Genomic DNA, 72,089 nt, shown 5'->3' on the forward strand with positions numbered 1-72,089 from the left:
CCTCACACCACTCTAATGCCTCTAGGGGATCCAATACCCTTGCTCAGAGAAGGATGACCTCTCCTGAAAGGAGAGAACATCAGGCTAGGATGAGGGAAGCTAATCTGAGGATTGAGAGGCAAGAACCAGAAGGTGCCCTTGCCAAAGATAAGCTTGCCCTAGCTAGAGAGCAGAAGTTGGGTGGGTTATAACCCACTGGTGGCAGCAATATCCCTAAGGATAAAGACAGGTCCCATGAGAATATTAGGCACCTGAGTAAGATAGTGCCCCCCTACAAAGTCGGCGATGACATCCACAAGCGGATAACTGCTTTGGAAAGGGCCTGCAAAGTCCAGCAGGTCCCCCAGAGTCCGTGGGCAGCTGTCTTGTGGCTCTCCTTTGAAGAAAAAGGCAGAGATAAGCTACTCACAGTTAGTGATGCAGATGCTAATAACTACCCTGTCCTCAAGAGTGCTCTAATTCATGGGTTTGGCTTAACTACTGAACAGTACAGGTTGATGTTCAGAGATACCCAGTAGACACAGACTCAGGATTGTACTGATTGTGTTTATTGTGCCACTAAGGCTCTGGAAGGTTGGTTACTTGGAAGTAAAGTTAAGCACTATACAGGATTGTATAACTTGATCATGAGAGAACAAATCCTTATTAATTGTCAGAACCAGTTGTTGCACCAACACCTGATTGACTCAGATCTGACCTCTCCCCAAGAATTGGGAAAGAAGGAGGCAGACAAGCAATGTTCCCTCTAATTATTTTCCTCTGTGTGCGGCAGTGGACGGTCTATGTGCGCTGCAATCATGGCTATGTGTGCCAGGAACTAGACCACGCGTGTGTGCAGCGCCAAATGTTACTCCAAACATTGGCTTAAAAAAGTGAAAAGATGGTGCATTTTCACACAAACAGCTCTACTTTAAGGGTCTTAGGGCCGATTTGCATATTGGATAAAGTTGCCATGACATTGATTGGTTACACAGGCAAGTACACTTAAAGTTTAGAAAAGCACAAGACTCCAAATGGTGGTACCATCATAAGATTTTACTAAATATTTTTAACTGGAGCACTGTTCATTGGGTGGGGAAATGTTGAGAGCCTATACAATATCACATATACACAAAAAGTTACAAAATTACATAACATTTACAATTTGATGTGAAAGCTACTGAGTAATGTTGGGCTATCCCGCCAGGGATAGTTTGTAAAACTCAGACATCCACACAAACATGGACTGTGGGAGAGGGACGTTCCAACAAGTCAAGTGGCATCACTAGATGGGTGACAGGGTTGCTTCTCACGGTGATCCTTGCCATTTTTCTAGTGCTGATAAACTTTATCAAGGTCAACTTTCCCATTCAGAAGGTAGGCCTTTTTCCTCATCAGCATATCCAAATGCTTCTGCTCTAGTCTATTCCTCAATTTACTCTTGATAGTATTCATGAGGCTGAATCCTCGTTCACAATCTGCACTAGATGCTTGAAACGTTGCGCAGACATCAACTAGCTGAGACACCACACTATATTGAGCAGCATTGCATACAGTGAAATTCACCATGTCTTGAAATGTGGTAAATAAACCACCCTTTACATGTTCTGCCACCACATATTTATAGTCTTTGTATTGTCGAACAACATCTTTTGGTGTTTCACAATCACCCAGGACCAAGACATTTTTATACTTTTCAACAAGTCTTTGTATATTCTCAGTCCCAAAATCAAAATGTGATTGTGTTGACATCGCCTGGATTTCAAAACTTGCCCATTCTTTCAGTTCATCCTCAGGGAACCTTTTATGCATGTGCTCACAAAGAAGGGAAACAAAAGACAGAATTGGCCCACTGTCAAATTCTTGCCTTTCCTTGTACAACACCATAATTTCCCTTACATTGGTGCTCCAAAAGACAGTGTCCCCCAAATACTGTTCCTTAATTTGTCCAATCTTTGCTCTTGCATACTGTAGAGCTTCAACAGTAGTCAAAGAACTTTTTTGGAACAGTTTGCACAATGATGCAAATTCACTCAGAATGTCATTAAGTACTGCAAGGAAAATATGGTAGTTTGAGTCAGATAGCTTTTTGTAACATTATTTAGCAACTGGATCATTCTCTTCAACTTTCTCATGCTCAAAGTACTTAAGAACAGCCTCGTAATTCCGAATTAGTGCACCAACTGCAAAATGCCTCGAAAGCCACCGTACTTCATTCAAAGGTCGAAAAGAGACCACTTCACAGTCAGTGACTAATGCCATTTCATCCAGCTTGGACTTCTTTGCAGGTGATCTGGAGAACACAGTGTAGACAGTCCTCAATAATGTCTCCATCTCTTTAATCATTGGAACCCTCTTCCAGGCATCATCAACTCTCAAATCTTCTTGGTGAGCGACACATTGCTGCTCAACTAGATGGGGAATAGATTGTTTAAGGCGAGTAGCAACACCATTATTTTTACCCAGCATCACAGACGCACCATCGGATGTGAACATGACCATTTTCATGAGGTCCAGTTCATTGGCAGTGTAGAATTCCTTCACAGCAGTAGTGATAGCCTCAGCATTACAACTAGTCAGCTTCACTATGCCCCCAAACTGTGCTTTGTGCTCTGTTGAGGTTACTGGTCGGTACTTGAAGTACAGAATGAGCATTTTTGTAACAGAAATATCTGTGCTCTCATCAATTATCAATGTGTGATACAAAGCGTTACGAAGTTCTGCCATCCCTTCACTGTGTATCACGGTATTGATGTCCTCAAGGAACTCAAATGCATAGTTCTTGCTCCTCCAGCTGTCTGGTATCTTCACATACAAAGCTAGGTGGTCATGGATGTCTTGTACAGATAACATTGAAGTATTCATCTTGACTGCCAGCAACACATTGTTGATGAGAATCTTTATCTCCTCAGGCAGGGATCTGTGTCGTTCAACTACTTCCATCCTATTTGCTTTGTCAGTGGCAGTTTCTGTCAGTATTGCCTGCACTCCAAACCAAAACCTGGCAGCAGCTCCATTTCTTCCCTGTGGAAAAGTCCCCAACAATCTTGGCTTCTGCACATGCTTTGCAAATTAAGCCCACGTCTGGACTGTATTGAAATAGTTCCCCAAGTTGAACGCGAACCTTGCTTCGTGATTTCTGTGTCTCAGCCTCAACAATTTCTTTCATCCACTCTTCCTTGAAGACAAGGCAACATTTCTTCCTTTGTGGTGAAGCATCACACTCTGCAGAAGGTACAGCTTTGTGCTTGAACATATTTGCAATAACTGGGTTTAGCCTGCTATGCCACAAAGCCTGCAAAATAAAGGAACATTGTTAAAGTTGATGCCTATGCTCATGATTGCAATCTGTCACATAATACTGAGGCATCGTCGGCAAAACGTAGAGTGTAATTACCTGGATTTTCTGTCCACTGCAGTGCCCTTTCAAACTTATATGTAGCACTGTCCGTAGAGCCTGCAATAGAAGTAAAGATTGTTACAGCACATTGTGAATTTTTAATACAGAAATATACCATGTGCACAATAGGGGGACTCTACCAAACAATTACCAGTCAAATGTGTGGAGTACTGTCTGTGAAACCTACAACAGAAGAAAACATGGGTAAGGTATGTTGTTATATTACAATGTACAAGATGCACCACAGTTTAACTCTACCAAACAATTAACAGCTCTGCTTGTTCTCACGTATGCCCGTTCAAATGTGTGGGGTACTGTCTGTGAAACCTACAACAGAAGAAAACGTGGGTAAGGTATGTGGTTATACTACAATGCACAAGATGCACCACAGTTTACCAAACAATTACCTGTTGTGCTTGTACTCACGTATGCCCGCTCAAATGTGTGGGGTACTGTCTGTGAAATCTACAACAGAAGAAAACATGGGTAAGGTATGTTGTTATATTACAATGTACAAGATGCACCACAGTTTAACTCTACCAAACAATTACCTGTTTGTTCTGCCTGTACTCACGTCTGCCCGTACAACTGTATTTGTAGCATAGTCTCACAAACCTGTAAAAGAAAAGGGGTGCAGATTGTGAATCTATTTACCAAGCACCCCCCCAAATGCAACGTGGAACATAAACAGAATTACCTTGTCTTTGTGGGTACTCACGCCTGACCATTCAAATACAAATACCTTACAGACTACAAATCTGCAATTGAAGACAAGATGGTTAGCAAAGGCTCTAAGAGTTACAAACAATGAATGGGACTGGCCCAGATACACCACTAGGAAAAACGACCAAATAGTTACCTGGGATTCCAGTTTAGGCAAATAGGCACATGCCCCTGTGCTTCATTATTAGCATCTATTAGGCTAAACTTATCTGCACCTCCCCACACAATCCAGCCACTCTCCTGCATTTTGTTTACCTTTCGCCATGTCAATGTTTTAACCAAGACATGTGGAAAGGGGCGACCACTCGGTCCCCCCGAACGTATGGCGGAGTGCCTCGATCCCCCCGGGAAGCCATTTTTGGGCGGGAGGCGCGTCTCGGCTGGTATGCCCGAAGCGGCGTAGCCGGGGCGCGCCCTTTCCCGCCCTAGAGTGGGCTGGCCTAGACACCGACGTAGCCAGCCCCGCCCTAGGGGCCGGCAGGGGCGGGTTCTCGCCCGCCCTGAAGACGGATAAAAAGAGACGCAAGACCAGAAGACGTCCTCTTGTTCTTGTGCTCCGAAGCTGCACCTCCTCGCTACACGTGAGCTCGGGACAGAACGAAGAGCCATTTTTTGAGCGTTTTGATCTTGTTCTTTGTCTTTTAGATACTCCGTCGGAGAGATGCCCAGGAAAGGCGAAAAGAGAATGACGACTGAGCAGATGGTTCGGGCACTCTTTAAAGATATGTCCGACATAAAGAAACGGTTGGCGGAGCGAGACGGGGAGGAGGGTTCGGGCCCTTCGCCGGCTGGAGGGAGACCTAAGAGGCCGAGAAAGGTTCCAGCCGGTGGGGACGTCCCGGTTCCCTCTGCCCCTCTCGAGGCGCCGATCCCAGTACCGATGGGGGGGAATCCAATCCCCGTTGTCGTCACCCCGACATCCAAGGAAGATATGCCCCCCGAGCTGGCAGCACAGCTAGCAGCATGGTTGGGGGATAGTGGTGATGGCGCCACGGCTGCCGAGGCACAGGCGCTGATAAAAGGGCTTCGTGAGAAGAAGGAGGCAGCTAGAGTGGCGGGGATAGACAAGCCGCAAGCGGCAGAGGCTGCGTCCGGTTCAGGTAAGCGGCCATTGCCGATTGCAAGGGACGAGTCAGCACCCTCTCGTAGAGAGAGATTGGGGCAACATGTGCCTTTAGCTATAAAAGAAAAGATCTGGGCGGGAGAGTACGTGAACATTTTTTCCCTGCTTGTTGATCATTATGATGTGGAGCATGTGAAAAGTCAGAAGGACTTGATGCATCCGAGTGTTTGGCGCGCAAAGATGGCCGCCTTTAAGGTAAATGAGAACATTGGTAACTGGGGCAATGCATGGGGTATTTTCACATCGATTTTGGGGGAACGTAGGCCCGAGTTGCTCCCTGAGTTCCCCGTTTACCAATCACGAATTATGGGTTACTCAACTACGTATCAAGGTAACCATTGGTTTTGTTATGACAATCTGTTCAGGAAAGAAAAGGAACATAACAAAAGTTTGACTTGGGATTGTTACGATTCGTTAACTTGGGACAAAATGAAAGAATCGGGGATGTTAAGAATGCCATTGGTCGGGAGCAATGTTGTTGATTACTCCCGCCAGAATGTGGGGACGCCCTTTCGACCGAGTACGAGCACCGACGACCAGTCGAGGCCCGCAGGCAATACAGGGAGAAAGGGTTTCTGTTTTAATTTCAACAAGGGGAAATGTACCAGGCCTCCGGGATCGTGTAAGTTCAAACATGAGTGTAGTACATGTGGGTCGTCCCATCCTGAGTCATCGTGCAGAGCCAGAACGGGTGAGAATGGGGGTAAGGGGGGCGCCAAACAGGTCTAAGCTAGGCCGAGGGGCGCCTTTACCAACCCCGATTGATACCTTGGCAATGATTCCCTGGCTCAGTGACTACCCGGATCGTACTTCTGCCGGGGTGCTACGGAACGGTTTTACACATGGTTTCCGCATCCCGGTGGGGGACTTTCAGGGTGTAGGGACGTGCAAAAACCAACTTTCTGTTTTACAACATACATCGGTAGTGCAAGAGAAAATTCATAAAGAAGTTAGCCGGGGACGGGTCGCCGGCCCGTTTAGTGAACCCCCGGTACCAGATTTCGTTTGTTCTCCGTTAGGGGTGGTCCCTAAGAAGGACCCGGGTGAGTTCCGTTTGATCCATAATCTGTCTGCTCCACAAGGTCTTTCGGTGAACGACGCAATTGATCCAGAAGTTTGTTCGGTGCGATACGCATCTTTTGATGAGGCGGTAGCCATCTTGAATCGCCTGGGGCACGGGACGTTGATGGCGAAATCTGATATCGAGTCAGCGTTCCGGTTGCTCCCGGTACACCCAGACGATCAGCGTCTTTTAGGATTCGGGTTCCAGGGGTCATTTTACATGGATAGGTGTATGCCAATGGGATGCTCTATATCATGTGCTTACTTTGAACAATTCAGTACTTTCCTGCAATGGGTGTTCACTAAGAAAACGGGTTTCCAAAATGTAATGCACTACCTTGACGACTTTCTGTTCCTTGGCCCCGCCGATAGTCCCGAATGTGCCCAGGCCTTAGACGAATTCTGTGTGTTAATGGGTCATCTCGGCGTGCCATTGGCACCGGGTAAAACTATGGGTCCCACGACTTGCCTAGAGTTTCTGGGGATCGAGTTAGACTCAAGGGAGGGGTGCTTCCGTTTGCCAGCTAGCAAAGTGTCGAAATTCAGGGCAGCCCTCCAAGTATGTTTAAATGCATCCAAGGTTACACTGCATCAGTTGCAACAGTTAGTGGGAAAGTTGAACTTTGCCTTGAGGGTGATACCAATGGCTCGCCCCTTTTCCCGCTCAATTGCCCAAGCGATGGTTGGCCTGAAGGAAGGTCATCATCGCACAAGGTTATCGACTGAGGTCCGCCAGGACATGCGGATTTGGTTAGCATTCTTGGCGGACTTCAATGGCCGAGTCGTCTGGAACAAGCCAGCCATGTCCTCCGATGAGCTTGGGCTATGGACAGATTCAGCAGGAAGCGTAGGTTTTGGCGCCATCTTCGGCACAAAATGGTCGGCACAAAAGTGGCCCCTATGGTGGCACGAGAAGGGGCTGACGAGTAATATCGCTTTCCTCGAATTATTCCCCATTCTGGTGGCCCTGAGAACCTGGCCAGAAGGGTTCAGAGATCATTCTGTTGTGTTCTGGTCCGACAATATGACCGTGGTAGAATGCATCAATAGTCAGGCAGCCCGTTGTAAATTGATTTTGAGGCTGCTCAAAGAAATTGTCTTACTGTGTATGCAACTGAACGTGGTATTCAGAGCAAAACATGTCCCGGGGGTGATGAATCAGGCCGCTGATGCACTGTCTCGTTTTCACATGCAGGCTTTCTCGGGTTTCCTTCCTTCAGCGGACCCGGAGCCGGCACCCTTCCCCGAAGCTCTCTGGTCTCTCGGTGCCCCGAACTTCGTCACCTCGTGGGAGAGAGTCTAGCACCCAGGACAAGGAAGGCATATGAAGGGGCGTTTCAGGCCTATTTAGCCTTTTTGGGGGCAGAGAGGGGGGGTCTTTGGGGTCAGGAGGAGTTGGTAGTACTTTTTCTGATGTCCTTACGTAGGGCTGGGAAATCGGTGGCTACGGCCCAAAGGCATCGTGCCGCCATTTCCTTTGTTGCCAGGGCCCATGGCATCCTGGACCCAACAGCGTCGTTCACGGTACAGAAAGCGCTGCGTGGGTGGCAACGTCTAGAGGGTCGCAGAGTAGACGTAAGACGACCGATAGGTCTAGACAGGTTGTCCCAGTTACTGACCACACTCCCTAACACATGCTCGTCCCCGTTCGAGACCTGTTTGTTCCGGACTGCATTTACGCTGGCATTTCACGGGGCTATGAGAGTTAGTGAGCTAGTTGCAAGGAACAAACGGGATGTGACGGGGGGCTTGTGCAGGGAACATGTTCAGATCAGGGGTGATGCGATGGTTGTCTCCTTTCTCAGGTCCAAGACTGACCAAGATGGGAGAGGGGACTGCACGATCATTCGCAGGAACCCCGAGTCCTCTATGTGTCCGGTACAGTGCTTAGAAGATTACCTAGCACGAAGGGTGGCATCATGGGGGGGGACATTGTTGAGGCATGCAGACGCCACCCCACTGACGAGGTTTCAGTTTCAGCGGGTGCTTGCAATGGCCATTGCCGCAGCGGGCTTGGACCCGGGCGAATTTGGGACCCATTCCTTTCGAATAGGGGCGGCCACTGAAGCTACAGCCAGGGGTCTTAATGTAGAACAAGTGAAACGTGTGGGGCGCTGGTCCTCCAATTGTTATAAGAGGTACGTGCGATTGCACATGTTGTGAAGCTGTAATCATGTACTCACGCTTCTTGTCTTTTGTTTGTTTTCAGTTGCGCAAGCCTACGCGGCAGGGCCGACTGTGCAGTCGACCCAACTCCAGGCCAGCGGTCGCACATCACCGGCTGTGAGGAAGGAGGTGTGGGTCGTGGGCCACTCATACGTGAGACGGGCCGCAGACGTATTCAAAGCAGGTGATATGATTCATGTACCTGGGGAATACGGGTACAGAGTGTCCTTCTACGGAAGGGGCGGTCTCTGTATTGACCAGTTTCAAGCATTCTTTGAGGGTTTGTTAGGGCGGACGAGGTCACCGCCGTCTATAGTCATAGTACATTTAGGGGGCAATGATTTGGTCACCACCGGTAGACGACTTCTCCTAGAGGCAATGCTTTCCACGGTAAGTTGGTTAGCAAGGAGAGTTCCGGGGTGCATAATAGCGTGGTCTCATATGATCCCACGGAAAGTGTGGCGGGGGGCTATTTCGATCCCTGCTTTGAATCATTCTGTTAGAAAACTTAATAACAAAGTGAGTAGGTTGTTTCGTTCCAAGACATTGCATTCAATCTCGCATAGTTGTATTAACGATGACAGTATGTATTTGGGGGATGGTGTGCATTTGTCGAGGGTGGGAAATGAGTTACTCATAGGAGACTTCTTGGCTTGGTTAAAAACGTTGAAACATGACCTTTAGGTAGGAGTTTTGTGGGGGGTCCGGATAGCCGGTCAACTATCCGGACCTGTGGCGGTAAGGTCATGATCGGTGAGCACTAATTGGTAGATCCCTATGAGTGGGCGTCACCCAACACGGATGGGAGCGCTCGGGAGAGGTGGCCATTGGCCCCTCAGTGGGGAGGCGGTCCCGTCTAAGGGCGGGTCGCCGGAAGTAAAGGAAAGGCGGTCAAGGCCCCTTCCTTTGTAGGAGGGGTTACAGCCCCCTCCTGGGGAATTTCCCGGGGCCAGTGTCATCTGCGACGGCAGATGCGGTAAGTTGTGTGGGGTGGGGGGAGGTCCACGATACCTTCTAGATACCACACACAAGTGTTCGAACGACCTTTAAATGGCGTCGAGTCTTAAGTGCCCCCGTCAAGTCAAGGGAAATTGTTAGTAGTTGCACTTGAGGTAAGCCTCTGTGCTGTCGCCCCTCCCCAGTGGGAGGGGTAAGTCTGGTTAGGGATTTTGACACCGGTTATGACCTTGCCGTTGGCCCTTAAACGTTAGGATGTACAATTTCAGTGTTTCTAGAGAATGTTTTGTAGGATGCTAGTTCGGCTAGGAGAACCTCTGTATTAGAGAATATGTTAAGGTTAGCCAAACATCGCAATGTGATAATGAAATTGTACATAACATGAAACGTTTAATGTTTAATTTTTTGTTTTAATAAATACGGCCGGGGAGGGTCACTCCCTCCCCACATCCAAAAACTTCAAGAACTGTTTCCGGTTTCCCTCCTTTGGGGATTGTGTTGAGAGGGGGTGGCGGGTATCTCAGCCATATGGAAAGGGGCGACCACTCGGTCCCCCCGAACGTATGGCGGAGTGCCTCGATCCCCCCGGGAAGCCATTTTTGGGCGGGAGGCGCGTCTCGGCTGGTATGCCCGAAGCGGCGTAGCCGGGGCGCGCCCTTTCCCGCCCTAGAGTGGGCTGGCCTAGACACCGACGTAGCCAGCCCCGCCCTAGGGGCCGGCAGGGGCGGGTTCTCGCCCGCCCTGAAGACGGATAAAAAGAGACGCAAGACCAGAAGACGTCCTCTTGTTCTTGTGCTCCGAAGCTGCACCTCCTCGCTACACGTGAGCTCGGGACAGAACGAAGAGCCATTTTTTGACCCACCCACCAGCCCCTGAGGACAGCAATTTGTTGTGCAATAAAGTGGATTTATAAGTTTGTTTTTTCCGTTTCGTTTACAGGCTGTGAAAGTATCAGTTTATTGTTGATCATAATAAAGTATGGTGATTATTGTCTAGGTTGTTTCGATTAAAACGATAGATGTAGTGTTGCATTTCTAAGCATGTTCTTTCGGTCATAAGGACCAATGTTTTCATAGGTTTGAGTAAAATTGTCGTATTTATTTTTTGGTAGGCGGTAAGGTCATGATCGGTGAGCACTAATTGGTAGATCCCTATGAGTGGGCGTCACCCAACACGGATGGGAGCGCTCGGGAGAGGTGGCCATTGGCCCCTCAGTGGGGAGGCGGTCCCGTCTAAGGGCGGGTCGCCGGAAGTAAAGGAAAGGCGGTCAAGGCCCCTTCCTTTGTAGGAGGGGTTACAGCCCCCTCCTGGGGAATTTCCCGGGGCCAGTGTCATCTGCGACGGCAGATGCGGTAAGTTGTGTGGGGTGGGGGGAGGTCCACGATACCTTCTAGATACCACACACAAGTGTTCGAACGACCTTTAAATGGCGTCGAGTCTTAAGTGCCCCCGTCAAGTCAAGGGAAATTGTTAGTAGTTGCACTTGAGGTAAGCCTCTGTGCTGTCGCCCCTCCCCAGTGGGAGGGGTAAGTCTGGTTAGGGATCTTGACACCGGTTATGACCTTGCCGTTGGCCCTTAAACGTTAGGATGTACAATTTCAGTGTTTCTAGAGAATGTTTTGTAGGATGCTAGTTCGGCTAGGAGAACCTCTGTATTAGAGAATATGTTAAGGTTAGCCAAACATCGCAATGTGATAATGAAATTGTACATAACATGAAACGTTTAATGTTTAATTTTTTGTTTTAATAAATACGGCCGGGGAGGGTCACTCCCTCCCCACATCCAAAAACTTCAAGAACTGTTTCCGGTTTCCCTCCTTTGGGGATTGTGTTGAGAGGGGGTGGCGGGTATCTCAGCCATATGTGCAAGGGTAAAAGCCCAGGCAAAATAGAAAACACAGAGTCTGACAAAAACAGGGAGGTGGACACACCATAAGGAGAAAAGGACTCGAGAAAAATTATTGTGTGATAACATGGAAAATTTAATTACATTTATAAAAATTGATATGAACATATTCCATAATACACATAATTAAAAGAAGGGAGATAACAAAATTCATTTTTCTAAAAAAAACAAATCTACAAAAAGGATTCTACATTAATCACGTAATTATTGACACAATGATAATGCCCAAAATTAGTTGAGGAGGCTGATTTCTGGCGACGCGTTTCGACACATACTTTGTGTCTTCCTCAGGACAAATTCAGCAAGATTCTAAAGTTTAAAACAAACAAGAGTAACAACATCTCCTTATGTCAGTCAAGATAAATTTCTCATTGTTAAATACAGTGGTGTTACCATCTGTTGTACAGTTAGAACAATCACTCATAACGGTGGGTCTCATATTTTTACTACCCTTTTTTTAAAATAAAGGCCAACAGATGAAAAAAGGAAAGAAATAGGAAGGAAAAAGGAAAGCTTAGAAAAGACAAAAGAAGAAAAAAGGGGGGGGGGAGGGGAAAGGGGAAAATTTGGGGAGGGGGAAGAGTGGGTATAGAAAAACATCAGAAAGATAAAGAGAGAAAAAGCTTTTGATTTGTGCCGTTCTTTTTTTACCTTATTAACAACTTCTTTTTAAAAAGAAAAAAGTTTTTGAATCACAAATTGACATCAGTGCACAATAGTATAACCTATGAAGAGCACATGAGGGTATTTCAGATAGTTTGGTTTTTGTTAAAAAAAAAATGTTTTCATAGAATATGAAGGAAGCCTATATTTTAGAAAGTTTTAAACAGAATAAATTCTTATCCCTAAAAGCAGGTCAGTTTCAGTTCAAAGCTTTATTCGAATTGAATTTACAATTCATAAAAGTATACAGATAAAATCACAGTTAAAATTCCATCTTTTTCACTCAAGCTTTAAGCAACACTAAAAATAGTATTTTAAAAAAAAATATTAAAAGGGTTAAAAGAGAGATATAAAACAATACAATCGGGTCACAAACATATTGATTATTTATAATTAATTGGCTATTGCTATTCCATAGTTATGGTCCTTCTCACTCTTAAAATTGCATTCAAATAGGAGCTCACTGTGCTAATGGTAAGGCAATCATCTAAAGTCCTTAATCTATTATAGGCATCTCTGGCTTTTCTTAAGCCCCAACTAATAGGAGAGGTTTCAAAATTTGTCGCCTGGGGTGGCTGTATAAAGTACAAAAAAGAATGCAATGAAAATTTTATTGGTATGATTTGTCATCACAAGGACAGTGTCTTTTTTCTCTCGCCCAATCGTTACATATCGGGAATGTTACAAGTCTGCAAAAAAGTTTCCAGGCAGAAGTACGTCAGGAGCCTACGATGATACAGGGGTTGGTCTAATACAAGATACAGCTGAGTGCCCCTTTGGGAGGTCACCTCATCGTGGCTCATGACAGTTATTTTAGTCCTTTCACCCTTCCATCTTTGTAATTCCAAATGTTCTAAAAGAGTCTTTTTTAGCGTGGATCGCGAGAGCTGTTCCAGTGAGGCCGGATTGGAGAAATATTCAGGATGACCAATCTCACTGACAAAATTCTTGATGTACCTGAACCATTTAATGTTTTTTGCCCCATTGCAGGCTAAACAGTCCTCTATGATGGATCTATTCAGTTCTGTGGCTGGGTTAGTCCAGACATTATGCCAAAGTAAAACAGGGTCTAATTTTATAGTATCTGTGATATGAAGGAGGGCAACTTCAGCGTGTAGCACATATATGGCGGTACTCTTTGGTGTGGCTGTTAGGAATCGCAGAAACCTGTTCTCGATTCGCTGTATTGCATCTACTTGCTGCCAACCCCAAATACCCGCCCCATAAGTACCAGTGGCCACACATTTAGATTTGAATATTTGGAGGAGCTCCCTGACTGGCCTAGTCCCTATTTTTTTGCAAAATTCACAAGAGCACCAGTTGCTCTATTAAATGCTATGGCCCTTGCATTCACAGTGGGCTTCCACGTGCCCCGCCTATCAAAGTGCACGCCTAGATAGGAAAAAATATTGGCTAACTCCACCGCCTATCGTCTAAGATAATTGGACATGGTGTTCTTTGTTTGTTTGGGCCACATGACATGGTAAATGTCTTAGAGACATTTATACATAGACCCCTGAGCTTCATAAAATTTGAGAAGCACTGTACTGCTTTTTGGAGGCCCACCTTTGTCTGCGAGATGATAGCCGCATCGTCGGCATAGAGGAGAATGGGGATGGGTTTGCCTTTGATTACAGGGTAATCATAATACTGATGTGCTAAGCAAGAACCCACCCCATTAATATAGAGGTTAAATAGCAAAGGGGCTAGTATGCACCCCTGCCTTACCCCTCTACTGATCTTAAAAGACTCTGTGCATTCCCCCCTCCTGCTGTATCTTACGCGTGCACCTGCCCCAGCATAGAGTTCTCTGATATAGACAATTATTTGGCTATCCAATCCAATGTCCCTTAAAGTTTGCCAGAGATTGTCATGCAAGACGCAATCAAATGCAGAGCTGAGGTCCACAAATGTCCCGTATAGTTTTTTTTTTTTGCGTGTATGTATTTGGAAACAATATGGGAAAGATTTAACCCTTGCTCAATTGTCCCCCGCCCTCCCCTAAAACCATACTGGAAGGGCGATAACACTTCCTGACCTTCCAGCCAATCCTGAAAACGAGCGAGAATGACCCTACCTGCCATCTTCATAAAACTATCTAACAATGAGATGGGCCGATAGCAGGCAGGATCATCCCTGTCCCCCTTCTTATAGATCGGGACCAAGATTGCCTCCTGCCATGTCGAAATGAAACCTATTTTGATTAAAAGCAGGTCTATATTTCAGATTGAGCATATAGTTTTTACCTTTAGAGCTTTACAAAGAAAGGGAGGTTTCTGAAGTCAAAACGCTGTGGAGGTGTAGACTTCGTTTTAAGCACTATAGAGAAATAGGTAACATGTAATGGACCGAAATTAGTCAAATTTAAAAGCGGAGATATTCTTGCTCTCTCTTATTGTTCAAAGAAATAGCATTTAATATTAAGCTTGTACCTTTCATATGCAGAGTCTGAACATACCAGATCGTTTCCTCAATGCCTTGAGTAATGCGTGTTCCTTAACTTTTTTTTTACGAACATTTCTCGTTTGCAAGATGCTAAAAAGAAAATAATGCACCTTGTAAAGCGGGTTTCCTAATTAAGACGACATTGGTAACTTGCGCTGAGTAAGCCGTGTACATGATATTCAAGAAAACAGATGATTACCTGCACTTGTGTGCTGCACGTAAAATTGCAACAAGCGGTTGAAAAACGGCTACAGGTCCCGATGAAAGTAAATCAAGCGCAGTCCTCTTTTCTATTCCTGGTTTAACAAGGACACAGGGCAGGTATTATCGTAAAACTAAGGGTATGTACTGTTAGCGCGTCGGAATATGAACAAACAGAGCATAGAATTACCTTTTTAAAAAAACGCCTTTTCAGTAAAACCTTCGTTCCTTGTCGTAGGGTTTTGCTTATATTCAAGAGCGCGGTTAATATCCGGGAAAGCGTTCTCTGTCACCTAACGGACAGTGCAAAATTAAGGCGGCAAGCATTAGATTAATCCCACTTGAACGGTTCTAAACCTTGTACTCGAGGCGAATGTTGGCTCGACCATATAGTACGTACCTTTTAGGGACTGGATTGTGCCGCAATGTATCGGGAGTCTGGTTCTTATTTCCTAAAGGATTTGTATGTTTGGCGCAGGGGCGTTTTTATATGTGCGCCGCTCTCTATAGTGTTTGCAGGTGTGTGAGCTCTCTCTCTTAAAGGGCTCAACACTTATATATCGCAAAGAATGTTTTGTCCATAGAAAGGCGCCTGATGACAAAAATAATGAAAAAAGGGGCTTTCTGTTTTCCAGGATTATCGACATACCTGAATTTTATAAACAGATTTAAATAACTCATTTACCTAAATAAACTATTTTAACTGGCCTACTTGATGTCCCAAAAATAAGACCACAAAAATAACTGATAATAAATCAGTGCACATTCGTATATGAAGCTAGATCAGGTTATTGCATTTTCCCAAGGGAGCTCATTGTTTAGGCCCCGTGTGAAAGTGCCTAGAGAAAAAATCCCAAACTTTCTTTTTCCTGATTTTCTCTCCTCCATTATCATTTGAAATGTGGATTTTTTCTAAAATCCTCCATTTTGGCGTCCGATGGGGAATGTTTATATTCTGTAAAGTGTTTTACCAGTGGAGCTGTGTATTTCAAGGTCTTGATTGCTGACCTATGTTCAGTCTTTCTTGTATTAATCACACTTGAGGTTTCCCCTGCGTAGCCCAAGTTGCAGGGGTATACAATAAGGTACACCACATTCCGTGTGTTACAGGCCCAAAGTTCCTTTGCTTGTATGGTACAGCTGTTAAATGTCATGGTCTCACCGGTAATAATCTGGTCACAAGATTGGCAAGAACCACAACCTGATGTGCCTTTCACTCCATTTATTCCATCAATAGATTTCTGTATATATGATGGATTACTTGTAAGCTTATTGAAACGCGACCTCACTATAAAGTCCTTCAAATTTTTGTTCCGGCGATGTGCAAACATAGGTTTGGTCAGTTTGTTGTGGGTCTGATTCACATTTAGAAGGTGCCAGTTTGGGTTAATTATCTGCCTGACAGTAGCATCCAAAGTTGAGTGTTTGGTTATACAGACAAGTTTTGGGTCCTGTTTTTGTCTATGTATATTAAGGAGGGAGTCCTGATCGTAGAAACGTGCCCTTTTATACGCTTCTCTGATAAGGTGATGGGGGTAACCACGTTCTTCAAATTTTTGTTTCATTTTTATGGATTGAGAGCCATAATCCTTCAGGTTCGTACAATTCCTCCTCACCCTAAGGAACTGTGAGAACAGAATACTATCTTTCTGACACCGGGGATGATAGCTTTTGAAATGCAGCAAAGTATTTCTTGCTGAAGGTTTTGTATATAAATCAACCTCTAAATGGCCCTCACTCTGCTTAATGTAGATGTCAAGGAATTCCACTTGACGCAAGTTTATGTGGGCAGTGAACCGGAGATTATTATCGGTCAGGTTGAGCCACTCCAAAAATTCCTTCAGAGTCTGTTCCCCATCGGTCCATACAAAGAAAATGTCATCGATGTATCGATGCCAATTGGAAACAGACTCATAAAAGGGGGCAATTTCATTGTGTCAATAATTATGTGATCAGTGTAGAATCATTTTTGTAGATTTGTTTTTTTAGAAAAATGAATTTTTTTATCTCCCTTCTTTTAATTATGTGTATTATGGAATATGTTCATCTAAAGTTTTATAAATGTAATTACATTTTCTATGTTATCACACAATATTTTTTCTTGAGTCCTTTTCTCCTTATGGTGTGTCCACCTCCCTGTTTTTGTCAGACTCTGTGTTTTCTATTTTGCCTGGGCTTTTAACCTTGCACACACTTGCTTTACCCTGACCCAGGAAATATATCCCACTCAGGGGGTCCCTGTTACCTCACCATAAATTAACCGAGACGTGTCCCATTCACACACATTTGCATGGAATCACATTTACAATAGACCAGTGGAGTAGTGTATGCATGGTGTAGTAGCACACCACCATTACAGACAACACATTTCCAATTCAAATGAGCACAGCAACTGCCACCACCAAACCTAAGGGGTTTGCATTTCATTTGTCTTCATCTTCCGAAGACAAAATGCAGAAAATCAGAACAGCTGTTGTGCTGGGAGCGGTGCACCCGACACATCACCAAAGTAGTCCCCTTCAGCAGCCCACAACTTTTCCTCCTTCACACTAGTCAAACCTTCACTTGTTTCCTGTTTATACAAAAGCCTCAAACCCAACAAGAAGAAGCAATGGAAATGTCATACATAACCAATCTGAAAATGTGATGGCTATGCCGCAAGTCATGATCTCCTACTGTTGCACTGACTTCCTATGCTGTGAAAATGTGCCTTTCCTGGCGCAGTCACTTTGCTCAAATGGGTGTAATTTCTGATATATATATCCCATGCGATCAAGCTCCTTTGAGGAGTGAAACATGTCATGGAAAACACCTGTCTGATAATGGCAGATTAAAACCTTGCACTGCTTGCACCTTGATTCTGTGTGCTGGTCCGTGTCTTTTGAAGGGAGTTTAAAAGAGGCCTACACCTGAGGACTTTCTGCCGAGCACTAGGCGGTCAGGAGTTTCTGTGTGTGTGTGATATATATATATATATATATATATATATATATATATATATATATATATATATATATATACATATACATATACATATATGTATATATATATATATATATTCACTGAAAAAACCATAGGTTATAGACCATATATAGTTAGAAATTAGCATTTACAAAACCTTATTTTACTCACACAAAACCATTGAAATTCGCATATATAGTTAGTTGCAATAACTATATATCGCGCACCCGCAATCCACTGCTGATCATGTCACATATTACATCATTCATGACATGGTCAGTGACATCACTGATGACATCACTGATGACATCTCAAATGACATCACTGATGACATCACTGATGACATCTCAAATGACATCACTGATGACATCTCAAATGACATCACTGATGACATCACTGATGACATCTCATTTGACATTACTGATCACATCACTGATGACATCATTCATGTGATAATACGATGAACCTCTTCAGACTCTAATATAACCTTAGATACACTCAGTGTAAACAGACACTCACAGACTGTCACTCATCCATGGAGTTACTCACACACCTAGTCAGTCATGCAAAGAATCAATCACACCTCCATTTCCTCAACTATACAGTTATACACACCTTACTTATTCAAACATATACTATCACATATTTACTCTCTTAGACAATCCCTGATACAAGTTCACAATGATCCATACAGCCACTCACACAATCACTGGCTCTTATGCACAGTTATTTATATATGTCAACTCTCACATGTACTGTGTTTTACATATGTACTTACTTTGACATGTAGCACTGAGATATCCATTCACTCACCAATACACTCATGCACACAGTCAACCGCCCATACAGCTGTTTCCACATGCACTTTTGAACCCATACATCTAGTGAATCAACTGCTCGCACATCTATGCACAGAGTCATACGCCTCCCAGCCATATATCGTTTTTTCAGTGAATTTTCAAGGTTTTGTTAATGCTAATTCCTAACTATATATGGTCTATAACCTATGGTTTTTTTCAGTGAATTTCAATGGTTTTTTAATAGCAAATATCAAAAGCTGTAAAATGTATTCTTCTTTTAAAGGAAAAATATATTTTATATGTATTTAATATATTTTTTTTATGTATATACATTTTTTGAGGGAACGAATTTATCAACTATCATGCTGAAGAAGAGTGTGGGGGAAAAAAACAAAGAGGAGGACTAAGAGGAAAGAACAATCAGTTCAAAAATACAATTGCTTTAAAGCATGAAGTGCCTTTCCACACATTTACATTTAAATAACTCATATTAGAACATACAAAATATCTACAGAGGAGACGGTGTACATTGAATTTTAGACTCTTCATTGGTACCTACATGTTGGTACTTACATCACCAACACAACACAACAGCTCTATTCAGAGCTAACCTACCTCGAAGCACTCTAAAATATTATTTTACTATTTCCCTTGGTTTTCCCCTTGTTACGCTTTCCGGAACGCTACCCGGTGCGCGGACCGGGCGCTAACCGTGCGAAAATTTGAAAAAAAAAGGTTTGTTTTTTTTTACATATATGGGCCTCCTCAGCCACCCTCAGAAAACCTAGGGGGCCAGGATATGTCTCCCGTGCCCCCTTATACCCATTCCCAACATTGTTTATCCTCCATCTTGTGACTAAATTCGTCCGAAACACAAGATGGCGGACTCCCGTTACGCTACCGGTGAGCTACCCGGTTCGCGTACCGGGTAGCGCTTCCACCGCGAAAAATCGAAAAAAAATGTCTTTTATTTTTTTGCCCCGCGGGACCCTTTAATAGCCCCCACATCAATGCTAGGGGGTCAGGAGGGGGTCTACCTTGCCCCTTTCATTCATTTCCCCCTTCGTTAATTTCCACCTCTTGTCTCTCGATCCTACCGAGAGACAAGATGGCGGCCGCTCCGGACTGTTTAGAATGTTGAGAGTCACCGGAGAGCCAATCCGCTTCTCCTCGCGAAGTTCCGTTACGCGTCTGGTACGCGAACCGGGGCGCTAACCGGGACCCTGTCACAGATATATATATTTTTTTGAAAGTTAATTTCTCAAAATCCACTGGAGCATATATCTTGAGACCTACCAAAGGCACATCAGGCAAACAGTCTCTAAAATTTTTCCAAGTTTCATAGAAATCCATTCAGCCGTTCGAGCTAAAAGTGAGTCTAACCCATGGAAAACTCAATGTTAAAAACACGTTTTGGGACCCCCCTTTTTTCTCGGCCCTCGCTTGATGAAACCCCCCCAAACTTTCAGGGGACACTCAGAAAAAGAATGTGCCATTTTCCTGAAAATTTCAGCCTATTCCGTCCATCAACGCCAAAGTTATTCAACATAGAAATTTCAGAAATCCCTATTCCAAAAAATCTTAACTATATATACCTACTGGCGACCGCCAGTAGGTAATATATATATATATATATATATATATATATATATATATATATATATATATATATATATATATATATATATATATTCACAGAAAAAACCATAGGTTTTAGGCCATATATAGTTAGGAATTTGCATTTACAAAACCTTGAAAATTCACTGAAAAAACCATTTGTTATAGACCATATATAGTTAGGGATTAGCCTTTTCAAAACCTTAATTTACTCACACAAAACCATTGAAATTTCATATATAGTTAGTTGCACTAACTATATATCGCGCACCCGCAATCCACTGCTGATGATGTCACATATTACATCATTCATGACATGGTTAGTGACATCACTGATGACATCACTGATGACATCTCAAATGACATCACTGATGACATCAGTGATGACAACATCCAGTGACTGTATGTTTCTGTAAAGTTAAAATATGTCTTACATATTGAAGAATGAGTGGATGTATAAGTGTCTGGATGAAGGATTTAGTAGGTGCATGACTGACTGTATGAGTGAGTGATTAAATGTGTCTCACTGAGTGCATGGGTTAGTGACTAAACTGTTTTAATTTGTGCATCATTATATCTGTTGTTCTACAAACTGCTGCATATGTTGATCAGTAGCTATATGACTAACTGTATGGGTTATTCATTGGTTGTCCAAGTATTTGTATGGGAAACTGAGTGTGTGTGTATGGGTGGCTGAGAGGTGTGTGACTCTGTACATAGATGTGTGAGTAGTTGATTCACTATATGTATTGGTTCAAAAGTGCATGTGGAAACAGCTGTATGGGCGGTTGACTGTGCATGAGTGTATTAGTGAGTGAATGGATATCTCAGTGCTACATGTCAAAGTAAGTACATATGTAAAACACAGTACATGTGAGAGTTGACATATATAAATAACTGTGCATAAGAGCCAGTGAATGTGTGAATGGCTGTATGGATCATTGTGAACATGTATCAGGGATTGTATAAGAGAGTAAAGTAAATATGTGTTAGTATATGTTTGAATAAGTAAGGTGTGTATAACTGTATAGTTGAGAAAATGGAGGTGTGATTGATTTTTTGCATAACTGACTAGGTGTGTGAGTAACTCCATGGATGAGTGACAGTCTGTGACTGTCCGTTTACACTGATTGTATCTAAGGTTATATTAGAGTCTGAAGAGGTTCATGGTATTATCACATGAATGATATCATCAGTGATGTGATCAGTCATGTCAAATGAGATGTTATCAGTGATTTTATCAGTGATGTCATTTGAGATGTCATCAGTGATGTCATCAGTGATGTCACTAACCATGTCATGAATGATGTAATATGTGACATCATCAGCAGTGGATTGCGGGTGCGCGATATAGTTAGTGCAACTAACTATATATGAAATTTCAATGGTTTTGTGTGAGTAAAATAAGGTTTTGAAAAGGCTAATCCCTAACTATATATGGTCTATAACCAATGGTTTTTTCAGTGAATTTTCAAGGTTTTGTAAATGCAAATTCCTAACTATATATGGCCTAAAACCTATGGTTTTTTCTGTGAATTTCAATGGTTTTTTAATAGCAAATATCAAAAGCTGTCAAATGTCAAGTACGTGATAGGTAAAAACTTTTTCGTGTTTATGCACGCTGATGTGCTTTGAACGCTGCCCCCCTCCCCTCTTTTCTCTTATTAGTACTCTCTCTTTGCAGATAGTGAAGAGTAGTTAACGCAGGCCTTTACCCCCGTTGTAATCCGTCGTGCCTGCTTGTCTCTCCATTTGATTGATTGTTATCCAAGCATTTACTGTTTTACAATTGATTCTCTTTGGTTCATTCTCTATTTACAAACAAGCACAAAGTCGCAATACTCTGTTTAGTCTTTGCACATAGTGAAAAATCGTGTAAAAAAATAAAAGTAATCGAGCAAAATCAGTAGGCCACTAATTGGATCTCTTTTTGACCTCGCTAAAATAGAAATATTAGGAACAACCCTTCATGAGAAATACGAAAATAGTGAGATGAACTGAGCTCCACACCATATGGCTGAGATACCCGCCACCCCCTCTCAACACAATCCCCAAAGGAGGGAAACCGGAAACAGTTCTTGAAGTTTTTGGAAGTGGGAGGGAGTGACCCTCCCGGCCGTATTTATTAAAAACAAAAAATTAAAAACATTAAACATTATCATATTAATGTACAATTTCATTACCACATTGCGATGTTTGGCTAACCTTAACAGATTCTCTAATACAGAGGTTCTCCTAGCCGATCTAACATCCTACAAAAACATTTTCTTGAAATATTGAAATTGTACATCCTAACGTTTAAGGGCCAACGGCAAGGTCGTAACCGGTGTCAAGATCCCTAACCAGACATACCCCCCCCCACTTGGGAGGGGCGACAGCACTGAGGCGTACTCAAGTGCAACTACTACCAATTTCCCTTGACTTGACGGGGGCACCTATCAACTCGACGCCAGTTAAAGGTCGTTCGAAGACTCGTGTGAGGTATCTAGAAGGTATCGTAGACCTCCCCCCAACCCCACACAACTTACTGCATCTGCCGTCGCAGATGTCACTGGCCCCGGGAAATTCCCCAGGAGGGGGCTGTAACCCCTCCTACACAGGAAGGGGCCTTGACCGCCTTTCCTTTTCTTTCGGCGACCCATCCTTAGAAGGGACCGCCTCCCCGTTGAGGGGCCAAAGGCCACCTCCCCCGAGCGCTCCCATCCGTGTTGGGTGACGCCCACTCATAGGGATCTTCCAATTAGTGCTCACCGATCATGACCTTACCGCCCGACCAAAAATAAATACGACAAATGCTAACTAAACGAAATTACATTGGCCACTATGACCGAACAAGCCTGTCTATAAATGGACCTTACATCCGCATTTCTTTAATCACCAAACTTATAAAATTAGACCAATCTTTATTACACATTCAACATCAACATGATACTAAAAACAACCTGTAAACGAAATAGAATTAACGATCAATTTTATTAAAACAACTGGCTGTCCTCAGGGGCTGGTGGGTGGGTCAAAATTGGCTCTTCGTTCCGTCTCGAGCTCACGTGCAGCGAGGAGGTGCAGCTTCAGAGCACAGGAACAAGAGGATGTCTTCTGGTCTTGTGTCCCTTTTTATCCATCTTCAGGGCGGGCGTAAACCCGCCCCTGCCTGCCCCGAGGGCGTGGCCGGCCGCGTCAGTGTCTAGGCCAGCCCACTCTAGGGCGGGAACAAGCGCGCCCCGGCTACGCCGCTTCGGGCATACCAGCCGAGACGCGCCTCCCGCCCAAAATGGCTTCCCGGGGGGATCGAGGCACTCTGCCATACGTTCGGGGGGACCGAGTGGTCGCAACTTTCCATATGGCTGAGATACCCGCCACCCCCTCTCAACACAATCCCCAAAGGAGGGAAACCGGAAACAGTTCTTGAAGTTTTTGGAAGTGGGAGGGAGTGACCCTCCCGGCCGTATTTATTAAAAACAAAAAATTAAAAACATTAAACATTATCATATTAATGTACAATTTCATTACCACATTGCGATGTTTGGCTAACCTTAACAGATTCTCTAATACAGAGGTTCTCCTAGCCGATCTAACATCCTACCAAAAACATTTTCTTGAAATATTGAAATTGTACATCCTAACATTTAAGGGCCAACGGCAAGGTCGTAACCGGTGTCAAGATCCCTAACCAGACATACCCCCCCCACTTGGGAGGGGCGACAGCACTGAGGCGTACTCAAGTGCAACTACTACCAATTTCCCTTGACTTGACGGGGGCACCTATCAACTCGACGCCAGTTAAAGGTCGTTCGAAGACTCGTGTGAGGTATCTAGAAGGTATCGTAGACCTCCCCCCAACCCCACACAACTTACCGCATCTGCCGTCGCAGATGTCACTGGCCCCGGGAAATTCCCCAGGAGGGGGCTGTAACCCCTCCTACACAGGAAGGGGCCTTGACCGCCTTTCCTTTTCTTTCGGCGACCCATCCTTAGAAGGGACCGCCTCCCCGTTGAGGGGCCAAAGGCCACCTCCCCCGAGCGCTCCCATCCGTGTTGGGTGACGCCCACTCATAGGGATCTTCCAATTAGTGCTCACCGATCATGACCTTACCGCCACAGGCCGGATAGTTGACCGGCTATCCGGACCCCCCACAAAACTCCTACCTAAAGGTCATGTTTCAACGATTTTAACCCTGCTAAGAAGTCTCCTAAGAGTAACTCATTCCCCACCCAAGACAAATGCACACCATCCCCCAAATACATACTGTCATCATTAATACAGCTATGAGAAATAGAATGCAATGTCCTGGAACGGAACAACCTACTCACTTTATTGTTAAGCTTTCTAACAGAATGGTTCAAAGCAGGAATAGAGATAGCCCCCCGCCACACCTTTCGTGGAATCAAATGGGACCATGCAATTGTGCACCCCGGAACTCTCCTCGCCAACCAACTTACCGTGGAAAGCATTGCCTCCAGGAGTAGTCGTCTACCGGTGGTGACCAAATCATTGCCCCCAACATGTACTATAACTATAGACGGCGGTGACCTTGTCCGCCCTAACAAACCCTCGAAAAAAGTTTGAAACTGGTCAATACAGAGACCGCCCCTTCCGTAGAAGGACATCCTGTACCCGTATTCCCCAGCTACGTGAATCATGTCACCTGCTTTGAATACGTCTGCGGCACGCCTAACGTATGAGTGGCCCACGACCCACACCTCCTTTTTCACAGCCGGTGATGTCTGACCGCTGGCCCGGTGTAGGGTCGACTGCATAGTCCGCCCCGCCTCGTAGGCTTGCGTAACTGAAAACCAAACAAAAACAAGAAGCGTGAGTACATTATTACAGCTTCACAACATGTGCAACCGCACGTATCTTTTATAACAATTGGAGGACCAATGCCCCACTCGTTTTACTTGCTCAATATTAAGACCCCTGGCTGTAGCTTCCGTAGCAGCCCCTATCCGAAAGGAATGGGTCCCAAATTCGCCCGGGTTCAAGCCCGCAGCGGCAATTGACATCGCAAGCACCCGCTGAAACTGAAATTTTGTCAGTGGGGTGGCGTCAGCGTGTCTCAACAAAGTCCCCCCCCATGATGCCACCCTTCGTGCTAGGTAATCCTCTAAACACTTTACCGGACACATGGAGGACCCAGGAATCCTGTGTATGATGACGCAGTCACCCATCCCATCTTGATCAGTCTTGGACTTTACAAAGGAGACAGTCATTGTTTCTCCCCTGATCTGAACGTGTTCCTGGCACAACCCCCCTGCCACATCCAGTTTGTTCCTTGCAACTAGTTCGCTTACCCGCATTGCCCCGTGAAATGCTAGCGTAAAAGAGGCTCGGAACAGCACCGCCTCAAACTGAGATGAACATGTGGCCGGGAGTGCGGCCAACAACTGGGACAATCTATCCAAACCTATCGGGCGCCTCTCATCTATTCTGCGACCCTCAAGGCGTTGCCACCCACGCAGCGCTTTCTGCACAACGAAAGACGCTGTTGGGTCCTGGATAGCGTGTGCTCTGGCAACAAAGGAAATGGCAGCACGATGCCTCTGGGCCGTAGCCACCGATTTCCCGGCCCTACGTAAGGACATCAGAAAATTCACTACCCATTCCTCGTGACCCCAAAGCCGCTCTCTATCAGTCCCCAAAAAGGCTAAATAGGCACGAAACGCCCCTTCGTATGCCTTCCTCGTCCTTGGTGCTAGACTCTCTCCCACGAGGTGACGAAGTTCGGGGCACCGAGAGACCAGAGAGCTTCGGGAAAGGGTGCCGGCTCTGGGTCCGCTGAGGGGAGGAAACCCGAAAAAGCCTGCATTTGAAAACGAGACAGTGCGTCAGCCGCCTGATTCATCACCCCTGGGACATGCTTTGCTCTGAATAGCACGTTCAAATGCATACACAGTAAAACAATTTCCTTAAGCAGTCTTAAAATCAGTTTACAACGTGCTGCCTGACTATTGATACACTCGACCACGGTCATATTGTCAGACCAAAATATGACAGAGTGATCTTTGAACCCATCGGGCCATGTTCTCAAGGCCACCAAGATGGGAAACAGTTCCAGGAAAGCAATATTACTCGTCAGACCATTCTCATGCCACCATGTCGGCCATTTTTGTGCCGACCATTTTGTGCCGAAGATGGCGCCAAAACCTATGCTTCCTGCTGAATCTGTCCATAGCCCCAGCTCTTCAGAGGACACGGCTGGTTTATTCCAGACGATTCTACCATTGAAGTCCGCCAGAAATGCTAACCAAATACGCATGTCCTGGCGGACCTCGGCCGATAGTCTCGTGCGATGATGGCACTCTTTAAGGCCGACCATCGCTTGGGCAATTGAACGGGAAAAGGGGCGGGCCATTGGTATTACCCTCAGGGCAAAATTCAATTGTCCCACCAACTGCTGTAATTGTTGCAGCGTAACTTTCGATGCATTTATACACACTTGCAGCGCAGCCCTGAACTTCAACACTTTCTCAGCTGGCAAACGGAAACAACCCTCACTGGAGTCCAACTCGATCCCCAGAAACTCGAGGCAAGTCGTAGGACCCACTGTTTTACCCGGCGCCAATGGCACACCAAACTGTTTCATTAACACACAAAATTCGGCCAAGGCCCGGCCACATTCAAGATCCCCGGCTGCCCCAAGAAACAGAAAATCATCAAGGTAGTGCATTACATATTGGAAACCCGTGTTCTTTGTGAATACCCATTGTAGAAAACTACTGAATTTCTCGAAATAAGCACAGGATATAGAGCACCCCATTGGCATGCACCTATCCATGTAATAACGACCCTGAAACATGAAACCTAGGAGACGCTGGTCGTCTGGGTGTACCGGGAGCAATCGGAACGCTGACTCGATATCTGACTTCGCCATCAGCGCCCCGGGCCCCAGGCGATTCAAAATGGCTACGGCCTCATCGAAGGATGCGTACCGCACCGAACACACTTCTGGATCGATTGCATCATTTACGGAAAGACCTCGTGGAGCTGATAAATTATGAATCAGTCGGAACTCACCGGGGTCTTTCTTGGGGACTACCCCTAAGGGAGAACAAACAAAATTCTGAACCGGAGGTATACTGAACGGGCCGGCGACCCGACCTCGTGCAACCTCTTTACGGATCTTATCCTGTACTACGGGCGTATGCTGCAGGACGGAAAGTTGATTTTTGCACTTCCCTACACCCTGAAAGTCCCCTACCGGGATGCGGAAACCATACGAAAAACCGTTCCGCAGCACCCCAGCAGAAGTACGATCCGGGTATTCACTGAGCCAGGGAATCATCGCCAGGGTATCAATCGGGGTAGGTAAAGGCGCCCCTCGGACTATATTAGACCTGTTTGGCACCCCCTCTCCCCCCATTATCACCCGTTCTGGCTCTGCACGAGGACTCAGGATGGGACGACCCGCAACCACTACATTCATGTTTGAATTTACACGATCCCTGGGGTCTCGTACATTTACCTCTGTTGAAATTAAAGCAGAAACCCCTTTTCCCAGTATTGCCGGCAGGTTTCGAGTAATCGTCGGCACCCGTACCTGATCGAAAGGGCGTCCCCGCATATTGCCGGGAGGATTCGCCAACATTACTTCCCACCAACGGCATTTTTAACATTCCTGACTCCTTCATTTTATCCCAAGTCAAGGAATCATAACAATCCCAGGTTAAACTTTTATTATGCTCCTTTTCCTTTCTGAAAAGATTATCGTAACAGAACCAATGGTTACCCTGGTGCGATGTCGAGTACCCCATGATTCGTGATTGATAGATTGGAAACTCGGAAAGCAACTCAGGCCTACGTTCCCCCAAGATTGATGTAAAGATTCCCCAAGCATTGCCCCAATTGCCGATATTCTCATTCACTTTAAAGGCGGCCATTTTTGCGCGCCAAACACTCGGATGCATAAGATCCTTCTGACTCTTTACATGCTCTACCTCATAATGATCAACAAGCAATGAGAAAATGTTCACATATTCCCCCGCCCAAATCTTTTCCTTAATTGCCAAAGGAACATGTTGACCCAATTTTTCTCTCCGAGAGGGTGTTGACTCATCCCTCGCAATCGGCAATGGCCGCTTACCTGCACCCGACGCTGCCTCTGTGGTCGCAATCGTCCCCGGTGTCTTGTCCACTACTGCAGCCGGCACGGACACCTTGGCTGCTTCCCGTTTCTCACGCAATTGCTTTATCAGCGCCTGCGCCTCGACAGCCGTGGCGCCCTCGTTACCTTTACCCAACCACGCTGCCAATTGTGCTGCCAGCTCGGGCGGCATATCATCCTCGGATACGGGGGTGACCACAACGGGAATCGGATTCCCCTCCTCCGGCACGGGAGTTGGTGCCTCGAGCGGGGCACTGGGACCCGGGATGTCTTCTCCCGCTGCTCCCCTCCTGGGCCTCTTGTTTTTCCCTCCCGGGGCTGCTCCCGCCAACGGACGTTTTGGTCCCCGTTCCTCGTTCTTATCCACCCGCTTCTTTAGTTCGGACATCTCCTTCATGAGAACACGCAGCATCTGGTCAGTAGTCATGCGTTTTCCGACCTTCTTCGGCATTCTCCAACAAAGTAACTGTAAAACAAACAAGAACGATTAAAACGCTCAAAATTGGCTCTTCGTTCCGTCTCGAGCTCACGTGCAGCGAGGAGGTGCAGCTTCAGAGCACAGGAACAAGAGGATGTCTTCTGGTCTTGTGTCCCTTTTTATCCATCTTCAGGGCGGGCGTAAACCCGCCCCTGCCTGCCCCGAGGGCGTGGCCGGCCGCGTCAGTGTCTAGGCCAGCCCACTCTAGGGCGGGAACAAGCGCGCCCCGGCTACGCCGCTTCGGGCATACCAGCCGAGACGCGCCTCCCGCCCAAAATGGCTTCCCGGGGGGATCGAGGCACTCTGCCATACGTTCGGGGGGACCGAGTGGTCGCCCCTTTCCATGAGGGCTGCAAGACAGCTCGGCTCCTTCACCCACCCCGCCCAAAATAACGACAAACCCTATGCAAATATTAAAAATATATACAACACACCAGCAAAGAAACGGGGTAAAACATTTTATTAAATAACTATTTACATAACTATTTTATACTTTTTATTGCCCGATCCGGCTAGCTCAATCGATCGAGCATGAAACTCATGCACTCTGATAGCAAGCGTTGCTGCTGATGCTATGCAGACCAAAACTGGTTTTCAGTTTGTACATTTTTCTAGATTTTTCCATCCAAGGTTGGTTGAGTTTGTAGAACGATGGCTTCAGATTTTCAACATACGGTGTGGTGGCGCGGACTGGGAGGGGGCGCTTCGCTGCTGCCCGCTCCCCAAGTAAGATTTTCATACGTGAAAGTACGTTAATGGTTTTGGTCCCTGAGTTGCTTCGATGTCACTGCCATTCTCAAATGGCATAAGTTCTGGATGTTGGGTGCCATAGTTCAGAGTTCTGAGCAGCGCTTGTAACACTGTCTGAAGCTTATTTCCACCTACTGCAGCTTCACTATTCTCAAAGTAAGTGAGTGTCGTTTGTGGACCTGACTGCATTTGAAAACAATGTGATATGGTACCTCCCTAAACCGCTTGACGGAGGCCCCCGAGGGGCGGTGTGATGGCACGGACTCGGAGAAGACGCTTGGCTCCGACCCCCTCCCCAAGTCTTATAGCACCGGTTCAGCCTGAGATCGCCCCCGACATAGGCGGCCGGCTCCCGGGGTCCGGCGGAACTTTTTGCCTTTTGATGAATCTTCTATTCTGGACCTTGTCCCACAATCCGTTTGACCTGAAGACACGCTGTAGTGGGGCGCCCCTTTACCGTTTTAGTTGCCATTCCGCCCGCTTTTGCTACACTGTGCCTCTTCCGCAATTCAGCTGTTTACCGCCCGCTCTTGCGACTACAGCGTGTGGCTCACCATGTAGTTGAGTTGCTCCCGCTCTTGCGATGCAACGATAAGCGACTGCCACAGGACTCTCAAAATGGCGGCCGGCTCTTCAGATTTGGGCGTGGTCCACTAAAATGGCCCTGGGACACCTTGGAACTCGGACGCTTCCCTGATAGGGCTTGGGTCCCATTCTCGAAAGCGTCCCCTCAGCCGTGAAGATTCTACAAAAGTCTTGGGGGCCCCCGACTCCCACAGGCTTCTGGTGGGGAGCGGCTGCCATGTTTGCTCGTGGAATGGCCACGACGGATGTACGAGATGGTAGTGCTCTCATGCTGACGCCAGCTTTAGTCTGAAACATCCAGAAACACTGTAGACTACCAATTCGATCAGTTCCGGTAGCGCCCCAACATGACCCGGTAGAGAAGAACTTGCCCTCCCCTCTTTGACTGATGGTTCTTGTTACCTGTCCCCTCTGTTGTCATTTTACAGAACTTTTTGGACTGCTGAAAGGGGTTGTGTTCCGAACGCTGGTTGGTGGAGACATTTTGACTATATTCTTGACCTACGTTGTCGCGTAATGCGTTATATGACACGCCGCGTTAGCGCACCCGGAAGTGATCCGGGGCGCGGCGCGCAGCGCGTAACGTAAGCATAACAGGTCATGTGACTTGTTAATAAAACTTTTTATTGGTTCATTTTACTTTTGTTATTTTAATAATGAAAAGCTTGGTCATAAGACCTAAAAAATACGCTTTTTATTGATTTCGAACTTTTTTTTTTAAACATATATGTTATAATATTCCAGGCTAATGTACTTTCCCGGAAAATTTACAACTGTCCTGCAAGTAAAATATATTCCTTTTTCGAGAAAAAGGGCGTTTCTTCGTTCCATGACGAAGCCGTTGAGTAAAAGTGACTCGGCCTGCTGTCTTAGTCGCCGATACGCCTGATTATCAGATTCTTATCGATCACTTTATGTTGCAGGAGTGGAAAACACAACTGCCCTTGACCATTTATCTTTACTGCGTTCCTACATATTATTCCTTTTATCCGTCATGTAATTGGACTGCTTTATTTCACTTGCCTTTTACTGATTCGAAAACAGTGACTAAAAGTAAAAACTTTACCAATGTAAATACTACTACCATGTTTTGTTTTAAAAACCTTTATTGTGAAAATGTCAGTATACAAATACGGGCCTATAACCTCGTGGGCCGGCCACGGAGCAAACTGAAATCGTATATGATGAGGAGACATTTACATTATAGAGGAACGTAACGAGCGGGCCATTAGGTTGCAAGAACTAAGGTGTCATTTTGGGCGAGGCCGGGCAGGTCCAAGATATAGTCAAAATATCTCCACCAACCATCGGCCAGACCAGAACCCATTTCGGCCCTTTATGCTACAAGATGGTGTCTTCCATTCAGAAAATATTGTTGGCAGCATTTTGAAAGGAAAGATAAACAGCCGTTCTCCTAGTGAGTCTCACATTGTTACATTTAGGAAGAATGTTGAAGAGTAGTATGTGGAAAATCTGAAGCCATTTTTCTACAAACTCTGAATCAGCCTTGGATGGAAAAAAAAATCCTGAAGAATGTACAAACTGAAAACCAATTTTTGTCTGTATAGCATCAACAGCAACGCTTGAGTCAGCTTTGTGTCAAGCCGCCATTTTGATTCAATCAATAACGTCCCCCTGCACACATTCAGGGACCTGGTCGTGTCTTCAGGTGAAACGGATTGTGGGACAAGAAGCAAAAAGGAAAAGGAAAAAAGTTCCGCCGGACCTCGGGAGCCGGCCGCCTATGTCATGTGCGATCTTTGGCCACACCAGGGCAATAGTGAAGCTGCAGCAGGTGCAAATAAGCTTCTGACAGTCTTACAAGCACTGCTCAGAACTCTCAACTATGGCACTCAACATCCAGGACTTGCCATTCGGATCTTGGCGCCTTGTGCTGGTTCCGACCTATTCACACATCGGTCCACTACTGACATCACTTCATAAGCCAACGGGGCACCCCACGCCGACTTTCGGCGCAGCATTGTAGGATGGCCACACCAGTGCGGCAATTTGCTGGACACCACCTCGGTGCCATCCGGATCTCGGCGCGTTCGAGTCACTGTACCGCAAGAGTGACCGCAACTCAGCTGGACACGCCGTCTTTCGGCGCAGCATTGTAGGATGGCCACACCAGTGCGGCAATTTGCTGGACACCACCTCGGTGCCATCCGGATCTCGGCACGTTCGAGTCACTGTACCGCAAGAGTGACCGCAACTCAGCTGGACACGCCGTCTTTCGGCGCAACATTGTAGGATGGCCACACCAGTGCAGCAACTTGCTGGACACCACCTCGGTGCCATCCGGATCTCGGCGCGTTGTGCTGCCTTCGGCGTTCTGTAACAGCAAGAGTGACCACAACTCAGCTGGACACGCCGTCTTTCGGCGCAGCATTGTAGGATGGCCACACCAGTGCGGCAATTTGCTGGACACCACCTCGGTGCCATCCGGATCTCGGCGCGTTCGAGTCACTGTACCGCAAGAGTGGGAGAAACTCAGCTGGACACGCCGTCTTTCGGCGCAGCATTGTAGGATGGCCAAACCAGTGCGGCAACTTGCTGGTCACCACCTCGGTGCCATCCGGATCTCGGCGCGTTGTGCTGCCTTTGGCCTACTGTAGCAGCAAGTGCGGGCGCAACTCGGCTGGACGGTGTGTGAAACGCTAAGGGGCGCCGCACTGGAGATGAGGTGACTCCACCTGGGGAGGCGGAAGAGGGCCGTTCGCGCCGCCTCCCCCCGGGCACCCCACGCCTTCTTTCGGCGCAGCATTGTAGGATGGCCACACCAGTGCAACTTGCTGGACACCAACTCGGTGCCATCCGGATCTCGGCGCATTGTGCTGCCTTCGGCCTATTCGCACATTGGTCCTCTACTGACGCCACCTCATGGGCCAATGGATTTTGTACGCTTTTTATAGCCAAAAGCCGCATAACAGGTCATGTGCCTTGTTTATAAAACTTTTCATTGGTTCATTTTACTTTTGGTTTCCTAATGATGGAAGGCTTGATCATATGACCTAAAAATAACACTTTTCATTGGATTAAAAGATTTTTTTTTCCCAAACGATGAAAGACCCACCTTTTTTTCTCACTCAGCAATCAAAAAAGGTTCCGTTAGATGACAACAGAGGGGACAGGCAACAAGAATCATCACTCAAAAAAGGAGAGGGCAAGTTCTTCCCTACCGGGTCACGTTGGGGCTCCACCGGAACTCATCAAATTGATAGTCTACAGTGTTTCTGGATGTTTCAGACTGAAGCTGGCGTCAGCATGAGAGCACCACCATCTCGTAGCTCCGTGGTGGCCATTCCGCAAGCAATCATGGCAGCCGCTCCCCACTGGAAGCCTGCGGGAGTCGGGGGCCCCCAAGACTTTTGTAGAATCTTCAAGGCTGAGGGGACGCTTTCGAGAATGGAGCCCAAGCCCTAGCAGACAAGCGTCCGAGTTCCAAGATGTTCCAGGGCCATTTTAGTGGACCAGGCCCAAATCCGAAGAGCCGGCCGCCATTTTAAGAGTCCTGTGGCAGTCGCCTATCGCTGCACCGCAAGAGTAGGCGCAACTCAACTACATGGTGAGCGAGACACTGTAGCCGCAAGAGCGGGGGATAAACAGCTGAATGGCGGATGAGGCACAGTGTAGCAAAAGCAGGCGGAATGGCAACTGAAACGGTAAAGGGGCGCCCCACTACAGCAGACGAGCCTCCAACTGGGGAGGCCCGTTCGCACAAAAGACAGCTACTGACCATTGTTGCTTCTGTTTTAAAACATTTTTTAAAATGTGTTTACTGTTTTTGTTGCGTTCTATATATTTATAAGTTATTAAAGTTTTATAATCCTACTACTTTGTTGGAGTGCTATATATTTTTAATGTGACACATAATTGTAAAAACTTTGATGTACAAAGAGGAATCCCTGGAATCTTCCGCTTCAGGCTCGGTCCCACACACCCTCACAGTGAGAATCCCCTCCCCAATCACAATACAGGATGGTTATCAGATGGTAGGAACGCGTGTGGTGTGACGGATCTCATCGGGTGGGGGCCTTGATCTACTGTAACTCCTTTGAAGAGGGGTGATTCTTTACAGTTGAGGCCATAAACTACATCCGCAGGGCTACGTGATAGCCTGGGACCGGCCTGGACAATCAGACACAAAGGAAGAGGAATGTCAGAGGGTGCGGTAGTGAATAGGGTGAAAGGGTGGTGTTGGGCTGGCACAGGGTGTGATTCTCAGGGAAGAGCAGCGCAGATGGGGGGAGGTTTATGGCCCATGCATAAGACAGAGAGCGGGGGTGACCAGTGCGTGGGGGAGATGCTTTAGAGGGTGGGGAGCCATGCTGAGGATCGGCGGTGTGCAGAAAGTTGGTCTGGTCAAGGCATCTAAAATGGCTGCCGTGCACGACAAAAGTGTAGCATTGGAAAAAAAGCAAGATGGCGCAGACAATGTTTATCAATACGAATTAATTTATAACAATTATTTTTAACAATATATTTACTCGCAGTGTCAAAATGGCGGTCAACACTTCCTGATTTCCTTCGAATCGAACGTTAACAGACGTCACGCAGCAAAAAAAAAAAAACGTTCACGCGCAGCCGCTGGAAAACAAGTATCAACATATATGAGCCTCCTCAGCCACCCTCAGAAAACATAGGGGGTCAAGATACGTCTCCCGTACCCCCTTATACCCATTTCTCACATTGTTTTTCCTCCATCTTGTAATTTAATTAAATCGAAACAAAAAATGGCGAATTCCCGTTTCGCATCCCGGTTCGAGAACCGGAAAGCGCTTCTACCGCAAAAAAATCAATATTTTTTTATTTGCCCCACGGGACCCTTTAATAACCCCAACATCATTCCTAGGGGGTCAAGAAGGGTCTACCTTGCCCCCTTTCATTAAATTCCGCCTTCGTTTTTCTCCTCCTCTTGTCTCTCGATCCTACCGAGAGACAAGATGGCGGCCGCTCCGGACTGTTTAGAATGTTGACAGACACCGGAGAGCCCATCAGCTTCGCTAGGCAAAGTTCCGTTACGCGAAAAGTTCACGAACTGGAGCGCTATCCGGGACGCTGTCACAGATATATCTGTTTTTTTAAACGTTAATTTCTCAAAATCCACTGTAGCACATATATTGAGACCCAGCAAAGGCACATCGGGCTAACAGTCCCTACAATTTTGCCAAGTTTCGTGTAAATCCAATCAGCCGTTCGAGCTAAAAGTGAGGCCAAACGCCCTATGGAAAAATGAATGGGAAAAACGCGTTTTGGGACCCCCTTTTTTCTCGGCCCCCCTTGACGAAACCCCCCCAAATTTTCAGGGGCTGATCCGAAACAAAATGTGCCATTTTCCTGAAAATTTCAGCCGATTCCGTCCACAAACGCCAAAGTTATTAGACATAGAATTTTCAAAAGTTCCATAGAGAAAAAATCCTAACTATATATACCTACTGACGACCGCCAGTAGGTATTATAAATATATATATATATATATATATATATATATTCACGCTCCAAAATCCTTCCCACTCCTCCTGGAAAGAATGACAGCACTCGAGGTTGAGGAATACAAACGCGCTAGATTTTATTCAGCGGAGGGGTGCACACAGACGCGTTTCGGCGGTCTGCCTTCGTCAGTGTGTGATGCACTGTGTTTGTATCCGACATTGTTTTTATCATACATAATCACTCCCACTACTGGTCAGGTGTGGACACAAACAAGGGGACTAGAGCCTAACATGAAACAAGGCGGCCATCTTGTAGTGTATAGTAAATGTAACACAACAGTAGGTTTTAACTAAATAAAGCCCCCAGATGGGCAATTGCATTGTATCCAGTTAGGCTAATCACAATAAAATGGCAAAAATTAGCATGAAATAATAAAGCCGTGGATCGGCTTATGTCCCCATATATATTACATGTGCCAAATCACCTGTACAAAAGGAAAATTAAATCAATTCTCAAACCACAGCTGCAAGCTGAGCATAGCTACAGGGGGGGTTTTGAATAAGTGGGTGTCAAGTGCAATGCATCGCGTGCAATATCGGCGAGGGCATGCATAGTTGTTCACAATATGAACCACATTTTGAACGGAAACTATTACATGAATTCAAAATTGAAACAAAAGTGGTTAGAGTGCATATTATGTACAGTGGAAATTGTGTATGTAGAGAGGCATTGAAAATAAGCTTCTGCATTCTGTCCGATCAAATATAATATTCATATAATCAAAGTCACAAGATATTAGTGATGATTATCAAGTACCTGATTATGGGTTATACCAAGAGAAGCATATGCCATCAGTCAAATAACCATGAGTTGTCTCTCACATACTGCTATGTACAAAAAACTACTATGTACAGGAAACGAATTGGATGCAATTTTCAGAGCTATTATATACATTAATATATACATGTTCTAAGTATGATAATGTGAAGTTCTAGTTTCAGTGTGATCAGTTGCACTATCATCTTGGAATGGTGTATATCAGATCTTAACTGCTCATTTCCCTAGATGGAAGGCCATCTCCTCCCCACTATTGAGACCTTTGGGATATTTAGTACACAGATCAATGATGTAACGGGACTCTAGTCTCCTTAGTCTGCGTAGTCGGTCACCTCCACGAATATTGTGGGGTACAATATCGAGGCCGAAGTACTGGAGCTTGCTCCGATCTCGATTGTGTACTTCCGCGAAATGGCGAGCCACCGGATAGGTCTGATCTGTTTTGTCGATGGCTCGCATATGTTCCAATATTCTAAGCTTTATCTCCTTGATCGTGCTCCCAATGTAGCGTAAGCCACAGGGGCACTGCAGGCAATATACGGCATACTGGGTGCTGCAGGTGATGAATTTATTTATATAGATTTTCCTGCCAGTCTCTGGTATTATATACGAGAGTACACGTTTACTACCTGCGCACGCTTTGCAGCGGCCGCAGGGGTAAAAGCCTCGTTGCTCCCTCAAAGTATTCGTTCTCAGGGACACTTTTTTGAGATGGCTGTGCACCAGTATGTCGCCTAGTGATTTAGCTTTGCTAAAGGTTAGGAGTGGCTGAGATGGAAGATCTTCTTTGAGCACGCTGTCTGTTAGAAGAATATGCCAATTCTTACGTAGCATGGCTCTGAAATTGTCTGCACCTGTTGAATAGGGAGTTATGACTCTGAACTTGCCTTGATCCTCACCTGACTTGCCCCTACGGTTAACCTGATCGATGTTACTGGTCAGGAGGGACTGTCTCTCTATTTTCCTTACTCTTTTTAGAGTGTTATGGAGCATGCTCTCGCCATATCCCCTAGCTTTAAATCGGGATATGCATTCCGAAGCAGCCGCTTCGAAATCCGAGGGTTTAGAGCAGTTCCTGCGGAGTCTTAGCAATTCCCCGTAGGGGATGCTCCTGATTAATTGGGGTGGATGGCTACTGCTGGCATGCAGTGTAGAGTTGCCAGCAGTTTGCTTTCTGAAGAGGTTAGTGTGGAGTTGACCATCTTCTGCGTATATTTTAAGGTCCAGGTAGTCCGCTGCCACCGGACGCACTGTCCCAGAAAATTGCAGATTAAGTTGATTGTTGTTAAGTACATTGATGTATTCCTGAGCTGTCTCAGGGGTACCTCTCCACACAATGAAGAGATCATCGATATATCGATGCCAGCAGATGACCTTGCCCTCTTCTTCCCCAACTCTGCAGCTCCTGGGTACCTGCTCCTCCCACCAGCCCACGAACAAGTTCGCGTAGCTGGGAGCAAAGCAGGTACCCATCGCCGTGCCAGACTTCTGGATGTATAACTGCTCTTCAAACAGGAATATATTGTGTTTTAGACAAAATTCTACGAATTCCAGAATCATTAGATTGTGTCCGCCTCTAGTCCATGGCTATGATCGATAATAGTATAGAGGCTGGTAATGTCTAATACCATTAAAAGATAGTCCTGTTCCCACACCAAATTGTTCAGTTTCATCAAAAAATCCTTTGTGTCTCGTATATACGAGTCCAAGTTGGACACAAGAGGGAATAAGGTGTGGTCCACAAAGCGAGACATATTCTCCGTTAGACTCCCGATGGAAGAAATAATCGGGCGTCCAGGTGGGTGGTCACGATTTTTGTGAAGTTTTGGGAGGTGGTAGAAGGTTGGTGTCATTGGGCAAGTGGTACGTAGGAACAGATGTTCATCTTTGTTCAGCATATGTTGGTTGTACCATTTGGAGATGAGTTTGTCATATTCTATGATACTTTGTTGGTAGGTATCATTAGTGCATTTAGTATAGAATTTCTCATCTGAGAGTTGCCTCAATGCTTCCTTTGTATAGTATTCACGGGTCATCAGAACCACGTTCCCGCCCTTGTCAGAGGGCTTCACAATTATTTTCGTGTCCATCGTTAATCCTTTCAAGGCAGTTCTCTGTTGTTCCGTGATATTTTGGTGGGGGTTCTTTTGGTTACTTTTCCGTAGTTTTAATAACTGGAGCGCTATCCGGGACGCTGTCACAGATATATCTGTTTTTTTAAACGTTAATTTCTCAAAATCCACTGTAGCACATATATTGAGACCCAGCAAAGGCACATCGGGCTAACAGTCCCTACAATTTTGCCAAGTTTCGTGTAAATCCAATCAGCCGTTCGAGCTAAAAGTGAGGCCAAACGCCCTATGGAAAAATGAATGGGAAAAACGCGTTTTGGGACCCCCTTTTTTCTCGGCCCCCCTTGACGAAACCCCCCCAAATTTTCAGGGGCTGATCCGAAACAAAATGTGCCATTTTCCTGAAAATTTCAGCCGATTCCGTCCACAAACGCCAAAGTTATTAGACATAGAATTTTCAAAAGTTCCATAGAGAAAAAATCCTAACTATATATACCTACTGACGACCGCCAGTAGGTATTATAAATATATATATATATATATATATATATATATATATTCACGCTCCAAAATCCTTCCCACTCCTCCTGGAAAGAATGACAGCACTCGAGGTTGAGGAATACAAACGCGCTAGATTTTATTCAGCGGAGGGGTGCACACAGACGCGTTTCGGCGGTCTGCCTTCGTCAGTGTGTGATGCACTGTGTTTGTATCCGACATTGTTTTTATCATACATAATCACTCCCACTACTGGTCAGGTGTGGACACAAACAAGGGGACTAGAGCCTAACATGAAACAAGGCGGCCATCTTGTAGTGTATAGTAAATGTAACACAACAGTAGGTTTTAACTAAATAAAGCCCCCAGATGGGCAATTGCATTGTATCCAGTTAGGCTAATCACAATAAAATGGCAAAAATTAGCATGAAATAATAAAGCCGTGGATCGGCTTATGTCCCCATATATATTACATGTGCCAAATCACCTGTACAAAAGGAAAATTAAATCAATTCTCAAACCACAGCTGCAAGCTGAGCATAGCTACAGGGGGGGTTTTGAATAAGTGGGTGTCAAGTGCAATGCATCGCGTGCAATATCGGCGAGGGCATGCATAGTTGTTCACAATATGAACCACATTTTGAACGGAAACTATTACATGAATTCAAAATTGAAACAAAAGTGGTTAGAGTGCATATTATGTACAGTGGAAATTGTGTATGTAGAGAGGCATTGAAAATAAGCTTCTGCATTCTGTCCGATCAAATATAATATTCATATAATCAAAGTCACAAGATATTAGTGATGATTATCAAGTACCTGATTATGGGTTATACCAAGAGAAGCATATGCCATCAGTCAAATAACCATGAGTTGTCTCTCACATACTGCTATGTACAAAAAACTACTATGTACAGGAAACGAATTGGATGCAATTTTCAGAGCTATTATATACATTAATATATACATGTTCTAAGTATGATAATGTGAAGTTCTAGTTTCAGTGTGATCAGTTGCACTATCATCTTGGAATGGTGTATATCAGATCTTAACTGCTCATTTCCCTAGATGGAAGGCCATCTCCTCCCCACTATTGAGACCTTTGGGATATTTAGTACACAGATCAATGATGTAACGGGACTCTAGTCTCCTTAGTCTGCGTAGTCGGTCACCTCCACGAATATTGTGGGGTACAATATCGAGGCCGAAGTACTGGAGCTTGCTCCGATCTCGATTGTGTACTTCCGCGAAATGGCGAGCCACCGGATAGGTCTGATCTGTTTTGTCGATGGCTCGCATATGTTCCAATATTCTAAGCTTTATCTCCTTGATCGTGCTCCCAATGTAGCGTAAGCCACAGGGGCACTGCAGGCAATATACGGCATACTGGGTGCTGCAGGTGATGAATTTATTTATATAGATTTTCCTGCCAGTCTCTGGTATTATATACGAGAGTACACGTTTACTACCTGCGCACGCTTTGCAGCGGCCGCAGGGGTAAAAGCCTCGTTGCTCCCTCAAAGTATTCGTTCTCAGGGACACTTTTTCGAGATGGCTGTGCACCAGTATGTCGCCTAGTGATTTAGCTTTGCTAAAGGTTAGGAGTGGCTGAGATGGAAGATCTTCTTTGAGCACGCTGTCTGTTAGAAGAATATGCCAATTCTTACGTAGCATGGCTCTGAAATTGTCTGCACCTGTTGAATAGGGAGTTATGACTCTGAACTTGCCTTGATCCTCACCTGACTTGCCCCTACGGTTAACCTGATCGATGTTACTGGTCAGGAGGGACTGTCTCTCTATTTTCCTTACTCTTTTTAGAGTGTTATGGAGCATGCTCTCGCCATATCCCCTAGCTTTAAATCGGGATATGCATTCCGAAGCAGCCGCTTCGAAATCCGAGGGTTTAGAGCAGTTCCTGCGGAGTCTTAGCAATTTCCCGTAGGGGATGCTCCTGATTAATTGGGGTGGATGGCTACTGCTGGCATGCAGTGTAGAGTTGCCAGCAGTTTGCTTTCTGAAGAGGTTAGTGTGGAGTTGACCATCTTCTGCGTATATTTTAAGGTCCAGGTAGTCCGCTGCCACCGGACGCACTGTCCCAGAAAATTGCAGATTAAGTTGATTGTTGTTAAGTACATTGATGTATTCCTGAGCTGTCTCAGGGGTACCTCTCCACACAATGAAGAGATCATCGATATATCGATGCCAGCAGATGACCTTGCCCTCTTCTTCCCCAACTCTGCAGCTCCTGGGTACCTGCTCCTCCCACCAGCCCACGAACAAGTTCGCGTAGCTGGGAGCAAAGCAGGTACCCATCGCCGTGCCAGACTTCTGGATGTATAACTGCTCTTCAAACAGGAATATATTGTGTTTTAGACAAAATTCTACGAATTCCAGAATCATTAGATTGTGTCCGCCTCTAGTCCATGGCTATGATCGATAATAGTATAGAGGCTGGTAATGTCTAATACCATTAAAAGATAGTCCTGTTCCCACACCAAATTGTTCAGTTTCATCAAAAAATCCTTTGTGTCTCGTATATACGAGTCCAAGTTGGACACAAGAGGGAATAAGGTGTGGTCCACAAAGCGAGACATATTCTCCGTTAGACTCCCGATGGAAGAAATAATCGGGCGTCCAGGTGGGTGGTCACGATTTTTGTGAAGTTTTGGGAGGTGGTAGAAGGTTGGTGTCATTGGGCAAGTGGTACGTAGGAACAGATGTTCATCTTTGTTCAGCATATGTTGGTTGTACCATTTGGAGATGAGTTTGTCATATTCTATGATACTTTGTTGGTAGGTATCATTAGTGCATTTAGTATAGAATTTCTCATCTGAGAGTTGCCTCAATGCTTCCTTTGTATAGTATTCACGGGTCATCAGAACCACGTTCCCGCCCTTGTCAGAGGGCTTCACAATTATTTTCGTGTCCATCGTTAATCCTTTCAAGGCAGTTCTCTGTTGTTCCGTGATATTTTGGTGGGGGTTCTTTTGGTTACTTTTCCGTAGTTTTAATAACTGGAGCGCTATCCGGGACGCTGTCACAGATATATCTGTTTTTTTAAACGTTAATTTCTCAAAATCCACTGTAGCACATATATTGAGACCCAGCAAAGGCACATCGGGCTAACAGTCCCTACAATTTTGCCAAGTTTCGTGTAAATCCAATCAGCCGTTCGAGCTAAAAGTGAGGCCAAACGCCCTATGGAAAAATGAATGGGAAAAACGCGTTTTGGGACCCCCTTTTTTCTCGGCCCCCCTTGACGAAACCCCCCCAAATTTTCAGGGGCTGATCCGAAACAAAATGTGCCATTTTCCAGAAAATTTCAGCCGATTCCGTCCACAAACGCCAAAGTTATTAGACATAGAATTTTCAAAAGTTCCATAGAGAAAAAATCCTAACTATATATACCTACTGACGACCGCCAGTAGGTATTATAAATATATATATATATATATATATATATATATATATATATATATATATATATATATATATATATATATATATATATATATATATATATATATATATATATATATATATATATATATATATATATATATATATATATATAGATATATATAGATATAGATATAGATAGATATAGATATATATATATAACATTTCTATGGCAAAATGAAACCCCTCATTTTGTTCCTTTGCAAATTAAATGTTTTAAGTGTTAACACTTTATTCCAATCAAGATGACTTCAGGTGTGCCATACTTTTGTCATAAGTAAGACTGTTAGCGCTCTAGTTGTTCTTTAGAACACTCTGGGACATTCTGTCACTGGGCTATAGTTGGGCTACATCTTGCTGATATTTGGGCTACATTTGTTTTTTTTTGTCTCTGGTGGCCATCTCTGGGCTACATTGGGCTACATTGGGCTACATTTGGGCTCTAACATATATATAGCCCAATGTAGCCCAATATATATTTTTCAAAGTTAATTTTCGTGAAAACCACTGGAGCATATATCTTGAGACATAGCAAAGGCACATCAGGCTACCAGTCTCTACAATTTTGCCAACTTTTGTGGAAATCCATTCAGCCGTTCGAGCTAAAAGTGAGTCCAACCGCCCTATGGAAAACTCAATGTTAAAAACACGTTTTGAGACCCCCCTTTTTTCTTGGCCCCCGCTTGACGAAACCCCCCCAAACTTTCAGGGGACGCTCAGAAACAAATTTCAGCCAAATCCGTCCATCAACGCCAAAGTTATTCAACATAGAATTTTCAGAAATCCCTTTCTCAAAAAACTAACTATATATACCTACTGGCGACCGCCAGTAGGTTATATAAAAAGGGGACGCTCAGAAACAAAATGTGCCATTTTCCTGAAAATTTCAGCCAATTCCGTCCATCAACGCCAATGTTATTCAACATAGAATTTTCAGAAATCCCTATTCAAAAAAATCCTAACTATATATACCTACTGGCGACCGCCAGTAGGTAATATATAACATTTCTATGGCAAAATGAAACCCCTCATTTTGTTCCTTTGCAAATTAAATGTTTTACGTTTTAACACTTTATTCCAATCAAGATGACTTCAGGTGTGCCATACTTTTGTCATAAGTAAGACTATTAGCGCTCTAGTTGTTCTTTAGAACACTCTGGGACATTCTGTCACTGGGCTATAGTTGGGCTACATCTGGCTGATATTTGGGCTACATTTGGTTTTTTTTGTCTCTGGTGGCCATCTTTGGGCTACATTGGGCTACATTGGGCTACATGTGGGCTCTAACATATATATAGCCCAATGTAGCCCAATATATATTTTTCAAATTTAATTTTCGTAAAAACCACTGGAGCATATATCTTGAGACATAGCAAAGGCACATCAGGCTACCAGTCCCTACAATTTTGCCAACTTTTGTGGAAATCCATTCAGCCGTTCGAGCTAAAAGTGAGTCCAACCGCCCTATGGAAAACTCAATGTTAAAAACACGTTTTGGGACCCCCCTTTTTTCTCGGCCCCCGCTTGACGAAACCCCCCCCAAACTTTCAGGGGACGCTCAGAAACAAATTTCAGCCAAATCCGTCCATCAACGCCAAAGTTATTCAACATAGAATTTTCAGAAATCCCTTTCTCAAAAAACTAACTATATATACCTACTGGCGACCGCCAGTAGGTTATATAAATATATATATATATATATATATATATATGTTCAACTTCAATTCAACATATGTGCAAACTCCATGTAGTGGCCTGATATACTACCATTTTCAAATCAAATATTCAGATTTAGTCCTTAGCCCATCATATCATCCTAGTCCATATAAAGTGAAATTGTGCAAAATATAATATCATCCAGATACAATCTTAGTTAGTATTTAAAAAATAAGCTTCCAAGGAATAAGGACCTTTACGCTAGATTTATACTAACTTGTAAACAAACATATGAAGTTCCTATTTCTTTTTCTGATCAGCTAGCAGCCGCTACTCGGTTCTCAAAACTTTAAATCAAAAGACGTTGACTATCACCCGTTTAGGTTTAGGACCATTCTGTATCCCAGCCAGGACCTACCAATGGTCTCATCGATATTATAGTTATACCTCAGGTCCATATATCATCTCAATTAATATCAGTTAACTGGATCGGTTCAATTCAACTCAAATTAAAGTAGACATGTATACATATCCTCAGTAATGTTTAATCCTGTCGGAGCCTTGGTGTTTAGTAGGAGAATGTATTTTGTTTCAAGTTTTCTCAACTTTGATTCTCTGTCACCACCCCGTCTATTGGTGTTAATTATGTCTATCACAAAGTACATGAGTGATCTGTTGTTACTTTGATGTACTTCACGATAGTGGCGGGCAACTGGGTAGGTGTTATCCCCATTAGATATTGCTCTTAGGTGTTGCAAGATTTGTTGGTGTACCGGGAGTTTAGTACTACCAACGTATTTCAATGAACAAGGACATTGCAAGATGTACACCGCATATTCGGTTTTACAAGTTAATACCTGCTATATTGGATGTTCCACATCGCTGAATCCATCTTTGTATGTTTTGGTATTAACACCATGGGTGCACGCCTTGCATGTCTTGCATTTGTAAAAGCCCTTGTTTGATTGCCACCAATTACTCTTTTTGACAGGTTCAGGGTTGGTGTCCACTATTTGATCTTTAAGGGATGGAGCCCTGCTGTATGTTAGGGATACCCTTTTGGGTAATTCCTGGCCTATAATAGGGTCTTTAATTACCAGAGGCCAATATTTATTGACAACCTTATAGATGTCCTTAGATTGTCTGCTGAATCCCGTTATGATTTTAAACTCAATCAAATCTTTTTTGGCTTTATCCTCTACATTTCTGTCTAGGGGATTACACTCTAGCAGTTCATCCCTAGAGAACATATTTGATTTGGCGATGGCTTTGTCAATCATATTAGTTGGGTATCCCCTGTCGAGAAATCTTTTTTTACTCTAATTTTGGGCTCTTTTCAGTTCAACAGGATCACTGAATCCTCTTTTCATTCTCAGCATTTCCCCATAGGGGATGCTGGCTATGAGGTGCCTGGGGTGTGCACTGGCAGCATGTAAACTACTATTCCCTGCCATTTTTTCCCGATATATCCCGGTATGTAGGCTATCATTTTTTACATACACCTCAGTGTCCAAAAAGGTTACAGTGTTTTGACTGAGGCTGGCAGTGAATCTAAGATTTAATTCATTGTCGTTGATGTTTACAATGAACTCTTGCGCTGACTCCTCACTACCCCTCCAAACAATAAACAAATCGTCGATGAAACGAAACCATACAATAATGTTGTTCTCCATTTCATCCAGGTATGTGGTTCTGAGGACCAGCTCTTCCCAAGCCCCCATGTGCAGACATGCGAAACTTGGGGAGAAGCTGGCCCCCATTGCCACACCCTGTACCTGACGATAAATCAGATTATTGAACATAAAGATATTGTTTGTTAAACAGAAATTCAACATATCCAACAACATGGAATTATGCGCATCACAACCCTCAGTTCTCCTAGATAAAAAATGTTTCACCGCTTCCAGACCCTGTGTATGTGTAATGCTGGTATACAGCGATGTCACATCCAAAGCCATAAGCCAATCTCCTTGTTTCCAGTCAATTGCTTTCATCTTTATCAAAAAATCACTGGTGTCGCGTATATATGATCTTAGATTCTGTACATAGCCCTGCAAAAAGTAGTCTATATAGATTGAAGTTCGCTCCAACAAACTCCCTCTGGCCGAGATGGTCGGTCTACCAGGGGGTTTTAGAGGGTCTTTATGTATTTTGGGGATGAAATACATGATAGGTAGAACCGGGTTGTTCACTTTTAGGTATTTAAATTCATCCCCACTGATCAATTTGGCCGCTTTCCAACCAGTTAATTTATGATGATATTCCACTTTGATTGAATTTACTGTTTGAGCTTGGATGCGCTCATAACATTCTCTATAATTGATTTGAGAATAAGCTTCTCTGTCATAATCTATTTTTGTCATTAGCACTATATTGCCCCCCGTATAACTTCCTCTGACAATTATGTTTTTGTCCTTAGCTAGGCGGGCAATCAGTGCTTTATATCCTTGTGTTAGCCTGTTATATTTCCATTTAGGCATATTACTTTTGAGTTCCTTCAAGTCACTCACCACATTCTCATGGAATATATCAATGGAGTCTCTCGGGAGAACTGGGGTGAAGGTAGATGGTGGTTTAAAGGGTGTAGTTGCCATTATCCTGTTTCCAATATCATCCACATCACCCAATCTATTTATGTCCTGTGTACTGTCATCATACCCAACTCCCTCTGTTTCCCATAGTTCCATTATGGTTCGAGTTCATTGGCTCAATGTATCTCCCTGTTCAACACTAGTAGCTGTTGTAATTCTTTCTTTCTGTTTGGTTTTGGACGCGAAGAATTTGCGTAGTTTTAATTTTCTCACTGCCTTGTATATGTCGCACCTAGTCGCTGGGTAATTGAAATTGCATTGTGAAGCAAAATATAAACCTAGATGTAAAATTTCCTCCTCATCTGATGTCAATATTAAAGGAGTTAGGTTTACAATTGTTTTACTTTTACCTCCAATTAATTCAACTGGTTCCCCGTTTTTTGACCCTGGCCCCTGCCTTTCTTTCTTCTTTGATAACCTCCTCTTTATTGGCCCGGGCCCTTTGGCGCCTCCTGAAGTTTGCTCGCTGTTTATATGTTTTTGTTGCGTACTTGCCCTCAGTGTTTGCAGTCTTTGTTGGCATAAAAAAAACATTTCCTGTCCTGGTGATGGCTTTACTCTGCCAGCTGGTTATGCTTGGTTGAAGCGCTCTGTATTTATATATATATATATATATATATATATTCACTGAAAAAACCATAGTTATAGACCATATATAGTTAGGGATTAGCATTTACAAAACCTTATTTTACTCACACAAAACAATTGAAATTAGCATATATAGTTAGTTGCACTAACTATATATCGCGCACCCGCAATCCACTGCTGATGATGTCACATATTACATCATTCATGACATGGTCAGTGACATCACTGATGACATCACTGATGACAACTCAAATGACATCACTGACAACATCACTGATGACATCAATCATGTGATAATACAATCAACCTCTTCAGACTCTAATATAACCTTAGATACACTCAGTGTAAACAGACACTCACAGATTGTCACTCATCCATGGAGTTACTCATACACCTAGTCAGTCATGCAAAGAATCAATCACACCTCCATTTCCTCTACTATAAAGTTATACACACCTTACTTATTCAAACATATTCTAACTCATATTTACTCTCTTTTACAATCACTGATACAAGTTTTAAATGATCCATGCAGCCACTCACACATTCACTGGCTCTTATACACAGTAATTTATATATGTCAACTCTCACTTGTTCTGTGTTTTACAAATGTACTTACTTTGACATGTAGCACTGACATATCCATTCACTCACCAATACACTCATGTACACAGACAACCACCCATACAGCTGTTTCCACATGCAGTTTTGAACCCATACATCTAGTGAATCAACTGTTCACACATCTATGCACAGAGTCATACACCTCCCAGCCACCCACACACACTAACGCACTCTCCCATACAAATACTTGGGCAACCAATCAATAACCCATATAGTTACTCATATAGGTACTGATCAACACATGCAGCACTTTACAGAACAACAGATATAATGATGCATAAATTAAGACAGTTTAATCACTAACCCATGCACTCAGTGAGACACATTTAATCACTCTCTCATACAGTCAGTCATGCACCTACTAAATCCTTCATCCAGACATTTATACATCCACTCATTCTTCAATATGTAAGACATATTTTAACTTTACAGAAACATACAGTCACTGGATATTGTCATCAGTGATGTCATTTGAGTTGTCATCAGTGATGTCATCAACGATGTCACTGACCATGTCATGAATGATGTAATATGTGACATCATCAGCAGTGGATTGCGGGTGCGCGATATATAGTTAGTGCAACAAACTATATATGCGAATTTCAATGGTTTTGTGTGAGTAAAATAAGGTTTTGTAAATGCTAATCCCTAACTATATATGGTCGATAACCTATGTTTTTTTCAGTGAATTTTCAAGGTTTTGTAAATGCTAATTCCTAACTATATATGCTCTATAACCTATGGTTTTTTCAGTGAATTTCAATGGTTTTTTTAATTTTTTTAATAGCAAATATCAAAAGCTGTGAAATGTAATATTCTTTTAAAGGAAAAATATATTTTATATGTTTTTAATATAATTTTTATATGCATCTGCCAAACCCTGACCTCCTAATAGTGCACTGTGGTGGAAATGATTTGGGCACTATGACTGGGGTTGGTCTGGAAATGCTTTTAAAGGACACCTTTCATCAATTGATGACACTTTTTCCCCAAACTGCCTTGGTATATTTCAATATATGCCAAAGACAGAAATGGAACTGGTCCAACCAATTTTGTCCACAATTTGAGAAATCACGGAAACATGTGAATAAATCTGTTTCTGCTTACATGAGAGACTTTAGAATGTGTTCAATATTCAACAATAACTTGCGTTACAAAATGCAAGACATCTACAGAGGAGATTGTTTGCACTTGTCAGATGAGGGGAATAGAATATTCCTCCTGAATTTAAGACTGTGCATTGGAACCTAAATCAGCCACAGAACCCAATAGCTCCTTTCAGAGCTACCCTACCTCTGATCATTCTAAACGTTTATCTTTTTCTAAGCTTTTTCACTATTTTTCACCAAAGTACGCTCCCCGGTACGCTTACCGGTGCGCGTACCGGGCGCTCTCCACGCGATTTTTTATTTTTTTTTGCCTATATGAGCGTCCTTAGCCCCCCTCAGAAAACCTAGAGGGTCAGGAAGTGTCTACCGTGCCCCCTTCTACCCATTCCGAACATTGTTTGCCCTCTATCTTGTGTCTCAATTCTACCGAAACACAAAATGGAGGACTCCCGTAACGCTGCCGGTACGCGTACCGGGGCGCGCACCGGTAAGCGCTCGATAAAAAAAGGTGGGAAAGTAATTTACAGAAAAACCACTGGAGACACTTACTTCAAATATAGAATAGGCCCTACTACATAGCAGTCCCTACCATTTACCCAAATTTGATGGAATTCCATTGAGACATTTATGCTGTAGGCCTGACTAAATATCCTGAGGTAAATTACATGACAAAAACACATATGAAGTGTTAGAATTGACAACCAATTAAAATGTTACTTTCATTATCTACTATTATTTCATGACATTTGATTGGTTATGTACCTGACTATATATAAATAAAGAAAGAGAAACACAGCCATTTTGACTACTACTTCCTGAAGTACATTTCAAGAGCATTTTCACTGACAACTTAAACTTCTTTTTGAAAGGTAAGATGGTATTTTAAAAACTGAAGTATATTGTGCACTTTAAATTAATTTGGAAACATTTTCTGATAGTTATATACTATCCCTCTGTAATAGTTATAGAATAAGATAGACTTCTCTGTTATAGTTATGGATGGAGTTAGGCTTGTCTTGTATAATTATGAATTTACTTAGGCTTTATCACATACACTTTTTTAAATTTCTACTTCCAGTCTGATACCATACACTGCCCAAATTTAACTATTAAAAAAACCAAAGTACCTGAATGAACTTAAACCCAACAGTGCCCTATCTCTACTGATATATTTTTTTTAAATGCAAATTACAGCACAAAAATGGAAGGAAAGCAAAAAAATTCCAACGAAATTGTTCTGGAGAGCAACAATAATAAAGTTATTGAACCCAATGACTCAGAATTCATGGATGAATCACGGGACTATGAACTACTTCAATGTGTACAATCAGTAGATTTCCTGATTCAAAATGAGGACATTTCTGACTATCAAATAGTAGAAGTTCTGTTAAATTTGTAAAAGGAATCTGAAAAATAAATCTATATTTAATAATTCAAAAATTGTTTGAGACATTATTCATTTTTATATGTATTTCTTAAACTAGTACCAAATTGATTATAATGTAAAGTCGGACTTAAAATATACTGTGCAACTTTTTGTGTTACATAATAGGTTTGCTCATAGTTACTTCCTTTCTCCGACTATATTATCTCCAATGTGTATTTAACATCTCTTTATCATCTCCTGCCTCCATATTGTTTCTGCTTTCCTGACAGACTACGCTATGAATTCCATATACCACAATAACTTCTGTAACAACATGCAAGTTATCTACAAAGAAGACGGTGTATATTAAATTATAGACTCTGCATTGGTACCTACATGTTGGTACTTAAATAATAAAAAAAGAACAATTAATAAACATACAATATTTGAAAAGTCTATCATTCTTTTTTCCCCATAGTACGCTCCCCGGTCCGCTTCCCGGTGCGCGTACCGGGCGCTCCCCCCGCTAAAAATACGGATTTTTTTTTTTTTTTTTGCCCCGCGTGGCCCTTTTAAAGCCCCCACATCAAGCCTAGGGGGTCAGGGAGGATCTACTCTGCCCCCTTATGGTCATTTCCCCCTTTGTTTTGGCCACCTCTTGTGTCTCGATCCTACCGAGACACAAGATGGTGGCCGCTTTGGACTGTTTAGAATGTTTACAGACACCGGGGAGCCAATCATCTTTCCGCGCGCAAGTCGCGTACCGCACTCGGAGCGCTCCCCGGTGCGCGTACCGGGGCGCGCTTACAGATATATATTTTTTTTTAACCTAACTTACTCAAAATCGACTATTACACATATCTTGAGACCTAGCAAAGGCACATCGGGCTACCAGTCCCTACAATTTTGCCAAGTTCCATAGAAATCCATTCAGCCGTTCGAGCTAAAAGTGAGTCCAACCGCCCTATGGAAAACTCAATGTTAAAAACACGTTTTGGGACCCCCCTTTTTTCTCAGCCCCCACTTCAGGAAACCCCCCCAAACTTTCAGGGGACGCTCAGAAACTAAATGTGCCATTTTCCTGAAAATTTCAACCAATTCCGTCCATCAACGCCAAAGTTATTCAACATAGAATTTTCAGAAATCCCTATTCAAAAAAATCCTAACTATATATATACCTACTGGCGACCACCAGTAGGTAATATATATATATATATATATATATATATATATATATATATATATATATATATATATATATATATATATATATATATATATATATATATATATTACCTACTGGCGGTCGCCAGTAGGTATATATAGTTAGGATTTTTTCCCTATGGGATTTCTGAAAATTCTATGTCTAATAACTTTGGCGTTTGTGGACGGAATGGGCTGGAATTTGCAGGAAAATGGCACATTTTGTTTCTGAGCAGCCCCTGAAAATTTGGGGGGGTTCCGTCAAGGGGGGGCCGAGAAAAAAGGGGGGTCCCAAAACGCGTTTTTCCCATGTTAATTTCCATAGGGCGGTTGGACTCACTTTTAGCTCGAACGGCTGAATGGATTTGCACGAAACTTGGCAAAATTGTAGGGACTGTTAGCCCGATGTGCCTTTGCTAGGTCTCAATATATGTGCTTCAGTGGATTTTGAGAAATTAACGTTTAAATCAAGATATATATCTGTAACAGCGCTCCGGGCAGCGATCCGGTTTGCGTACTTTTCGCTTATCGGAACTTTGCGAAGCGAAGCTGATTGGCTCTCCGGTGTCTGTCAACATTCTAAACAGTCCGGTGCGGCCGCCATCTTGTCTCTCGGTAGGATCGAGAGACAAGAGGAGGCCAAAACAAAGGAGGAAATGAAGGAAAGGGGGCAAGGTAGACCCCTTCTGACCCCCTAGGATTGATGAGGGGATATTATAGAGCCACGCTGGGCCCAAAAAAAAAAAAAAAAAAAATCCGTTTTTTTCGCCGTAGAGAATCGTCTTGGTACGCGAACCGGGCAGCTAACCGGGAAGCTAACTGGCAGTGTAACGGGAGTCTGACGAGTAGCTGATTGGCTGTCAACATTGTAAACAGTTCGGAGCGGCCGCCATCTTGTCTCTCGGTAGGATCGAGAGACAAGAGGAGGCCAAAACAAAGGGGGAAATGAAGGAAAGGGGCAAGGTAGACCCCTTCTGACCCCCTAGGATTGATGAGGGGATATTATAGAGCCACGCTGGGCCCAAAAAAAAAAATACGATTTTTTCGCCGTAGAGACGCGTCTTGGTACGCGAACCGGGCAGCTAACCGGCAGTGTAACGGGAGTCTGAGGAGAAGCTGATTGGCTGTTATCATTGTAAACAGTCTGGAGCGGCCGCCATCTTGTCTCTCTGTGGGATCGAGAGACAAGAGGTGGAAAAAAGGTGTAAATGAATGAAAGGGGTAAGGCAGACCCCTCCTGAACCCCTAGGATTGATGAGGGGGCTATTAAAGTTCCCTGGGGGGTGAAAAAAAAAAATGTGATTTTTCGCGGTAAAGGTGCTTCCTGGTACGTTAACCGGGCAGCTAACCGGCAGCGTAACGGGAGTCCGACATATTGTGTTTTTTGAACGTTTGTGATATGTGCACGTGTGGATTTTGTCTAATTAAGGTTAAAAAAATATATATATATCTTTAAGCGTGTTTTGGCGCGCTTACGTTTTGGGTTTGGTTTGCGCTGCAGAGACGATACGTCACGGTTATGCGATGCATCATGAGGCGTCTCACGGGCTATGTGATACGTCACTTAATAAAGAATATATTTTACAGCTATAGATATTAGCTTTTAAAAAACCAATGAAATTCACAGAAAAAACCATAGGTTATAGACCATATATAGTTAGGAATTTGCATTTACAAAACCTTGAAAATTCAATGAAAAAACCATAGGTTATAGACCATATATAGTTAGGGATTAGCATTTAAAAAACCTTATTTTATTTGCACAAAACCATTGAAATTCCATATATAGTTAGTTGCACTAACTATATATCGCGGACCCGCAATCCACTGCTAATGATGTCACATATTACATCATTCATGACATGGTCAGTGACATCACTGATGACATCACTGATGACATCTCAAATGACATCACTGATGACATCACTGATGACATCTCAAATGACATCACTGATGACATCACTGACATCTCATTTGACATTACTGATTACATCACTGATGATATCATTTATGTGATAATACATCTTCAGACTCTAATATAACCTTAGATACACTCAGTGTAAACAGGCACTCACAGACTGTCACACATCCATGGAGTTACTCACACACCTAGTCAGTCATGCAAAGAATCAATCACACCTCCATTTCCTCAACTATACAGTTATACACACCTTACTTATTCAAACATATACTAACACATATTTACTCTCTTATACAATCCTTGATACAAGTTCACAATGATTCATACAGCCACTCTCACATTCACTGGCTCTTATGTTCAGTTATTTATATATGTCAACTCTCACATGGAGTGTGTTTTACATATGTACTTACTTTGACATGTAGAACTGAGATATCCATTCACTCACCAATATACTCATGCACACAGTCAACTGTCCATACAGCTGTTTCTACATGCACTTTTGAAGCCATACACCTAGGGAATCAACTGCTCACACATCTATGCACAGAGTTATACACCTCCCAGCCACCCACACACATACTCAGTCTCCCATACAAATACTTGGGCAACCATTCAATAACCCATATAGTTACTGATATAGCTACTGATTTAAACATGCAGCAGTTTACAGAAGAACATAAATAATGATTGCCAAATTAAGACACTTTAATCACTAACCCATGCACTCAGTGAGACACATTTAATCATTCTCTCATACAGTCAGTCATGCACCTACTAAATCCTTCATCCAGACACTTATACATCCACTCATTCTTCAATATGTAAGACATATTTTAACTTTACAGAAACATACAGTCACTGGGTGTTGTCATCAGTGATGTCATCAGTGATGTCATTTGAGATGTCATCAGTGATGTCATCAGTGATGTCACTGACCATGTCATGAATGATGTAATATGTGACATCATTAGCAGTGGATTGCGGGTCCGCGATATATAGTTAGTGCAACTAACTATATATGGAATTTCAATGGTTTTGTGCAAATAAAATAAGGTTTTTTAAATGCTAATCCCTAACTATATATGGTCTATAACCTATGGTTTTTTCAGTGAATATATATATATATATATATATATATATATATATATATATATATATATATATATATATATATATATATATATATATATATATATATATATATATATATATATATATATACATATGTATACATACATATATACACATATACATATACATATATATAGTTTCCCTCTTCTTCATTTCTTCATTGCTTCATTTTGCGCACAAGAAAGTGTCACTCATAGTTGTTGAAATGTCATTCATAATTACACTTAAATTATAAAAATGTCACACATAGCAATCTGAAACCTTGGCAGCTATGCAGAAGGAGTGGAGAAATGTCAATCATAATTACACTGAAATTTTGAACATGTCACACATAGCAATCCGAAACCTTGGAAGCTATGGCTTTCTCTACCCAGACCAGCTGCCTATACCATTAGTCCTTCACACCCCCTGTCCTTAATTCCTGTGGTCATTCGTTGCCCCGAGGCAGTCGCAGCACGAGTAGAGTCATTCATGAAGCTTCCTCAGTGCTACCCATCCCTCGTACTTCATTTACATGGCTTTCCTCGCTCTATTGTTTTGTTAGTAATGCAAGGCTGCGGGGCAGATTGAGTGTGTTTATTTAAGTATCCATGTTAATTGCAGCCCCTTCATGAGCTGCTATTAACATGGATACTCAAATAAATGCACACAATCTCCCCCGCAGCCTCTTGTTACTAACAAAACAACATAGCAAGTTCAAAAACAAAGCGTTTGTTTTGTTGGCTAATTTGCCTTGTTTGCAGACTTGTATTTTTTTTTGTAATAAAACAACACTTTAATCAGGTGAATCAGAGTATAAGAGACTGAGAAATTACACTGCTTGGCATTTTCAATTTTTGTAAATAAAAGGGTTGGTACGAAGAACGTGAAATCACTTATGAATGTTAGCAAAGCTGCCAAAATGTACTCTTTTTGCAAATTAGAAAATAGCATATGACATTTTTAAATATATATTGATATTTATAAAAACATTGTTAGTAATGCGAGGCTGCGGGGGACATTGGGTGCTTTTGTTTAAATATCCATTTTAATCGCAGCTCCTGAAGGGGCTGCGATTAACATGGATACTTAACTGCGTTTCCACACAGTCTCCCCCGCAGCCTCGCATTTTGAAAGAACAGCGAGGAAACAGTGCGTGCCACCTGAGGGAGTCCAAAAGCACCAGAAACAAAAGAAATACAAGGAGGCACATTACATAGCACTTACCTCCGCTCCCGAGTGATACCGTTCACCACCGTCCTCCGCAATCTCCGCAATCACGAAATGCCCGTTTTTCGCGCCGCGCTCTTTTTAAAAGCGGCGGCGCGAATACTCTCGCGGGATGTGCACGCTCCACAAATGGGAATGCGCACTCAGGGGTTGACAAGTGTGCGCGCGCGCGGGCGCGCGCCTTGTTGAGGACAGTGCCTACATGGGGGTGCCTATCACTACCAGCATAATCTACCTGTATGGGAGTGGATGCCTATCCCTACCAGCATTCTCCAGCCTATAGAGGGTGGATGCCTAGTACTTAACCCATAGGGGGGGTTGCCTATCAATACCAGCAGCCCCAGACTACATTGGGGGGATGCCTATCACTACCAGCAGTCCCAAACCACATGGGGGGATACCTATCACTACCAGCCCATAGGGGGTGGATGCCTAGTACTGAAACCATGGGGGATGCCTATCACTAGCAGCATATTCTACCTACAGAGGAGGGATGCCTATCACTACCAGAAGTCCTAACCTAAATGAGGGGGATGCCTATCACTACCAGCATAGTCTACCTGCATGGGGTTAGATGTCTATCACACTACCAGCATTCATCATCCCATAAGGGGTGGATGGTCATCACGGCCAGCTGTCCCTACTCACAGGGTGTGTGCTGCCTAACACCACTAGTATTCCCACCGATACAACGTATAGGCCAACACCCCTCAACCTATCATCATGCCAAGATTGTGTATTGTGTGTGAACTTCCTGCAACAACAGTCACACTGAAAGGGAACACATACTGTAACTCATATCACATCTTTGATCAAAAGGTGAATATGTGGTTAAAAAGCTCATCAAACGTGGTACATTATGCCAATGGGGCTTGAGCCCCCCCCCCTCCCCACCCTACCGTGGCCAAAAAGTGAGTGTGGCAGCCTAAATCCATGCATATTGAGAACATTGCATCAATAGGGCAAAACCTCACCTCACCACAGTGAGCCAAATGTGAGTGCTGGTCCAAATTTGACAGCCAATGCAAATATGCATGTCTCATTCCTGGTCGTAACACCACAAGCAATGTAGTGGCTAAGTAGTGGGTGTGTTGCAAACAAACACAGATCTGTGGAGTGAAAGTGTCCAGCATCGACTAAGATCCCTCTGACATGCAGAGTAGCAGTGCACATGGGGGCTGGCAATGCCTCCAAAGTACAATTACAAAATGTAAGTAGTTGCCACCAGAATGCATAAACACAATGCAGACAAACAGACTAGGCATGGGCGGAAAATCCGTTCCGCTCGCGGATTTTGCGGATTTTCGGGAAATCCGCAATCCGCGAGATTTGCGAATTTCCCGCAAAATCCGCAAATCCGCGAGCAGCGGATTTTGCTCGCACTGCTCGCACTGTTCGCGTGAGTTCGCGCCCCGCGAATAAGTGCAAAATTGCAGAAATACGATCTTAGCAAAACTGAAAGTAACTACTTACCAGGTTCAAAAGTTCAGGCACATCATTAGTAGCCATTTCCTGTAGTGCTTCCTGAGGGGCCCCTCCAGAGTTCAGTTGCCAGTTGAAACTATTATGTGACCCTGCTCTGAACCTCAGAATAGTTACACATATGCCACAAAGGTCCTGAATTACAGCTAAGGGAGACAAGCAGGAGCCAGGCTGGAAGTTAAAATCCATTAATCAGCCCCTAATTCATTATTGTCAGTTGGGGCAGGGCAGGTGTTGTAACTAATTTTGCAACAATGAAAGCACTTAGCAAGTGCAAAAGATCACTAATCAGGGCGCACTAAGGAAGCAGGTGCCAGCTAAAAAAATATTCTGTGACACATTAATCAGCCCCAAATTAATTCAGGTCACTTGAGGCAGGGAAGGTGTGCTTTGCTTTGCCGAAAATAATGTACACTGGACAACCAGAGGGTGTGGTGATGAAACAGAGGGTGGCATGGGTGGGCCAGAGGGTGGCATGAGTAGTCAGAGAGTGGCAGTGGTGACAGAGAGTGGCAGTGATGAAGAAGAGTGTCCCAAACAGGCTGGACACGTAGAAACAACAAGTTCGCAAAACTTGCGACCCGACAGGTAAGTTCGCAAATTGCGAAATTGTAAAAACCCTCGCGAACTGGCAGAAACACGGGCGAACACAAAAAAAAAAAAATCCGCAAATTCGCGGGAATTCGCGGATTTTGCGGATTGCGAATCCGCAAATCCGCAAAATTCGCGAACGCGAGATCCGCAAAATTCGCTCATGCTTAAAACAGACACGCACACCAAGGAATCCTGTGTAGATTGCAGCCATCAGGTGATCAATACCCATACCATGGCAGCAATGGAACATAATAACCACGAAGAATGTGCCGAATGATGAGGTAGGAGTCCCTGGGACAGTACGGCAATACCTACAACCAACTTCCAAGCAATGTCCAGAAATGCTATACCAATGCATGGGTGCAGGTACACAAACACAACCAGCCAGCCCCTCACTGCATATTCACCACAACATGTGTGTGTGTGTGTGTGTGTCAGTGCACCCAGGCTAATACGGGGATAAACAGTGGAGAGTGACCCTTCAACCCAAAAGGGAACTGTGTAATTCACAATATTTAAACAAAAGTGTTCCCTTGGTAATTACCTTCTTAATCTACTCTGACACTCTTGTTTCCAGCCTAATCACTTACATTCCACAATCAAATATCTTTTCTTCAAAACTCATACCCATCATACTTAGACTTTACTCATCACCTTGGTATAAGTAGAACCACAAAGGGCCCTTAACCCAACAGAAAATGTTCAACCTCACAATCCCAATTGTACGTTATATTCAATTTTATTAAAACAATTAAAAACAATTATTATCACATTTATCTTTCGAGATATAAACTCATCAGTTAATGCTAAATTCTCAAATATCTGCAGTTCAATGATGTATTTACTGCAGTTATTACACTTTACAGTACATACTCCTCATATTCAACATAGCATTTAAAAATATGTATATATACAATATTAATAAAACCACAGAGGTATATTGTCGACGCGTTTTGGTGGATCGTTGCTTTCGCACCACTTTCCTCAGGACAGTTAAAAACACACAATTATTCTGCAAATACAAAAATCCAGAATCACTAATGTACATTGGAGAACATTATGATAAATCACATTGTTGAGTATTTTATACATAGGTGCTCATTTCTTGCTATTTGTTGTTCCACTTATACCAAAAAGTTAAAGTCATACCACACATTCTATCCAATTGTTCAAAACACTTTCACCTCTCTTGATCACCCCATTTTCATTCCATTCATTCTACTTACTCTTAAGCTTATGATTAATTTTTAACAAGAGTGTTCATATCTTTAAAGACTTGGTCACAATCCCTGTTGGTTCGATTAGGGAAACATGGTTTAAATCAATCATCTTTACCAGTAGTTCATTTAAGTCATTACAAGGGCAAATATTTATATACTTAATATTCTCAAATGATCTCTGTTTATTTATCTGTTGTATTATGTCTAATAATCCATTCACCCCAATATCTGGTGTTCGGTGTATAGTTATATATCACACCCCAAAAATCCTCACCTTGTGCCAAAGTTGCTTTTCTTGTCCACTCCTCATCTGATATGTTCACCTAATGCACAATCAATATTAAACCATGCCGTTTTAAAATTAATGCCTGAATCACTTCGCTCTGGTGTTTATTCCACATCTTGCCAGAAACACTCACCCTTCAACATGTGTTATTCCTTCTCCACTATGTTTGTAGTGAGTACCAGCATGAACTCGGAGCTCCCCTTGTTTTTCCTTACGTTTTCTTTTTGAGCAATGGGACTTATTCAATTATCCCCAGATTTCGCTCTGAAAGTAAAATGAAAATACCTCATACTGTTCTCTATTTATTTATATATTCCTAACCACTCGCTCTGTTTCTTCTACATATTTAGCCATTGTGCCAGTTGCATAGTCAGCCACTGTTGGTCATTTGTCCCTGACTATATTATCTTATTTTACATCTTTATTTCTTCACATATTTATTTATCTTTGCTAATGGCTCGTTTTTACTCACAACATTATTGGTCACCAAAAGAATACTAGCTCTCAAATCCTTACACTTAATCGTACTTCCTGTTTTGCTGAATTCCACATATTTTACAAACGTCTGGCCATTGATGTTAATTTAATAATGCCAAGCGATCAGCTTCCTCTCAATAAAAAGCTTCTCCATTGTTATCTGCGTTTTTTAAATGGTGCATACCTATGTGCTCTTTCACGTGCAATTCCCGATAGTGTGGCCAAGGTTATAACATACCCTTACTTACAGCCTGCTGATATTAACAAGCATTTGCAATGCAAAAGGTCTCGCATTAGGAAAGTTTGAGCTTTTGGTATTGTAAATGACACATTTTTGATTTATGTTTTGTTTTTGAAAATAGCGTAATTAATAGCTTTGTCATTTGCAATGCCTATTGGTATAACTTTCACAAATGTGACACCTTTAGCATTTGTAATGCAATATTGTTATGTTATCACTCAAAGAGGTTAAGATGAAGTAATTCTTATTTATTAGTAAATAAAACAAGCAGGTACAATCTGCGCAACTGGACAGTATGATGTTCCTGTGTGATCTGACCAACTGCTCTTGCTTCGCGTTCCATGTTCCATGAAACGCGAAGCACAGAGCGTGCATTAGAACATATGACACGTGAATAATAGCGTGCACAAGCACAATGAATACATTTGAATAAAATGATAAACTAAGAACAATATAACACATCTCCTTTGGAATACAAAGAAAAAAAAATAGAACAATAAAGATAATAGTATCATCCTCTTTCTTTTGCTAATACTACAAAAAAAAATATTAATTTAAACAACATATTTACAATGGAAAATTCTCAGAAATATAATCGGCAAGCCAAACTAGAGGTTTCTTCTCCCGTTTTGGATTCCTGGAAATAATGTTAGGTTCATTGTTATAAGCAACATCAGATGTAGTTGGAATTGCATTATGAACAATTGAATCATGAACAACATGATTCTGAACCTCAGGAGAAATGACAATAGATTTACCTTGAACACCTAAATCAGAGTAAGAATTCACATTAGAAGCATTATTACTAAGAAAATCATCAAAGTCAAACAAATAAGGAACATTGCGATGTTGCACAGAAGGTGCAAGAGGTGCAGGATATTTGGCAATTCTCTTAAGATTCCAAACTTTCTCATCAGACAATCGTACTGCATTATTCATGACTTCAACAACTTGTAATGGCTCATAAAAGCAACTAACATCCTTAGCTAACTTGCCAGGATTTATTACTCTGACCCATTGTCCTACATCAATATTGACATTTTTCGCACCATGTTTAAAATCATAACATTTTTTGCTTTTTGCAAAAATAGCTTCACTCTTTTCTTTAACTAAATCCTCAGACCAATTCACCATATTAGATTTGAATAACCAAATGGGAGTAAATTTTGTTCTTGGATTCCTACATCGCATTAAGACAAAAGGAGGATACCCAGTAGCGTCGCAAATGGAAACTCTATATGCCCACCCCATTTTTAGAACTTGAGTCTCCCAATCATTTCCGATTGTGGTCATTTGAATTGTGTTTTTAATAACACGATTGAAGCGCTCAACCATGCCATTACTGTTTGGATTGTATAATGATGTAGTTTTGTGTTTAATACCAAGTCTATTGAAATATTCAACAGCCTTAGTTGATAAAAACTGTACACCATTGTCACTCAGTAACAAGGAAGGTATTCCTTCCATAAGAAATGATTGATTCAAAAAAAGCAAAACACTATCAGTGTCGGATTTATCAACTATTTTTACAAAAGGCCACCTAGAATACAAATCGATCAACACTAAGATGTCTTTTTGTTCATTACCAATAGGACCCATAATGTCGATAGCAGTATGTTCCCAAGGTGAACTAGGTCTAGACATGTGACTTAAAGGAGGTTTGAATGTGACCAAATATTTATCAGCTGCCTAACATGATTTGCATCCTCTAACAAATTTCTCAATTTCAGCGTCCATGCCTGGCCACCAAAATGAAGCTTTTACAGTCCGTTTAGAGCGAACAATACCACAATGTCCTTTATGGCATAAAGCCATTATAGAAGAACCCAAAGTTTTGGGTGGAATATCTCTTTCACCAAGCCAAATGTTTTCACCCCGAACAGCGAGGTCAAATCTGACTTCCCAAAAAGATTTAAGAGGGTGAAGACTGTCTACTCTCCTTAGCCAAGAATGTGTGATGTGTGATTTCACTTGAGACAACTCTTCATCTCTGATATATTCTTTTTTCCCATTCACTTTTCATTATGCCGGCATTACCCAAATCATGTACATAGGCTATCTGAAAAGAATTCCAAATTTCGTCTTCACACATATTCAACTGTTTAGGCATCCTAGAAAGAAAGTCAGCTAAGCGGTTCTTTTTTCCTGGTAAATACATTACCTTATAACAGTAGTCTTGAAGTCTGATGGCAAGTCTAGCAACTCTTGCAGAAGTATTGATAGTACCTTCTGTGGTTAGAAATTTAACCAATGGTTTATGATCACAACATAAAAAAAATTGTTTGGCCCACACAAACGCACGAAAATGATCAACCGCCCAGACACACGCTAATGTCTCATTCTCAGGGGTGGAATATTTCTCCTCAGTGGGGGACAAGGATCTGGAAGCATAGGCTATAATGTTTTCCTTACCATTAGGATCAATCTGAGTTAAAACAGCTCCTAACCCTTTAATACTCACATCAGTGGTAATTAGAGTTTGAGCTTCAGGGTCAAAGCCTTTCAAAGAAGCGATTTTTGTGATGCAAATTTTAATGTCCTCAAAATCTTGTTCACATTCAGATGACCAAATAAATTTTGTTTTATTTTTTAAAAAGTGTCTAATATTGTAAGTTCTTGCTGCAAAATTGGGAATATACTTCGAACGATATTCAGCAAGACCAATAAATGATCTCACATCATCTTTACTGTTTGGAGAGGGAGCGCATTTAATGGCATCAATAAGATTAGGTTTAGGTCTTATTCCCTCCCAATCGATAACATGACCTAAATAAGTTACATGGTCACTGGCAAAGGTACATTTTGAACATTCCACAGTTAATCCTTTTGCATCAAGAATACTAAGCACCTTGTCCAAAGATTTGTCATGTTCCATTTTGCCTTTTCCAAAAATGAGTATGTCATCTTGGAAAAATGTAGTGTCCTTAATATTGGCAAACAATGTATGCATCAGGCTTTGATAAACAGCCGCAGCAGATGCAAGGCCAAAAGGCATCCTTTTGCACTAGAAACAACCTTGTGGAGTGATAAAAGCGGTGTACTGCCTGCTATCCTTTGATAGCGGAATCTGATGGTACGCAGCAGATAAATCAATCGTACTAAACCACAAAGCACCATCAAGTAACGCTAACATTTCATTTATCTTAGGCAATGGAAATTGATCCACTACAATGTTGTCGTTGAGATGGCGCAGATCAACACAAAGCCTCAATTTTCCATTGCTGCGTTTAACTACCACTAAGGGAGAAACCCAAGAAGATGCCTCAGTGGGCTCAATTATGTCAGAAGTGACTAATTTGTCAAGTTCTGTGGTAACAGCATTTCTCAATGCAATAGGAACATTCCTGACTCTGTGAATCTTAGGAATCGCATTGTCCTTAAGTAGAATCCTATGTTCAAAATCTATCAATTTACCAATTTTCTTTTGAAAAACAGAGGGAATTTTTTTTAACATTTTCTTCACCCACTTTGGCGCCCTCATCCATCACAAGTACTTTTTCATCTGAATTAGGGTCTAAAATTATGTCACCCTGATCTTGCCACCCTAAAACGGATGGACCCATCTTTGAAATATATAACTTGCCATAAGACTTACGATTCTTGAAATCAAATTTAAACCAACGGAAACCAACAATTTCGATTTTCTCACCACCATAACCCTCAGGATCAATATCAGAAGGAAAAAGTTTTGAACTAACTTTCTCAATGAAGTTCTTTCTCCAAACATCCTCATTAACTATGGTGTATGGTGACCCGGAATCAGCGTAAACTTTCACACGCACGCCACCAATATGGATCCAACACTCAGGTTTATTATCAACCAACAAACATCCGTCTCGAATATTGAGTAGAAGTTTTTTCTTGAGAGCTGAGGAACAATCAGAAACTTGTTCATCGCTACTAATCTCATTGTCATTTCAGTCTGAATCCACATGAACACATTTTACTGCTTTAGTGTTTCTTCTACAGCGTGCACAAGCACAATGGATACATTTGAATAAAATGATAAACTAAGAACAACATACCAAATATGTGTTGTATTTACGTGACTTACATGTATTGATATTACAAATAACAATGGCTTTTAATTTTTTTTAATAATGAATACTTAAATAAAAGGTATTGTAATTTATAATGACAATAGCTTAAACTTTTGTAAATAATTTTTGTGAAGATTATTTTCAGTTTATTTTATTGTGACGAAAATCCAAGAACAGATGTGAAATATTAACATCTTTTTGTTACATTTGTAATAAAGCTTGTAACATTGAGAGAACATATTTGAACCAGTTGTTGAATGATTGCACAGATTGATGCTTTAGTGGCGCTGAATGATGTTGTGATGGCGAACGAGTGATGCTGTGGCATTCAGTGATGCTGTGGTAGCGCATAATGATGTTTTGGTGCCCCTGAGTGATGGTATGGTGGTGCTGAGTGATGCTGTATGCTATGCTATGCTATGTTTTGTTTTGCTATCCTATGTTTTGTTTTGTTATGCTATGCTATGTTTTGCTATCCTATGCTTTGATGTGTTATGCTATGCTATGCTGTGTTTTGTTATGCTATGCTATGTTTTGTTATGCTATGCTATGTTTTGCTGTGCTATGTTATGGTATGCTATGTTTTGTTATGATATGCTATGTTTTGTTGTGTTTTATTATGCTATGCTTTGTTTTCCTATTCTATAATTTTTTATGCTATGCTATGCTATGTTTTGTTGTGTTTGGAATGCTATGCTATATTTTGCTATGCTATTATGTGTCTTGCTTTGCTATGCTATCTTTAGTTGTGTTTTGTTAAGCTATGCTATGATTTGTTGTGTTTTGATATGTTTTATTATGCTATGTGTTGTTATGCTATGTTTTGTTATGTTATGCTATGTTTTGTTATGCTATGCTATGTTTTGTTTTGCTATCCTATGCTTTGTTTTGTTATGCTATGCTATGTTTAGTTTTGCTATCCTATGCTTTGTTTTGTTATGCTATGCTATGTTTTGTTGTGTTTTGTTATGCTATGCGATGTTTTGTTATGTTTTATTTTGCTATGCTTTGTTTTGCTATCCTATGTTTTGTTATGCTATGCTATGCTTTGTTTTGTTATGCTATGCTAAGCTTTGTTTTGTTATGCTAAACTATGTTGTGTTTTGTTATGCTATGCTATGTGTTGTTGTGTTTTGTTATGCTATGCTATGTTTTGCTATGCTTTGCTATGCTATTTGTTGTTGTGTTTTGTTATGCTATGCTCTGTTTTGTTGTGTTTTGCTATGTGTTGTTGTGTTTTGTTATGCTATGCTATGTTTTGTTGTGTTTTGCTATGCTTTGTTATTCTATCTTTTGTTATACTATGCTTTGTTTTGTTTTGTTCTGCTATGTTTTGTTGTGTTTTGTTATGTTATGCTATGCTATGTTTTGTTATACTATGCTATGTTTTGTTTGCTATGCTTTGTTATGTTATGCTATGCTTTGTTTTGTTATGCTATGATGTGTTATACTATGCTATGTTTTATTATGCTATGCTATGCTTTGTTGTGTTTTGCTATGCTATGTTTTGTTTTGTTATGCTATGTTTAGTTTTGCTATCCTATGCTTTATTTTGTTATGCTATGCTATGCTGTGTTTTGTTATGCTATGCTATGTTTTGTAATGCTATGCTGGTGAGGGTGTGTGAGGGTGTGTGAGGGTGTGTGAGGGTGGGGGCGAGTGACGGTGAGTGAGGGTGTGTGAGGGTGAGGGTGTGTGAGGGTAAGGGTGAGGGTGTGTGAGGGTGAGAGGGTTGTGAGGGTGAGAGGGTGTGAGGGTGAGGGTGTGAGGGTGAGCGGGTGAGGGTGAGTGAGGGTGTGTGAGGGTGTGAGGATGAGGGTGTGAGGGTGAGGGTTTGTGAGGGTGAGAGGGTGTGAGGGTGTGTGAGAGTGAGGGGGTGTGAGGGTGAGGGTGTGATGGTGAGTGAGGGGGTGTGAGGGTGTGTGAGGGTGAGGGGTTATGAGGGTGAGGGGGTGTGGGGGTGTGAGGGTGTGTGAGGGTGAGGGGTGTGTGAGGGTGAGGGGGTGTGCAGTTGTGAGGGTGAGGGTGTGAGGGTGTGTGAGGGTGAGGTTGTGAGGGTGTGTGAGGGTGAGGGGGGTGAGGGTGGTGAGAGGGTGTGTGAGGGTGTGTTAGGGTAAGAGGGTGTGTGAGGGTGAGGGTGTGTGAGGGTGGGGGGTGTTAGGGTGAGGGGGTCTGAGGGTGAATGGGTGTGAGGGTGAGGGTGTGAGGGAGGGTGAGGGACAGGCATTGGACATTGAGGGACACAAGCACGGAGCACTGAGAAGAGCAGGCACAGGGCAGTGAAGGACACTGGTTTGGGGCAATGTGGGTAAAACAGGAAAAAAGCATTTTTGCTAGAACAGTGCAGCCCACCAAAAAACTGCTGGGTCCCCAAAAAAATATCAAAAAATGAGACAGCAAAAGATGAGCAACAGTGGAATGGATGTAATGAGCAACGGGATCAGTAGGGGGCAGTAACAGAGGAGCTTCGATGGTGAAATGGAAAATATTTAAAAGAAATTGAATCAAGTTTGAATGCAGTTAAAGGGTGCAATTTCGAAAAATGCTTGCATTTTTGTTGGGGAAAGACAGGTTTATGTTTTATGTTTAGGACCTGCAATACAAACAGAGGGCATACACAATTTGAACTGGGGTGCGATGTCGGGCACAGGTTGAAGCTTAGCAGATGAAAGGCAGTGCTGGGAGGGGGGCTGGGCAATGATGCCAGCATTCCGATTCACGAGCAGATGGTCCTGTTTATGACCTGTGGAGCATGTGAAGTGACTGGTGGCAAATGGAATTAAAGCGGCCGTGGTAGCTTTGATGTTCTTGTCTTGTCTTGCTTTGTGAGAGGGGTAGGGGGGGCGAATTCCTGTGCACCTGCCTGGGTCAAGTGAACTGTACGCGATCCGCAGTGGGTAGACTTTTTAGGTCTGCTTACAATAAATCTCCCCTACCATCCCTTCTGGATGGGATAGACGAGACCTAAAAAGCTGCTACTTTCATGCAAATAATTTATTACCTCTAACATCGTAGACCCCTTGTCCTACAGCCAAGCCTGCCCACTGCCATCATGGTATCACCTCATACGTTTCTATAGCGCGGGTCTTACACACAAGTTTCCTACGGGCGAATCTGAGTCCCATTTAGTTCCTTCGTCACCTACCCATACTTTATATTGCCCAGCACTTTGCCTCTCACCTCTAATTCTTCGTAGCAGCTGGATACATCGTTCTGCAGTCACGGAGGGAAAAAGAAACATGCCATATGCGACCCTGCTTTTAAATTCATTATTTAAATCATGTGTTCCCGGGTTCCCGTCATGAAAGTGCTGCCCTGCGGATAGGGTCTTTTTACACATAGAGTAAGCGGTCGCCATCTTTGCCTAACGTTATTAAAAGGGGAAATCTATGAATGCCCGCGCTTTGTAGGTTAATGGCAGTATCACTGTGATAATACAACTCTGTTTTTCTTTCTTTTTCAGCAACAAAACCATAACGGTCTATCCCACTCTTTCTAGTTATTTTTAAATTAATATCCGACAGTACGTGATCTCTACCTTCACCTCGTTTTTTAGATCTCGCCTATTCTATCCCACAGGAATAAATAGGCGAGATTATAGTAAGCGGAAAAGAAAAGTCTACCTAGCTGCGGATCGCGTACAGTTCATGTGAGCTATGCGCGTGCACATTATCGCCAGCCACATCACACACCACCATTTGTCTGTACCTCGGCATCAGACTTCAAAGGCTGACGCTCCCCCGCCCCCGCATCAGACTTGAAAGGAATGCATTCCTCCGCCACTGCAATGCTGAGAGCACACGGACTCGGAGCTCTCACCATTAACCCTTTAGATTAATTTGTGGGCCAGAGCAGGAACATGGCAATTCTCCTTGTAATTATGAACAGCTGCGCTCTCTATTTGCTTATGCTTGCATGTCTCGCTTTCTCTTTAAATATAGCGCCAGCGTCATTTTTTTATTATTTTACCATTTTAAAACACAATGTCTTTATTTTTCAAAGCGCAACATGCCGCGCTTTCACTGAATTAATAGCGCCTTTTTTATGCAAGGCTCGCAGCATCCAATTTTCAAAACATCAAGTCTTTATTAAAGGTGCAGCTTTCACTTTAAGCTTGCCTTTATTTTTTCATAATCTACACCCTTTGCAGAGCTGAGCACTGCCCTTTAACACAAACGCCTCTACATTTGCACAGCAAAGTGCGACTCCTCCCTTGTTAATTGCTTCCCGTTCCAAGCAGCTGCTCTTCGCTCCCTCTCCTAGCCTGCAGCTGTCTCCTCCTCCCTACCCTCTCCCCCCCTCCACATTGGCACTTTAGATGTGACGAGGAAGCTGGTAATTTATTTTATCAACTCCATTCCCAATGGTTAAGATCAGCGTGGTGCACGCCTCATTATGTGGTATGGGATTACTTATGCTCTACTTTTTGTGTAATAACGTTAGATTACTTGTTTACACCTTTTTGCTGCTTAACCGCTTCCGTGTGGCGCCGATTCCCCCCCTGTGCTGGACATTCCAGAACAGGGTGTGGTCGTGACGGAACCATTCCGTCATCAGCACAGCTCAACCGTGACTGATGACGGAATCGTTCCGTCACAAGCATCAAAGGGGTTAAAGGAAACTTAGTTTCTATCCTTTTTTTTATATCTGTTTCATTCTCAACTGTTTGTTCACGTTTTACGTATGTGGCATATAAAATGTGTCTCTATTGCGCACATGCTCATTTGCCTCATATCTTCCACCTGCTTTAATAGATTTTGTGTTCTGTGTGGGATAATGACGGTGAGCCAGTTGCTTTATTTCCCCATTATTAGTGTTGGGACAGATGAAGGTTTAATGCAGTGCGACGGCAGCAGTGTAACCACTAGACGTACCTCTCACCGCTTTTCACTGTTTGCTCTCCATCCTCTTTCCTTCCTATCTCTTTAAATAGGTCAAATTATCACTCCACTGTAACAAACAAAAACATAGCAGAAAAACGTTGGCATTTGCAACACAAATAGCTCGTTTGTTTTTAGGTCTCGCTGACTCACCCTCTCACCCACCCTCACCCACCCTCTCACCCTCACACACCCTCTCACCCTCACACACCCTCTCGCCCTCACACACCCTTTCACCCTCACAAACCCTCTCACCCTCACACACCCTCTCACCCACCCTCACCCTCACACCTCATCCCATCACACCCCCACAGCCCCTCACCCTCACACCCCCTCACCCTCACACACCTGCTCTCGCTCACACCCCCTCACTCTCATACCCCCTCAACCTCACACCCCCTCACCCTCACACCCCCTCACCTTCACACATCCTCACCCTCACACACCCTCTCACCCTCACACACTCTCTCACCCTCACACATCCTCACAACCCCTCACCCTCACACCCACTCACCCTCACACTCAATCACCCTTACCTTCACACACCCTCACCATCACACACACTCACTCACCATCTCACCCTCAGAAACCCTCTCACCCTCAAACACCCTCTCACTCTCACACACCCTCTCACCCTCACCCAACCTCTCACCTCACACATCCTCACCCTCACACCACCACACCCTCACACCTCACCCCATCACCCTCACACACCCTCACACACCCTCACACACCCTCTCACCCTCACACCCCCTTACCTCACACCGCCTCATCCTCACAGCCCCTCACCCTCACACCCCCTCAACCTAACACCCTCACCCTCACACACCCTCACCCACATCACCCTCACCCTCCCTCATCCTCACACCCCCTCATCCTCACCTTCATACCCTCACACCTCCTCACCCTCACACACCCTCACACCCCCTCACCCTCACACACCCTCTCACCCTCACACCCTCTCACCCCCTTACCCTCACACCCCCTGATCCTCACACCCCCTCACGGTCACACCCCCTCAGCCTCACACCCTCACCCTCACACACCCTCGCCCACATCACCCTCACCACCATCACCCTCACCCTCCCTCATCCTCACACCCCCTCACCCTCACCCTCACCTTCAAACTCTCATACCCCCTCACCCTCACAACCCCACACCCTCGCCCTCACAACCCCACACCTTCCCCCTCACACACCCTCACCCTCACACCCCCTCACCCTCTCACCATCACACCCTACCCCTCACCCTCGCCCTCCCCCCACACATCCTCACCCTCACACCCTCACACCCTCTCACCCTCACACACCCTCACCCTCACACCCCCTCACCCTCAAACCACCTCACACCCTCACAACCCCTCACCCTCACACCCCCACACCCCCTCACACCCCTCACCCTCACACCCCTTCACCTTCACAACCCCTCACCCTCACACGCCCTCATGTCCCCTCACCCTCATACACCCTCACCCTCACACCCATTACCCTCATACCCCCTCACCCTCACACCCTCACACCCCCTCACCCTCACACCCCCTCACCCTCACACCCTCACACCCCCTCACACCCTCACCCTCACACCCCCTCACCCTCACTCTCACACACCCTCACTCACCCTCACCCCCTCACCCTCACACCCTCTCACCCTCACAACCCGCTCACCCTCACACACCCTCAACTTCACACACCCTCACCCTCGCACACCCTCACCCACACACCCCCTCACGCTCACACACCCTCACCAGCATAGCATAACAAAACATAGCATAGCATAACAAAACACTGCATAGCATAACATAAAAAACATAGGATAGCAAAACATAGCATAGCATAACAAAACAAAGCATAGGATAGCAGAACAAAACAGAGCATAACAAAACAAAACATAGCATGGCAAAACACAACAGAACATAGCATAGCAAAACACAACAAAGCATAGCATAACAAAACACAACAAAACATAGCATAGCATAACAAAACATAGCATAACATAACAAAACATAGCATACCATAACAAAGCATAGCAAAACAAAACATAGCATAGTATAACAAAACCTAGCATAGCATAACAAAACACAACAAAACATAGCAGAACAAAACATAGCATACCATATTAAAACATAGCATAACATAACAAAACATAGCATAGCATAACAAAACACAAGAAAACCTAGCATAGCAAAGCATAGCATAACAAAACACAACAAAACATAGCATAGCATAGCATAACAAAACAAAGCTTAGCATAGCATAGCATAACAAAACATAGCATAACAAAGCATAGCATAACATAACAAAACATAGAATAACAAAGTATAGCAAAACAACGCATAGCATAATAAAACACAACAAAACATAGCTTAGCACAACAAAACAGCATAGCATAACAAAGCATAGCATAGCAAAAACAACAAAACATATAGCACAACAAAACACAACAAAATATAGCGTAGAATAACAAAACAAAGCATAGGATAGCAAAACTTAGCACAGCATAACAACAAAACATAGCATAACAAAACACAACACATAGCATAACAAAACATAGCAACACACAACAAAACATAGCATAGCTTAAAACACAACAAAACATAGCATAGCAAAACATAGCATACCAAACACAACAAAACATAGCATAGCATAGAATAACAAAACATAGCATAGCAAAACAAAGCATAGCATAATATAACACAACAAAACATAGCATAGCATAACAAAACAAAACACAGCATAGCATAGCACAACAAATCAAAGCATAGGATAGCAAAACATAGCATAGCATAACAAAACAAAACATAGTATAGCAAAACAAAACATAGCATAGCATACAGCATCATTCAGCACCACCACAGCATCACTCAGGGGCACCACAAGATCATTATGCGTTACGACAGCATCACTGAACACCACAGCCTCACTCGTTCACCATCACAACATCACTGAGTGCCATCATAGCATCAATCTGTGCAACCATTCAACAACACCTGGTCAAAATATGTTCTCTCAATGTTTCAGGTTTTATTACAAATGTAACAAAAAGTTGTCAATATTTCACTTCTGTTCTTGGATTTTCGTCACAATAAAATACACTGAACATAATCTTCACAAAAGTTATTTACAAAAGTTTAAGCTATTGCCATTATAAATTACAATAACTTTTATTTAAGTATTAATTAATAGAAAAAAATTAAAAGCCATTGTTATTTGTAATATCAATACATGCAAATCACTTAAATACAACACATA

At 43.3% G+C, this 72,089-nt stretch overlaps 1 pseudogene; it reads right to left on the reverse strand.

Moving 5' to 3' along the window:
* Positions 1-1,251: 1,251 nt before the first annotated feature.
* Positions 1,252-38,281, reverse strand: LOC147678967 (E3 SUMO-protein ligase KIAA1586-like; annotated as a pseudogene).
* Between the last annotated feature and the right edge of the window lie 33,808 nt (positions 38,282-72,089).

Source organism: Lissotriton vulgaris, chromosome 11 (genome assembly GCF_964263255.1).
Source record: "Lissotriton vulgaris chromosome 11, aLisVul1.2, whole genome shotgun sequence".
NCBI classification, from domain to species: Eukaryota; Metazoa; Chordata; class Amphibia; order Caudata; family Salamandridae; genus Lissotriton; species Lissotriton vulgaris.